The 72089-nt window shown below is 34.4% G+C and overlaps 1 protein-coding gene and 2 long non-coding RNA genes across 6 annotated transcripts; 2 read left to right on the top strand and 1 right to left on the bottom strand.

Moving 5' to 3' along the window:
- Nucleotides 1-15779: 15779 nt before the first annotated feature.
- On the top strand, nucleotides 15780-24824 carry LOC127151342 (uncharacterized). Of its 4 annotated transcripts, XR_007824261.1 has the most exons (10): nucleotides 15780-16016; nucleotides 16123-16393; nucleotides 16623-16683; nucleotides 17451-17514; nucleotides 18569-18641; nucleotides 18720-18806; nucleotides 19755-19826; nucleotides 19980-20022; nucleotides 22053-22155; nucleotides 22302-22492. It is a non-coding gene; the product is annotated as an uncharacterized LOC127151342 (long non-coding RNA). The 4 variants fall into 4 exon arrangements; XR_007824260.1 differs by lacking the exons at nucleotides 19755-19826; nucleotides 22302-22492 and adding an exon at nucleotides 24232-24824; XR_007824258.1 differs by lacking the exon at nucleotides 19755-19826 and having other exon boundaries at nucleotides 22302-22487.
- Nucleotides 24825-26094: 1270 nt separating this feature from the next.
- Nucleotides 26095-34081, top strand: LOC103495082 (subtilisin-like protease SBT4.14). Its single transcript, XM_008456531.3, has 10 exons — nucleotides 26095-26265; nucleotides 26358-26452; nucleotides 27782-27879; nucleotides 28019-28162; nucleotides 28277-28382; nucleotides 29028-29544; nucleotides 30758-31080; nucleotides 31591-31699; nucleotides 32479-32692; nucleotides 33432-34081. The coding sequence occupies exons 1-10, from the start codon at nucleotides 26167-26169 to the stop codon at nucleotides 33965-33967; spliced, it is 2241 nt and encodes a 746-aa protein (XP_008454753.2). The 5' UTR covers nucleotides 26095-26166; the 3' UTR covers nucleotides 33968-34081.
- Nucleotides 34082-39980: 5899 nt separating this feature from the next.
- On the bottom strand, nucleotides 39981-40980 carry LOC127151320 (uncharacterized). Its single transcript, XR_007824212.1, has 3 exons — nucleotides 40813-40980; nucleotides 40170-40395; nucleotides 39981-40096 (listed from the first exon to the last, which is right to left on the bottom strand). It is a non-coding gene; the product is annotated as an uncharacterized LOC127151320 (long non-coding RNA).
- Between the last annotated feature and the right edge of the window lie 31109 nt (nucleotides 40981-72089).

Consider the following 72089-nt stretch of genomic DNA (forward strand, 5'->3'; position numbering starts at 1 on the left):
AATCAAAATCGATTCCATAGACCAAGAAATCATCCATAAAGATTTCTATGCATTTTCCTATGAAATCAGTAAAGATACTTAACATTCATCATTAAAATGTTGCGGGTGCATTGCACAATTCGAAAGGTATTCTTTTAAAAATAAAAGTTCGAAATTCATATGTAAATGTTGTCCTATGTTGGTTTACTCATGCTATGTGTATTTGATTAAAATCGAAATATCCATCTACAAAGCAAAAGTAAGTTTTCCATTCTAATTGTTCTATCATTTGATCAAGAAAAGGTAAAGGAAAATGTTTTTTAAGATTTGCCTTATTTAGCTTTCTATAATCGATACACATGCCCCAACTATTAGAAACATCTTTAGGAACAAACTCACCTTGATTATTCTCCACAATTGTCATACCAGACTTCTTGGGCACCACGTGAATGAGGCTTACCTAAGTACTATGCGAAACAGAATAAATGATCCCAACGTCTTTGAGCTTCAAGACATCTGTTTTTTACCACTTCTTTCAAGGCTGGGCTTAGGCACATCTTTGAGATTGCACCTTAATTTTAGCTTATTCTTCAAGGTGGATATGATGGGTGCAAAAATACGGATCGATTCCCTTCAAGTCTTCTAGGTTCCAACAAATGTCTTGCTTATTTCTTCTCAAGGTTTCAAGTTACCTTTCTTCTTGTTCCTTAGTTAATTCTATCGAAATGATGACATGATATGTATGTTTCCCCCAATAACACATATTTGAGGTGAAAAGAAAGAACCTTAATTTCTATCTTGTTTTCCTGCAAAGGCAAAGTAGGCTCTGTGAAATCCCAAATTTTCTAAGACCATTGGAACTTACTAAGATTCGGCAAGGTTAAAAGAAAATGTGATCAAGGAAAGAAAGATTGAAAAAACCTGGCTAAGTGTCCAAAAGAAGGAAGAACTAGGCGTTTAGAGGTTAGGTGGGCGGCTAAATGACACAAAATAACCTTTAAGAGACTTGTATTGGGTGGAAAAATGAGGCTTGAAAACCTCTAAAGTAGGCGTTTAAAGAAAGTGCAGGGCGACCAAAGTTATGAAAATAACGTCCAAGGTAAGGTCTAAGTGTTTTGAATGGGCTGGCAACCTTAAGTTTCCTAGGGGAGAAGAAGGGTTTAGAGGTTAGTAAAGGAGTAGATAACCTTCAAAGAGGTTATCTAGGCGTTTAGACAAGGGTGTGTATGGGCGAGAAGAAATGTTAACCTCTGATGGTGCTTGATGTAATGGCCTTAGCTAGGTGAGAAGGATATCACAGAGGTTAGTTGGGTGTTTAGGCCATGCGAGGAAGCTTGCTAATTAGAGGTTATTTTGGGTCTTGAAAGATTAGGCGAGAAGGCTTGGTGGCTTGGTGTTAGGCGAGGAGCATGTTACGAGAGAAAGGCTTGGAGGTTAGTAATGCGTTGACACTAGGTATTTGGGATTGTCAAGGAATATTGGGCATTTTGGTTGGGCGTCCACGGCTACGGGAGAAAGACCATAGAGATTATTTTGACAAGGTTAGGCATTTTGAGCAAGCTACATGGAAAACTTATGGGAATCAGTTAAAAGTAAACCAGGTGTCTTAAACTAATCACATGCATTTTTATGGCCAAGTAGGAGGTGGATTAAAAGTAAGAGGTCGATTAAGGAGATTTAAAGTTGAATTAAACAAGGTGGATGTGTCAATTCATTTTCATGCAAAGCTCCACTATAAATAGACATTTTTGCACAAGGAATTCTAACACACCAATTGTGCTATTTCTCTCAAATTAGTCTAAAAAATTCATACATTTTGTCTAGTACATTGAGGAGGGCTGCTATTAAAATTGGAATCGAGAAGCTTGGCGTTTTGAGCAAGAGAAGGCGAGAATGTCATTTTAGAGAAGAATCTGAGCAAGGTATAGTTTCAAAATGCTCTAAAGCACGTCGTTTGGAATTTGGTTGACATTTTAGGATAAGAAGGTTATAACATTGTTGAGCAACTTTCTAGAAAGAAGTTTTCCCAAAAGAGTTATAGATTTAAAGCTATGGTTTTTCAAAGTTGAGTTATGTTTCTAGATGAAAAAGAATTTCTAAGTAGTGCGTAAGTGTTAAGCACGACTAGGCGATGTGCGTGATTTTATTTTATAGAGGTTATTTTGGGCTTATTTTAAGGCATATGACAAGGCCATGGCACAATCGATCGGTAGGACATGCGCTCAGACTACGCACATGACCTTGCGAGAAGAGGTTAACGTGTAGGGTTGTATGCGCAACACAACATGCACAAGGCACATGAGGGGCGTGTTGGGTAGGTAGCCACGACGCACATGGGACCTCATTCTAAGGTTAGCACGTGGTGTCACGAACATCCTTGTCCAGGGCGTTGTTTGCCTATGGTCACATGACTAAATACCCCAAAATCACATTGTCTTTATTTTTTCTACTTATTTTAATCTATTGCTTTTATTATTATGTCGTCGATCTAGAGTATGACGTTTCGACATTTTCATATGCAAGCTTGCCAAGGCTAAAAATGTTTAAAATGTACTATAGGGGAGACATAGTAATTGAATCCCCGACCAAGCCTTGTTGCACTCTTTACAAGCTAAGCTTTATTTACAATTGACACTCTTTAATGCTTTCTTTTATGATGTTTTCAATGATTTCGTTTCCGTCTCACGTTTTATAAAAATATTTTCTCAAGAACGTGAAGGGAGACAACATTATACCGTGAGTTTGTTAGCAACTTTTAGATTTGACACGACTGACTTGTTAATCGAGCAAAATAAGTGTCGCAAAATTACCCGTCTCGCATTTGAGAGGTTGCGATTATGATAAGTGGCATCAGAGCCAAGTTCGCTTATTGACAATTAAGACACATACATGCCAATTACAAATCAGTTGAGCAAGGCACATAAAGGTCGACTAGTAAAGCTTGAAGAGCAAATGCACTACCTAGTGGAAGTCTCCGACACCATCCGCTTCTTGGAGTCCCATCTCGAACAAATTTTTGAGAAAGCTGATACTATCAATGCAGTAACTGACCGTCTCGATGAATTATCCATACAAGAGTTTTTGACAAGAGTCGACACTCTAGAAGTAAAAGTTGGAAGAACTGGTAACAACGAGCGTGGGGATAGTTTGATGGGCTTTGTTGTGCATATAGAGGAACGTGTTATTGAGCTAGATAGCTCTCAAAAGACGCTTTTGCAAATGATAAACGTCATGTTAGAGGATTTTTTAGCTGCCCTCGATGTTGTTAGGAATGAAATCACAGATTTGAGCACGAGGGTGAACCTCACAATGTGAGTAATGGCAAACCAAGCTATGGCCGAAGGGGCAATCATTGTTAGTAGAGTAAAGATTCCAAAACCCAAGCTCTTTTGTAGGGCAAGGGATGCAAAGGCCTTAGAGAACTTCATCTTTAATCTCAAGCAATACTTCAAGGCCATAAACACGGTCACAGAAGAAGCCAAAGTGACATTAGCGATGATGCATCTGTTTGAGGATGCCAAGTTGTGTGGAGATCCCAATATGTTGATTCTTAAGAAGGGTGTTGCACCATAGACACTTGGGACGCTTTAAAGAAAGAGCTCCGCTCGCAGTTCTTCCCTGAGAACGTTGAAATCCTGGCTCGACAAAAATTATGTGAACTAAAACACACTAGTAACATTCTGATGTATGTAAAGTAGTTCGGGGGATTGATGTTAGACATATGCGATATGCTAGAGAAAGACAAAGTTTTATGTTTTGTTGAAGGTTTAAAACCATGGTCGAAGACCAAATTATATGAACAAAGGGCTTAAGACCTCAGTTCAGAATACATAGTGGCCGAACGGTTGTTTTATAAAGTTGGGAGGGTGGAATGGTCCCGTAGATTTTGTGGTTGTAAAGATGGATGACTTTGAAGTGGCATTGGAAATGGAATTTTTACTCGAACATCAGGTGATACTAGTGCCCTTAGCCAAATGTCTAGTGATCACTGGATCTGCACCCACCGTTGTACAGACTGACATTCACTAGCCTAACGGGTTGATAATGATTTCGATCGTGCAACTGAAGAAGGGCCTCACTCGAGATGAACCAACGTTTATCGTCATCCCGCTTAAGCAATAGAAAACCCAGAAGAGACAGTCCCTAAAGACATTCTATGTGTCTTAGAAAAGTGCCATGATGTGATGCCTGATAGTTTGTTTAAATCTTTGTCACTGTGAAGGATGATTGATCATGAGATCGAATTATTGCTAGGGGAAAAACCGCCAGCGAACAATGCTTATCATATGGTGCCACCGAAGTTAACAAAACTTCGAAAACAGTTGGATGAGTTATTGATTGCATGATTTATCAAACCTGTAAAAGCTCCGTATGGGGCCTTAGTCTTTTTCCAGTAGAAGAAGGATGAGAGTTTACGGTTTTGTATTGACTATCGTGCCTTAAAGAAGCTCATGATTTGCAACAAATATCTGCTTCCCATAATCACTTACCTATTTGATCGCTTACATAGGGCGAAGTACTTCTCGAAGCTAGACCGGTGGTTGGGATATTATGAAGTAAGAATCGTAGAGGGAGATGCCCTCAAGATGACTTGTGTCACAAGATATGGAGTTCCTCGTAATGCCATTTGGTCTTACCAACGCCCCTACAACCTTCTGTACACTGATGAATTTGTTCTTCCATGAATACCTTGAAAAGTTTATCGTGGTCTACCTAGATGATATAGTGGTCTATAGCTCCGTAATGGAAAAATACAAGCACCATCTTTAAAGGGTTTTTTAGAAATTGAAAAAAAATAAGCTATATGTCAAGAGAGATAGCTACAATACGGGATTTGGTCATGTGATAGAGTGTGGTTGAATTGGTATGAAAGAAGGAAACATTGTAACAATACGTGATTGGGCAATACTGAAATCAGTCACAAAATTACGCTCATTCCTCGGATTAGCTAATTACTATAGGTGATTCTTGGAAGGATTCTCCAAAAGAGCATGTCCGTTGACTAAGTTATTGAAAAAGAACATTCAATGGGGTTAGACCCCTGAGTGTCAAGCTACCTTCGATGGTCTGAAGCAAGCCATGTTGGAGGAACTAGTTATTGGGATCGCTCATGTGACCAAACCTTTCGAGATTGAGATTGATGTGTTCGGTTATGCATTGGATGGTGTTCTCCTATAGAATGGACACCCGATTGCATATGAAAGTCGAAAGCTAAGTGCAACTGAATAGAGTTATACCATGTCTCAAAACGAAATGCTTCCAGTGGTACATTGCCTGAGGGCCTAGACACAATATTTATTGGGTTCGACATTTGTTGTGAAGATGTACAACAGTGCTACTTGCCACTTATTTACTGCCAAAGTTGACTTCAAAGCAAGAAAGGTGGCAGAAATTCCTGGCCAATTTTGTTTCGAGTTTGAACACAAGAAGGGATTGAGGATCGGGTTGCTGATGCCCTAAGCTGTGTAAATGAACATGCGGCCCTGTCCATATTAACTCATCTTCAGACAATTAATATTAATGGTTCAGTTTACGATGTCTTGAGAGAGTTCTTGATAAAAGACAATCACCTCTTAAAATGTCATGAATTTAGCTAAGGGGGGAAAGAGAAGACAATTTTGGGTTGAAGATGGCTTATTAGTAACAAGAGGTAATCGGTTGTATGCCCCTATAGCATAGGACCTAAGGAAGAAATTGTTACACGAGGACCATGACACTTTATGGGCTGGCCATCCTAGGTGGCAGAGGACGTACGCTTTACTGAAAAAGGCCTATTCTTTAGACGTGTTGTAAAGTTGTGGGGAGTCCCGATAAGCATTGTAAGTGACAGAGTTGGTAGATTCATTGGCATGTTCTAGATGGAATATATCCTCAAGCTACCATCCCTTATCGACAGTTAGATCGAGCGATTCAACTGTATGTTCGAAGAATATCTACGTCATTTTGTAGACGTAAGACAAAAGAATTGGGTACAGCTGCTGGATGTGGCCCAATTCTGTTTCAATGCTTAGACAAGTTCGTCAATCGGGAGAAGCTCATTTCAGATTATTTATGGTAGGCAACCTGTATTACAACACCTTGTTGATCATCCTTGTGTAAGGAAGAACCTCCAATTTCACAACTTTACAAAGGAATGGAAACAGACGACATACATTGCTCGAGTGTACCTAAAGAAAGCCTCAAGGTGGATAAGAAGGGGACAGATAAGAAGCGACAACTATAACCGATTAGATTCTGAGGATTCGAAGATTAAGATCTCATCAGAAAATATGAAGGACCAGTAGAAGTGCTCAAAAGGGTGGGGAATACATCTTACAGAGTGACGTTGCCCACATGGATGGAAATCCATCTAGTAATTCATGTGAGTAACTTAAAGCCTTGCCATTGAGATGCCATAGACATGCAGCACAATTTCATTACTCGACCAACCATCAACCTCAGTCAGAAAGAAGACAAAAATGTTGAAGAAATCCTAGCCGAGTGAATAAGAAAGGGCCAAAGACCTACAAGAAGGATCCACAAGTATCTGGTAAAATGGAAGAACCTTCCTGTAGAAGAAACAAGTTGGGAACGTGTCGAAGACTTAAAAGCTTGGATACAGAAGATCAAAGAGTTCAAGCTTCACCAAATAACATGAATGTCAACTGTTTAAGTGGGGAAGAATGTCACTAACATGCTTGTCTAGGACATTGTTTGCCTATGGCTGCATGTCCAAATACTTCTAAATTAAATCACCTTCTCTTTGTGTTTCCAACTTAGTTTTGTCTATTACTTTCATTATTATATCGTCGACCTACAGTACGACGTTTCAACATTTTCATATGCAAGCTTGTGAAGGCTAAAAATATTCAAAATGTACCATAGGAGACAAATAGTAGTTGAATCCTCGACCAAGCCTTATCGCACTCTTGGCAAGCTAAGCATTATTTGCAATGGACAATCTTCAATGCTTTATTTTATGCTGTTTGCAATAATTTTCTTTCTCTCTCACATATTATAAAACAATTTTCTCAAGAACGTGAAAGAAGGCTACATCATACCACGAGTTTGTCCATGATTTTTCGATTTTACACGGCTGACTTGTTACCGAGAATAATGATTACTTGTAAAAATACAAGTTATTGTAGCCTCTTTTATAAAATAACGAAGCCAAAATATAGAAGAAGTGTATCAAAATGCCATGATTATGTTGAAAAAGCACAAATATTTAGAATTACATTTTACATAAGCATCTATGCTTGTTTACTGCATTTCATTGTCTTAATGCAGGAATAAAAGTAAAAGAAGAGACTAGTAAATTGTAGAGGATATCGAGCGCAAGAGCTATGAGAGAAGAACCCATCTAGTGAAAAAAAAAATGTTAGGCGAGAAGCTTCATCATTATGTGCGAACAGTTCACTGGAAGATTAAGAATGTTAGTTGGGGATGATGTGACTTGACAATAGTGGCCTTCGATGCTGCCATGATCAGAAGAGTAGAAGTTTCCCGCCATAAGTCGCCTATATAAAGAATCCCATTACAATCAAGAAAGGAGGTTTGAATGGACCCAGAAAGGTCCGAATAGGCGAAAGTGGCCGACTACGTGAAAGATCATATGCTAATCTCCGACAAAAGTCTAAAGAGAGTGGTAGAAAGGAATAGCCTTTCCGTCTGTAAAAAGTCATCTTCTTCTTCCTTAACCAAGCTATGAGTGAGTGCTTAGAGTTTGAAGGAAAGAAAAACCATTTCCCATTTCTCCAAACTTTTAACCAGTTTCCATCCTCTTTTCTTTCAATTTTTGTATTTGTTGTAATATATGTCATTCATATTGTACAATGGCCAAAGGCCTACATTCTTTAATATATATTACATGTTTATACAATTTCAATCCATACATCTCTTTACGATTCATCTGTTAATGTGTTATTTGTAGTTTATTCTCGTGATAATTTTTGATAAGTTGCTCAGCTTACAACTCTTATCGCATTAGTTGAGTTATTTTCATTACTTGGTCAATGTTTATCACCAACTACCCAAAAGGGCAAGTAACAAGGATATCACTAATGTGCATCAGGCGGAGATTGGAAACAAATTCCACCTTGGCAGGACAACTTTCATCATTTGTACCCCAAAAGGAGGACGAGCATGGACAATAGGTGTCGAGAGGTTGTTGTCCTTAATCGTAAAGCTCTATATGTTTTATAAGTAAATTCTTCTAGATATATCTCGCATAACTAGGTTGAGTCATTTGTACCCCGAAAGGCAGGCAAGTGTGTCATATAAAAACTCAGAGAGGAGCTCGCCTTAATCATAAACTAGTTATGAAAGTCATATCACATCAAGCCTTTCATGGTCTACTTGTCTAATCATGCATAGAAATTCCTTCACCCCTTTTCATACAAGTTAGTTTGTATCTCCATTCCACTTCCATCTAGTTCCCCTTTTATAGAATCTATAGAGTACATAAATAGTTTTAGTTCAGTTCACATTCATTTATTCATTATTCTTTTATACTGCCTAATTAATGAGTAAATCTTAGAACTAACCTTTGATATCACTTCCCTGTGTTTGACTCTAGATCATCCGGATATTCCTATTATTTCACTTATACTTGGACAAACAATAGAAAAACGTGTACAAAACAACGAAGTAGTTCAATATGTTGAATAGAGACATTGGGAGCATTTCATATACATTTATCATGGTTGACATAATGAAGAGATTCGCAAGGAGCATTTGATATGCAATGATCATGAATAAAAGACACATTATGAACCACATAAATCTCATCACGGAATCAATACAACAACAAATCTGTCATAGAGCAAGTGCCATACAATCGCTCGTCTCGTGTTTGAAAGATTCTGATTGTGACACGCGACGTGCAACCCATCTCAGTGAGGTTAACACACAACAAGGCCCTAGGCATTGCGTGCGTGCCAAACCCCATCCACCATGTCAATGAGTGCCGAAGGACCATTTTTGGGCTGTTATGTTATTTTTGGGAATTTTATGAATAATGTTGGATATTTTCATGACCAAATGCGGATTTTTCAGATCAAGAGTCTGTAAAGGAATTTTTCAATCGAGGATCCATTTGAGTATTGTGAGTAATGAAGGAATGGAATTCCCAAAGCGGAAGCGTATAAACGCCGTGCAAATGGAATTCAATTTGTAAAATCCAAAACAAAAATTCAGAGAAAACAAAACTAAAACCTAAGCATGCATCTATGGAGGAAAAGGGAAACGACTAAAAATCAGTTAAATTGTAGGGACAAGTTAAAGAGGTCGTGTGTGCACGATTCTGGAAGTGGTTCTGTTTCGAGGGTTATCGGAGTTTATGCACGGGGAATCAGATTTATATGTCTTCAGATAAGTTTTAGAGGATCTCAAAATGAACATTTTGATATAAAGAATACTCATTTTGGTTAAGTATTGAGAAAGTTATAGTCATTTGAAGTTTATGTTAGAAATCTGGAAATTTCAGAGAGTTGTTGAAATAGGATTTTATTTCTTAAGCTTTGTTTTCGTGAGCGTCATCTTTGGTGCGACATGTTATGTATAACTTTAGGAAATCAGAATGTTTAGAGTTTTAATACTCGGTTAGGTTGTTGGCAGGCCGAGAAGAATTAAATCAAGCTTATAGACCAAGGATCTAGCCCAAGACGGTGAGTGACAAAATCAACTTTGAAATATTTTCCATAACTATTATTATGATTGAATGCGATAAATGTTTACTTACCAAGCTATGAAAGATATTTGAATTTCATGACTATTTTCAAGTATACATTTGGAGACTAGATTTCTTAAAGAAATTTATGCTAGCACGTAGATATTAAATGTTTGGAAAGTATTTAAACCATAATTTTTTAAGCAAAGCATGAATTAGTAAGAAGTTTTGTTTTAAGAACTACAGTTTTCCACGAAAGAGCTGAGTAAAGTTCGAGCTTTGTGTAAAATTTATAAGCAGACATGTTTTAATATTTTTAGATGATTTATGAAATTTTCATTAACTACATGACTGAGATCTTAAGCCTGAGGCTAGAGATTATCGTGTGCAGACTGGTTAGATTCCGTTGTTGACGTTGAGCGTACTCCGTAACAACGATGCTGTCGTGAGTGCTGGGCAGGCCCCACTACATCGTAAAGCTTGTAAACGTTGTTGTACTGGGTGTACCGTACACAACGTAGATTTGTCATGTTAGTTAAAATTCTTCGATATACTTGATATGCCTTGCTAGATTTCAATGATGAACATGCTGAGTATTTAAGGAAGCTATTCTTACTACTACACGTTTACATTTACAACTTGTATAAACAGATTTATATGTGTAAAGTTTTCACGTGCTCTTATCTTTAAATTCATAGTTTTAAACTGAGTCACTCACTGAGCTTCATAGCTCACCCTTTCCAAAATGTTTTACCCATTTTCCAGGTATAGATCGAGTTCTCGGTGCCTGAAAGACTCCCTTAGTCTGCTGAAGCTCCATTATCGATTGCCAGTACATGTTTTGAGTTGGGCATAGAGTCTGTTGTGTTATGATGTATATATACCCATAGATAGTCCACAGTTTGTATAATCTTTAGGAGCTGTAGTTGTGTAAATTTTGTTGGTTATATTTTGATTAAGGTGTCTTTAGGTTTACTCGTGAAATCGGTAAATTTTGAGGTACACTTCATGTATGTGTTTGACTAGCTGTGTTTGACTAGCCGAGGATCCGCTGTGTTTTGTTACATGTATAATAGTTTATATACTAGATTGGCAAGTTCATCACATGAAAGTTTTAAGCAGAGTCGACAGAAAAGCGTTGTTCGTCGGCTTCATGCCATCTTTCGGTCTAAGGTAGCAGGTAGTCTGGGAGGGGGTGTGGCAACTTGGTATCAGAGTAGTTTGCTCCATGGGAATTAAGGTAGAGCGGTTGGCTCTAAGAAGAAACTGGAAAGTAAATAATTGAAAGTCAAGTTAGCTTAAAGGGAACTAGTGAAGTATGGTCTAGGTAAGGGTAGAAGTGAGTCCAATTATTATTAATATGTGAGTAGACATTTAGTATCATGCATTTGAGTTAAGTATTTATAGTATGTCTAATGTGTTGACATATTATAGGAGTCATGCCACCACGTACTGGCAGACGACGCCGGTAGAATCAGGACGGGATGCAAGGTCCTACCTAAGGTCCATCTATAGGGGAATCTAGTACCCTTGGAGTTCGAGGTGTGGCAGGAAATGAGCAGTTTGTGAGAACTACACAAGAAATAGGAAGGCCAGATTAGAGCAGAGCCTAGTGATCCAGAAAAAGCATATGGAATTGAACGGCTGAAGAAGTTAGGGGTTACAGTGTTTGAGGGTTCCACAGATCCAACTGATGCAGAGAACTTGTTGAATATGCTTGAAAAGTGTTTTGATGTGATGAATTGTCCTGAGGAGCGAAAGGTTAGATTGGCCACATTTTTGTTGCAAAAAGAGGGTGAAGGATGGTGGAAATCTATATTAGCAAGGCACAGTGATGCATGTGCTTTAGACTGGCAGACTTTTAGAGGCATATTCGAAGATAAGTATTATCCTAGCACATACTGCGAAGCCAAGAGGGATGAATTTCTGGGGTCGAAACAAGGATCACTTTCAGTGGCTGAGTATGAGAGGAAGTATACCGAGCTTACACGGTATGCTGACGTTATTGTAGCTTCTGAGAGTGACAGGTGCCGAAGGTTTTAAGAGGGTTGCGTTTTGAAATACGTACCCCAGTTACAACCATTGCTAAGTGGACGAATTTCTCTCAGTTAGTGGAGACTGCCCTTCGTGTGGAGTAGAGTATAACAGAAGAGAAATCAGCAATAGAGCTTAGTCGTGGGACTTCAACAGCTAGTGGATTTAGAGGCCGTGAGCAGTGGAGGTTCACGCCTGGGATAAATATTTCAAGTCGTCTAGATTTTAAGAATCGCTCTAGAGGCCAATGTTTGGTAGGTGCTGGTGTATGTTACCAGGTGGACAGCCAGGACATTTCAAGAAAGATTATCCGTAGTTGAACATGACAGTTCAGAGAGATCAAGGAGTTAGGTCCCAGACAGTTGAGCAATCGAGAGTTTTAGTGGTTCCAGCAGAGATCACCAGTGGTGCAAGGCAAAAAGGAGTTGTCGGAAGACCTAGGCAACAGGGAAAAGTCAATGCTATGACTCAACAAGAAGCGGAGGACGCATCAGACGTTATTACTAGTACAATTCTTATTTGTAATGTACCTGCAGATGTTTTATTTGATCCAGGTGCTACGCATTCCTTTGTTTCTAGTATATTTTTGACTAAGCTGAATAGGATGCTAAAGCCTTTATCTGAGGGGTTAGCTATATACACTCCAGTTGATGACATTTTACTTGTTAATGAGGTGTTACGTAATTGTGAAGTTTTAGTAGAAGGTATCAGTCTGCTAGTGGACTTGCTACCACTAGAGTTGCAGAGGTTAGATGTAATTTTGGAAATGGATTTCTTATTTGCTCACTATGCATCTATGGATTGCCATAGGAAGGAAGTGGTTTTCATAAAACCAGGCTTTGCTGAAGTGGTTTTTAGAGGTATGAGGAAGGCCGTTTCTAGAAGTTTAATCTCAGTTTTGAAAGCTGATAAATTGTTGAGGAAGGGTTGCACAGCGTTTCTTGCACACATCGTAGTAGTGCAAAGAGAAAAGCTAAAGCCAGAAGATGTTCCTGTGGTGAAAGAGTTTCTTGATGTATTTCCAGATGATCTGTCAGGTTTGCAACCTGATAGAGAGATTGAGTTCACCATTGAATTATTACCAGGAACAACACCTATTTCACAGGCACCGTATAGAATGGCTCCAAGCGAGCTAAAATAATTGAAGATGCAGTTACAATAACTAGTTGACAAGGGATACATTAGGCCTAGTGTTTCGCCGTGGGCAGCACCAGTGCTATTTGTGAAAAAGAAACATGGTACCCTCAGATTATGTATTGACTATAGACAGTTAAACAAGGTTACAATACGTAACAAGTATCCTTTACCACGCATCAATGACTTATTTGATCAACTAAAGGGAGCAGCTTTGTTCTCTAAGATTGACTTAAGGTCAGGATACCACCAGTTGAAGGTTAGAGAATCAGATATTGCTAAGACAGCATTTAGAACGAGGTTGGGCATTATGAGTTTCAAGTTATGCCATTCGGTTTAACGAATGCACCAGCGGTTTTCATGGATCTCATGAACAGGATCTTCCATCAGTATTTAGATCAGTTTGTGATTGTGTTCATTGATGATATATTAGTTTACTCAGTTGACAGAGAATCTCATGAGGAACATCTGAGGATTGTTCTACAGACTTTACGTGATAAACAGTTATACGCTATGTTCAGCAAATGTGAGTTCTGGTTGGAACAAGTAGTATTTTTGGGGCATGTAGTTTCAGCGAAAGGAGTTAGTGTCGATCCACAAAAAGTAGAAGCAGTTGTCAATTGGGAAAGACCAACTAGTTCGACAGAAGTATGTAGTTTTCTAGGTTTGGCAGGATACTATAGGCGTTTTATTGAGGACTTCTCTCGATTGGCATTGCCTTTGACCGCTTTGACAAGGAAGAATGCTAAGTTTGGGTGGTTAGATAAATGCGAGCAAAGTTTTCAGGAATTGAAAAAAAGACTAGTTTCAGCACCTATTTTGGCACTTCCTGTAACAGGGAAGGACTATGTGATTTATTGTAATGCTTAAAGGCTAGGATTAGGTTGTGTGCTTATGCAAGATGTGAATAATATCGCTTATGGTTCAAGGCAGTTGAAGGAGCATGAGTGTAATTACCTTACCCATGATCTTGAGGTAGCAGCAGTTGTTTTAGCACTAAAAATCTGGAGACACTATTTGTTCGGGGAAAAGTGACATATTTTCACAGATCATAAAATCTGAAGTATATTTTTGATCAGAAAGAGCTAAATCTGAGACAAAGACGATGGCTAGAACTGATTAAAGATTATGATTGTACTATAGAGTATTATCCAGGTATAGCCAACGTAGTAGCGGATGCATTAAGTAGAAAGTCAAGACTTTCGAAGAGTGCCTTGTGTGGTATTCGAGTAGCTTTGTTGAATGAGTTAAGAGGTTCCAAGGCAGTAGTAACTACAGAGGATTCAGGAAGTTTCTTAGCTCAATTTCAGGTTCGGTCTTCTCTAGTAACTGAGATTGTAAGAAGACAATCAGAAGACAGTAATTTACAGAAGAAGTTTGAGAAATCCAAGAAAGGCTTAGAGGTGGAATTTGAGCTGAGAACAGATGGAGCCATTGTTAAACAGGGAAGATTATGTGTTCTGAATATCAATGAGCTTAAGAATGTTATTCTAGAAGAAGCTCACAGTTCAGCTTACGCTATACATCCAGGTAGCACCAATATGTACAGAACTTTAAAGAAGACTTATTGGTAGTCTGGAATGAAGAAGAGATAGCTGAATATGTTGATAGATGTTTGATTTGTCAACAGGTTAAACCAGTAAGACAGAGGCCAGGAGGATTTCTTAATCCTTTGCCAGTGCCAGAGTGGAAATGGGAGCATATTACTATGGATTTTCTATTTGGATTACCTCGTACATCCAGTGGACATGATGGTTTATGGGTAATAGTAGACAGACTCACCAAGATGGCACAATTTATACCGATTAAAGCGACATCTACGTTAGACCAACTAGCTAGATTATATGTTGATAAGATTGTGAGTCAGTATGGAGTACCAGTGTCCATAGTTTCATATAGGGATCTGAGGTTTACTTCTAAATTTTGACCTAGTTTACAGAAAGCAATGGGAACAGGGCTAAAGTTTAGTATATCATTTCATCCCGAAGCAGATGGTCAGTCCGAGAGGACCATCCAAACATTAGAGGACATGTTGAGAGCATGTGTCCTTCAACTTAAAGGAAGTTGGGATACCCACTTGTCACTTATGGAGTTTGCTTATAATAATAGCTATCAGTCTAGTATCGTATGGCACTATATGAGGCCTTATACAGGAGACCATGCACAACTTCTGTTTGCTGGAATGAAGTGGGAGAGCGAAAGTTAGTAGGTCCTGAGTTGTGCAGATTACGACAAACAATATTAAGTTGATCAGAGAAAATATGAGGATAGCCCAAGATCGACAGAAAAGTTATGCGGATAAGCGACGAAGAAACCTAGAATTCCAAGTTGGAGATCAATTTTTCTTGAAATTATCTCCATGGCGAGGTGTTATTTGTTTCGGAAGAAAGGGTAAGTTAAGTCCTAGATATATTAGGTCATATCAGATAACGGAACGAGTGGGACCAGCAGCGTATAGACTTGAGTTGCCAATAGAATTTGCACGAATACATGATGTTTTCCATGTATCCATGTTAAGAAATATATACCAGATCCATCACATGTGTTGCAAGAGCATCCCATTGAATTAAAAGAAGATTTGAGTTATGTTGAAGAACCAGTTCAAATTCTCGACAGAAAGGAACAAGCTTTGAGAAACAAAACGATTCCACTCATAAAGGTTTTGTGGAGACATCATGGAGTGGAGGAGGCAACTTGGGAACTGGAAGATCAGATGAAAAAGAGATACCCGATACTTTTCAGTTAAGGACATTCTAAATTTCGAGGACGAAATTTTCTAAGGGAAAGGAAAGTTGTAAATCCGATATTTTCTTGGTTTAATTTCTTTAAATGTGGAAAAAAAGAAAATGGAAATTAAGTGTAAATATATATATATTAAATTGTTTTATTAAATAAATAAAGAAAAGAAAGAAAAGAAAGGATAAAAGGAAAAAAAAAAAGAGAAGAAAATTTCATTTTTTCTTTTCTTCTTCTTCTTCTCTTCCCTTCACCGCCAAGCATTTTGAAGACAAATTCTTATCCAACTTCCATTCTTTTCCTTCTTCAATTTGCAGAGAACATTTAAGAGAGATTTTGGAAGAAGAAGAGGAATTTTACTAGAATTTTGAGGTTGAAGAAGAGGAGGAGAACTCAAGCAAAGTGTATCCGTGGCTGAATTTTAGTTCATTCTGTACATCACTGGTTTTTAATTCGATTTGAACTCTTCAAAAAGAATTAAGAGGTGAGATTTACATTTACTGAAAGTTAACTGATTTTCAAACAAACTTTATTAAGAAAGTTCGAGCAAATTCGGATATTCACTGGGTGCTTTTTGATGAAGAAAACAGGGCAGTTGGTTTTCACTCAAAATCAAGAGGTCTCTTGTTTTTCTTGTATTTCAGAGTGTACCGGTGGAGTTAGAATCTCTATTTGATATGGTTGGAAGGCTTATTCAATTTACTACAGCTTCCATGAAGAAAGCGTGAATCAAAAACGACTAAACATCAGTTAAATTTTAGGGACAAGTTAAAGAGGTTGTGTGTGCGCGATTCTGGAAGTGGTTCTGTTTCGAGGGTTATCTGAGTTTATGCACGGGGAATCAGATTTATAGATCTTCAGGTAAGTTTTAGAGGATCTTAAAATGAAGATTTTGATATAAAGAATACTCATTTTGGTTAAGTATTGAGAAAGTTATAGTCATTTGAAGTTTATGTTAGAAATCTTTGAAATTTCGAAGAGTTGTTGAAATAGGATTTTATTTCTTAAGCTTTGTTTTCGTGAGCGTCATCTTTGGTGCGACATGTTACTTTAGGAAACCAGAATGTTTAGAGTTTTAATACTCGATTAGGTTGTTGGCAGGCCGAGAAGAATTAAACCGAGCTTATAGACCAATGATCTAGCCCAAGACGGTGAGTGACAAAACAAACTTTGAAATATTTTCCATAACTATTATTATGATTGAATCCGATAAATGTTTACTTACGAAGCTATGAAGGGTATTTGAATTTCATGACTATTTTAAAGTGTACATTTGGAGACTAGATTTCTTAAAGAAATTTATGCTAGCACGTAGATATTAAATGTTTGGAAAGTATTTAAACCACAATGTTTTAAGCAAAGCATGAATTAGTAAGAAGTTTTGTTTTAAGAACTACAGTTTTCCACGAAAGAGCTGAGTAAAGTTCGAGCTTTGTGTAAAATTTATAAGCAGGCATATTTTAATATTTTTAGATGATTTATGAAATTTTCATTAACTACATGACTGAGATCTTGAGCCTGAGGCTAGAGATTACCGTGTGCACACTGGTTAGATTCCGTTGTTGACGTTGAGTGTACTCCGTAACAACGATGCTATCGTGAGTGTTGGGCGGGCCCCACTACATCGTAGAGCTTGTAAACGTTGTTGTATTGGGTATACCCTACACAAAGTAGATTTTTCATGTTAGTTAAAATTGTTCGATATACTTGATATGCCTTGCTAGATTTCAATGATGAACATACTGAGTATTTAAGGAAGCTAGTCTTACTAATACACGTTTACATTTACGACTTGTATAAACAGATTTATATGTGTAAAGTATTTACGTGCTTTTATCTTTAAATTCATAGTTTTAAACTGAGTCACTCACTGAGCTTCATAGTTCACCCTTTCCAAAATGTTTTACCCATTTTCCAGGTAGTCGAGTTTCCGGTGCCTGATAGACTGCCTTAGTCTGCTGAAGCTCCATTATCGATTGCCAGTACGTGTTTTGAGTTGGGCATAGAGTCTGTTGTGTTATGATGTATATACACCCTTGTATGTTATAGATACTCCACAATTTGTATAATCTTTAGGAGCTATAGTTGAGTAAATTTTGTTGGTTATATTTTGATTAAGGTGTCTTTAGGTTTACTCGTGAAATCGGTAAATTTTGAGCTACACTTCATGTATGTGTTTGACTAGCTGTGTTTGACTAGCCTAAGATCCGCTGTGTTTTGTTGCATGTATAATAGTTTATATACTAGATTGGCAAGTTCATCACATGAAAGTTTTAAGCAGAGTCGACAGATACAGGTACAGAAAAGCGTTGTTCGTCGGCTTCACACCATCTTTCGATCTAAGGTAGCAGGTAGTCCGGGAGGGGGTGTGACAATTAAAGATTGAGAAAAAGAGTTTAGTTGTTACGGTCATACATGTAGAGTTTTTTTTGTAAGTTGAGTTGTTTGAATTTAATTTGTTGTAAGGTCTTTTTGTTTATGTCATGCATTTGCCAAGTGAATTTGGGTTCTTTTGATCTTTTCTATTGATCTTTTGTTTATGATTTTGATTGAGTTGTATCATAATTGCATGATAGTCATATATGATACAACTATGATACAACTCAATTATGATATCATGCAATTATGTATCATACAGTTTGTTTATAATTTTTAGTTTCTATAGAAGCATCTAAAAGGTATTGGACTTTAATCTGACTATTTAGGGAGCTTTTTGTTTCTCTTCTGTCTGTGTAAACCATATTCTTGGATTCATTTTTTCAAAGTTGTGTGCACATTTATGTACTATATGTTCGTTCTATGATTTTTTATTATTTTTTGAAAAAAGAAACTGTCAATAAGTATTTCATTGATTGAATGAAATTTCAAAAGGGCATGTTGTCATGTGGGATTACATAATACTATTCTATTGATTTTGTGTATGATTTTCAATCGTTGTTTGGTTGTTTATTTGTTATCCAATTAATACCTTCTGTGATAAATGCTAGGTTTAACTTTTTTTTCCAAAACCATGAGCTCGCCTTCTTAATTTTTCAGGGATTTAACTTGATTATTAGATGTTTTAAAATCTAAAGGCAACAAAAATGTGGCATATTTGTCTGAAATTGAGGTAACTTGTATTATGAACTTCGACCATTTGATGATCTTTTGAGCATTGTAAGGTAATCTAACTGTTAGTCTTTAACAGACAATTGGGTAGCCATATAACAATATGCAAACTCAAAATCATCATCTGTTGCAGCAAATAACTGAGAGAGATGACTATAACATTAAGGTGATTATATCTTATGAGGTTAAAAGATTGATGAGGATATATATTCTTTGCCTTTTTTTTTTTATACTTCTAAATGGGGCAAGCTTCACTGTCTTTGTATCCTTTATTTCCTTGTTATCTTCAAAATATAAGCTTCACTATCATTGTATTCTTTATTTTGGTACCTCATCATTATGTGTGTTGCATGCTTATCTTTTATAGCTTGGTTTGAGAGTTCTGAAAGTGATTCATATGACTTCATATTTATGGCTAAGGCTAGCAACTAAAGACGATACCTCTAACGTAGAAAGAAGTTTAGAACAATCTAATTGTAGTTGACATGTAGTATTTATTTGAAATTCTTCTTACAACTCTAGTTTGTTATAGTTATTGGTAAAATAGAAGAGGTAATTAGTTGATTCTGGTTTTTGATATGTAAAATAATTGCTTTGTGCTAATCCCCATTATCGCTTCTTTGTTTATTGAAATTAATAACCTATGGATACTTTCTGCCTAACCTTAGTTCATACTATGAAAGAGTTTCTATACTTTTTGGTTTCTTCAATTGATCATAGTAACTTTGTTTTTTAGAAACAAGCAACTAGAGTTCACTGCATGGTTGGTTGAAATAAAAAAGATAAATTGACATTGGTAAGCTATGACATTATCTTGTTGTTCGGTTGCAAGTACAAAGTGTGTGGAATTGTTTTATGCAATACTTGAATTTCCTTCATTTTTAACACATTTCATGCTTTCATTATGATTGAGCCAACTTCAATGTTTCATCTCTTCAGTGTCTGGATTTGAATTAACTAGAACCAAGTTAGTTTTTCATGATACTTCACCGTCTAGGAATGGAAGAAGAAAAAGAGACTTCAAGTTTCTCTTTTGTTTCTATTTCAAGGACACAATTCTTGGACTTAAAAGTTAAAGTTCTTAGTTTTAAGGTTGTTCTCATTTTGTTAGTAGATTTTAAAGATTTGAAGATAACAATCAGTGAGACTTTGAGATTGGAGTTATCTGAGAGTTTTTTTAACTGAGGTAACTCTCTCCTTGGTTTCTTCATGATTAATTATGAGTTAATGGGTCTGCTAGTGATTTAGTATGCTACAAGACGAATACTTATCTGTTCTAAGTTTTCTCTAATTGATTGCTTAATTATTTTTAACTTGATGTTATTGCTTTTTTGTTTAGGTTATGGAATCCAAGTTTGTATTTGAAGCCAAGTTCATACAAGGTAATTGAGTTTGAAGCTTTTTTAATTAAGTTTGTGTTTCTTAAGCTAGAATTGTAATGACAACTATATGTATGTTCAAAGATATATATGCAATTTGTTAGTTCTTTGATTGAAAGTTTGGGTTGATTCAAGAAACTTAAATAGTTCAATTGACGAAAAACTTAAATTCTTGCTTATGTGTTGTTTGAGTTGATCATTTTGTATATCATTGCTGGACTGCAAAACAGATGCAATATAATTATATTTGATATTTTATAACAGGTTTATATAATAAAATGGATATTTTTTTACATAATAAACTACTTTTAAAAACCATTGGTTTTTTTTAAAAAAAAAAACTGTAGGATTTTTTAGTGGCGCACTTCAATACACTGTAAAAGATGTTTGTAATGGTCTCGAATTAACCTTTAGGAACAATAATATTTGTCATTAAAACATCACCTTTAGTGTCGTGTTCAAAACATCACTATAAAAATAAATAGTGATATAACATATGTTACTAAGAGTAAGCATTTAGTAACGTGCAAATGTCACTAAAAGTATATCTTTTGTGGCACGTAACCCTTGCGTCGCTAAAACTTTAGCCTACGTAGAATTTGCGATAGCCCTAGCGACGAATGGCTCTTCGTCGTTAATACTTTTAACGACGTGTTTTTGTCTTTTAGTGACATTTTGTATACGCCACTAAAAATATAATTTCTTGTAGTATTATTTTGATATTTTGTATAGAATATAAAAGAAGACTCCGATTGAACTCAACACAATGAAAATCACTTAAAACAGAGTTCTAACGAAGGAAAACGGGTAACTTAAACATCAATGGCATTTTAGTAAATAACCCTCGACACTCGTGAGCCCCACACACACGAATTCTCTCCCACTGTCCGAGTTCATATTTTAGTAGTCTTGATTATTTTTTTTCTTCGTTTTTCTTGAAAATTTATCCTCTCTTTTGTCAATCTGATGTGCTCGCGGCCTAGAGTTAATGAGTTCGAGTCCATGCGATGGTTATTCCTATTCTTTTCTATATAAACTCCTAATTTCCCCATTTCACAATCAATTCACCATGTTCTCTCAGATAAACCCCAAATTGTCCTAAAACTCTCTCAATCTGGCCTTTTTTTTTTATTTTATTTTTGTTCTCTAAATTAATTTCCATAATTATTTTTTTGATGGAGGGCTAATCACCAAGAGGTAAGTGGGTTTAGGACTTTTCAATTCTTGAAGAATTCTTCTCTTATTTTTCCTTATTAATTAGATATAGCAAAATCTTTGAATTTCTTGTAGTTTTTGTTGAATCCCTAATTTTCTTGTATAAAAAATAATTCCTTCTTTCAATTACAAGCATTCTTGTCAATTTAATTATTGATATTGTTCTTGATTCATCATTTTGTATGCAAGATACTTTGGGTATGAAAAATTAATGCAAGATTAATTTGATTACCTTCGTCTACACAAAAACTTAATCTAATTCTTGATTGCAACATGTCAAATCTTGAAATCGATTAATGCTAGATGAATCTCCCTTGTTCTTGAAAATTTTTGAATTTGATTGCATCAATTTTGTTGTGCACAATTAAACCCAATTAATTCATTGATTACAAATTGTTTCAAAAAAAATGTGTGAAATATCCTTTTATCTTATTTAAAGAGCAAGATTAGGCTTTAGTTGTTATTGCAAGAATATACACTAAATGCTTGAGGTGATTGTCTCTTTTCTTGAAATCCTGATCCAAGTTCTTACTGGATCAAGCAAGTTGATCTTGCAAGGAATCTTGATCAAGACCTTTTTATTGAGCAAAAATCATTTCATAATCCTCTCAATTCAATGATAAGAATTGATTAGTGCCCGTTGCCATTTCTCTCATTTTTCTCATAAGTGTTCAATTTTTACCTTTTTTTTTTTTTTTTTTTTGTGAATTGAGTTTACATCCTAAATCACTCTTAAGTCTTGATTCTACTTGATTTTCCCACAGTCTTCAATGCTTTTCTTTTGCTACTAACATCATTTCTTTGAAACTTAATTTCAGGAAACTTAGACACGATTTTCTAGGATTCAACACCTGTACTTTCCACCAAACTATGGTAAAAGTACGGGTAAAATTCAAATTTCTTTTGTCGAGGCAAATCTAGGTAAATGAAACCTACCTTTAGTAATAAATTTCATTTCTAAACATATTTGTGCTTGATTGTAACGACCTTGCCTATACATACTTTGATACATATTGATTTTCACTTGACACCTTCTGTAAAAAATATTCCATCTCTTATTTGATCAGGTTTGTAAGCAAGAGCTTAACAAAAGATTAGAGAGAACCATCATCTTCCTTCCCTCTAACTTATAAAATAGTCAAAGGATGCTTAGGCATTCTGTGGCTTGGCTCACATTTCTTACTTTCCATTTTTTGTACTTTCATTGTAATGTATGAGTTTCATATTACACATGGCCAAAAGGCCTACGTTCTTTAATACATTGCAACTTCATCCCTTTCGATCCATCGTTTCCTTACTATTCATCTATTGAAGTGTTATAAGTAGTTTAAGGTTGTGATAAGTTCGTGATAAGAAATCTAGATTATAAGATTCATCAAGTTTACCTGAGTATTACTCCATCGCTTGGCCAGCATTTTGTCGCCTAGGCAGCAAGGACATAGCTAAACGTGTACAAGAAAGAGTTTTGAAACAAACTCCATCCTGGTGATTAAACCTCCATACTTGTATTCTGAAAGAAGAACAAGTGTGGTGGCTTGGCACTAAAAGGTTGTCACACTTAAAAGAGAGGTAATATGACCCTTATAAGTGATGAAATCTAGATAGGTAATGCATAATTTTTCATTATCATTTACATCCCGAGAGGCGAGTAAGTGTGACATATAAACACGAAGAGGTGCTCGCCTTAATTAGAAGATGATTACTTGATCCCTATCGCATCAAGAACTACCACAAGACTTAATCGCTTAGAACATGGGGACCTTCCTTCGCATTTTTCTTAATACAAGTTAGTTCACTCTCCATCCTCCCCCTATATTTAGCCACCTTTTATAGAATTTTTTAATGTAGATAGTAGTTTTAGTACACATACACACATTCACTTTATACTGAATAGAAGTATATACCGCCTAAATAAGAAGTAGACCTTTGAACTAAGGTTTGATAGAAATTCCATGTGTTCGACCCTGGCTTACCCAGGAAACCTATCATTTCGCTTACACTTGGGCAAGCGATGGAAAAACTTGTAATACATGTTTATCAATTGGAAATCAGCAACACATAGATAGGAAAACACTTTATCACATAATTCTATCTTAATAGTCCATTAAGTCACACACTTAGAGCTTAATATAACCATCCATGAATAAACGATACACGTACCACAACACGAAGCACTTTTCTCACTAAACTCAAAATAGAAACTTCTTCAACAGTTCAACTAGTTTGATACATTTTTGCCGAAAAGAAATGAGAGAACTTCTTCCCAAAAGTTTCCTTATAAAATACTTCTTACGTGGAAATCCTAAGCCACCTCTTTCTTGGCGTTTTCTTATGTCCTACATGGCTAACTCCTTGTACTTGCCTAAATTCAAGGTATTTGTATGCCTTGACTCCTGGATTCTCGACCAATAAAGGTTTGAGATCTGATCGAGATCTCAAATAAATCCTGCTCTCTCTAGTCTCGATCCAGCACAGCCTGAAAATGCCCTGAGTGGTCTTTAACTTTTGTTGTGTGCTTCCAATCTCGGCTAGACACGACCCCGAGATAGCTCAAGTTCCCAACTTCTCAAGTTTCTTGTCCTTCATCTTAACCGAACAGACATCGAGATGGCTTCGAGATTACACATCTATCTTCAATCTTGCCCAAGATTCCATACAGCTGCCCAAAATCATTACATAAAAAGCATTTTGTCTTTCCTCTTCATTGAGCAAGACCAAGTTTTACCTTGGAATCAACCTTCTCTCTCAAATCTCAACCAAGATCTCATAAGTTTTGCCCTGGGATCAACCTTTCCAAGGCACTTAGTTTGGCTACCATGACACTCAAACTATGTCACTTGGCTTTTCCTAAACTTTTCTTCCATCATCCCAACACAACTTTAACCTTAATTAACTTCCCACCTAGCATGACATAGTTAAAATGACACTCTTTAAAAAAAAGGCTTGAGTCTTTCAACCAAGCTCTTTAAAAGACTGAAGCTTTTTTTTTTTATTTAGGGATCGAGGTTTACATTGAAGTTTTCAAACTGAACAAAGTGGTAATGGTCGGGCATTTAGAAGAGAAGGCAAATGAAAATTAGGAGGGATTTTAAAAAACTCTCGACACTTATCAATAAGTGTTGGGAGTTCACCCAAACTGCTGACCCATTATTGGTAGCGTCGACAATTCCAGCAACAACTCCCTACACATCAAGGGAGCATCATGAGATATTATAAAACTCAACGCTTTATATTATGCGTTGGGAGATGCCCTATCTTTCGATGCCATTTCTCCCAACGGTATGGAGCTATGTTAGAAGATCCAAAATTTCTTATAGTGGTTGAGTAAATAATCGTATTTGTTGGCTTCGCACCGTGTCTTGGACAAAGAGTAGGTGGTCTAAGAGGGGGTATGACACCATCACACCTCGAGACGTAGTTGGTATATCACCAAACTGGGTCCAACCGATCGATGTGTTTCTTTCACTTTTACTTGTAAAGTTTTGCTTTAACCGATCGATGTGTTTCTTTCACTTTTACTTGTTATTGTTTTGCTTTTTCCAGTTATTGACTATATGCTTTCTGTTTGACAGCTGTGAGTGTTTGGCGAGTCACCCCAACGCTTTTTCAATTTTTATTTTCAAAATATGAATCAAACAACATTTTGGTTGTCAAATTTAGATCATCCGCACACAAAAAGCCTATATATAATTGGGACAACCTCTTGTCTTTCACTCATTTCTTCCAATCCCTTTGCTAAAGAATTGGGAGATAAACTTGAGAACAAAGTTTTATACGGTCTCTAGTTTCGTTTAAAAGCTGACTTGAGGTTAAAGTATTTCTACACTTCTTTAATCCTTTCTAAACTGACTAATGTTAAAGTTTCTAAACTTTAATTATCTCTCTAAGCTATCAACTAGGGAAAAGTTCGCACTTCTAAGCAAATTAAAGCTGTGTTTTGAAGGAAAAACAAAAAGACATTTTAAGAAACAAGAAACTTAGTCAATTCAACGACCATGCATATATATATATATATTCAAAGATTTTTGTCCCTTAAATTAGAATACAAGACAACTTTGTAACATAAAATATATGTAATATATTTGTGTTTTATAGACTTTGTTTTCAAGAAATTACCACATCCTTTTCTGAAAATGATATTTTCCTTCCCGTTCGAGCACTAATGTCTATTGAGTTTTTAGGTTTTAAATTATGCTTTTAATTTGTTCCCTATTATCATCAAATTCTACACAATGGTAGTAAAACGCTATTGATATGATATGAACGTCTTAATCGTCTAGCTAATTCATCCCACACATGAAAAGTTGACTTCCGTCATTAATATGTTTGATTAATACTTGTAAATAAAAAGTACAATCTAAAATTTCCCAATTGGCAGTTAAAAAATTAAATAAACCTAAAGTGAAAGTATATATGACATATATTGACCAAATTAAAGAGCATTAACAGAGATCCAATTAGAAATTGGTCATTGTTCAAATTATAATCATGATAACATACATATATATTGTATATATGCAACACTAGTTAAAATAGGAAATTGCAATTCACTAAAATAACCCATGATTATTATTGGGAAAAATGTATTGCCACCATATTTAATGGCCAGAAAGAAAGCAACAAAGGAAGTAAATTGCGTAGGTGGTAATTGACCAATGATGAGTACAATTTGAAAGAGCTAGGTTGTTTAATTTAGAGCTATATTATTATTTTTCACATATCATTTCCCATATTTAGAAAAAACAGATATAAATTACCAATGTCTTAAGACACTAAAAAAGCTGTCAACTTCAAGTCTCTCATTGCTCTTGCTCTAATCCAAAGGTCCCCCACATTAGCATATTTGCAAATATTTCTATAAATAGATAACCATGGATACAAGCTCTCATTCTTCCCTTTCAGTTTGAAGAAAACACAGTTCAAATTACTACAATGTCAATATCGAAATCTTCTCGTCTTCTTGTCTTTGCTCTTTTCATCATCGTAGGGTGCGTTGTGCAGGGAATGGACCGCGACGAGAACGAGGAAAAGGTTGTTGAATTAATAAATTTATTTGTCATTTTAATTGTTTTGTTATGTTTTTTTTTTTAATGGTTTCTCTTATTGTCTTTGTGTTTTTGCAGAATCATTTTATTGTATTCTTGCAAAATAAACCTGTTTTAAATGAGGTTGATGCAGTAGAAACACATCTAAGTGTTCTCATGTCAGTGAAGAAAAGGTGGGTAGATTCAAATGGTAAATGATTCAGTTTTATTTACATATTTAGTGCATACGGCTAAGTATGTAGATATATCTCATGACTTTTTCTTTGTATTACAACTTATTAATGATTCAACTAAAAGAAATTCTAGTATTATTGTAAACATATTTCTTTTATTATCAATTTGATGCTCATATTAATTAAGTGATATGATATTTATTTCAAGGGATTTATACTGTTGTTATATATTTAATGTATTGTTATAGTAAGCCATGAACAAATATAGTAATTCTAAATTTTGAATACCTATACATTAGTTCTTTTAATTTCATACAAAAATATTAAATAGCTAGATTAATGTTTCACCTTACTAATGTGTTTCTTTGATCACCCAAACTATAACTTTTAAAGAAAAACCTATTTATACTTTAACTGAAACCTCCAATTAATTACCCTTTAATTTGAACACCTTCAAATTAGTTAGGAAAGCAAATCAATTTAGGGTGAGAATAGTTAATAAAGGAATGTTTTTCTTGCTTTCTAAATTTGATGGTAGAAAAAGGGTCCAAAGGGTGAAAGAAATCAACCCAAATCTGTGATTTTGTTTGTTCCTGAATTGTTAAATTGCACAATATCTCTATAAAGTGGAGCAAGGGAAGTCATATTAATGTCATAATGATGTCCAATAGAACTATATCCCATTTAAAAAATATGTATACCACTAAATTAAACGTGGTGTCATTTACTATTACTATCACCTTGACCAAATTAATTAATGAGATATGATGAATCTATCCTGCCTAACATTATAATGCTACCAAACCATAATTAACCTACCATAAAATTTTCGTATCAACCCTTACTTAGCGATAAAAATAATATAATTTAGCTCAAAATATTATTATTATTATTGTCTGTATAGTTTCAAGTTTGTGTATCAAATTTTAATTTCTAATTTTTAATAAATCTTTAAATTTAGTATCTAAAAAATTATTTTTTAATAACAATAAGTTAAATAAAAATATGGATTATTTTCAAATATAACGAAATAAACCAAATCTATTATAAAATATCATAATTTTTCTACAATGAATCAAGATAGACTACTATATGTATCTATGTGTATCATTACAAACACAAACAATAGTTTATTTTGGTCTACTATGATCAAAATGGTGATATTATAATATATATTTGTAAATATGTTTAGAATATTTATCATTTAAAATAATTTGGGTAAGAAAGATAATTTTGATCATTTAAAGAAAAGTACAGTATGTTTTCAAAATTACAGTAAAAATAGTAATAAATAAAAAGGAAATTGAATGAATTTGTGTGCTTTTGTAGCCATGCGGAAGCAAGTGAATCGATGGTTTATAGTTACACGAAAAGCTTCAATGCCTTTGCAGCTAAACTTAGTGATCATGAAGCCAAATTATTGTCAAGTAATCTCTCTCTCTTTTTCTAGCTTAGTTTGCATTTTATCCCTTCTAATTTAAAACTAATTTTTAGTGCCTTGTATGGTTATTGACTCCCGTTTTCAATCCTATTTGTTAATTATATATATAAATGAGTTTGATGTAGCGAGAGAAGATGTGCATCATGTGATCCCAAACACATATAGAAAGCTACAAACAACAAGATCTTGGGACTTCATTGGATTGTCTTCTAATGCAAGAAGAAGAACCAAACATGAGAGTGACATTATCGTGGGCTTATTCGATACCGGTAATTCTTCTTTATTCTTGAACTCCACAAAAAAATTGAACTTTATCAATCTATATAATAAAACTATATTCTCCTAAATATTATCATTCGTATTATTAATTAAATTAATTGTAGGGATCACTCCGACGGCGGATAGCTTTAGAGATGATGGGTTTGGTCCTCCACCCAAAAAATGGAAAGGCACATGTCACCACTTTGCCAATTTCACTGCCTGCAATAAGTAATTTTCCAAATTTTACTTTTATTACCCATTATTTCTTTTATTATTATCATATTTTGCTTAAACGAGATACAGAAATCTAAAGACCGACTTTTAGATTAATAATAGAGGTTGGTCAAAAATAAAACCCATATTTACATACCTCACAATTACCCCATCTAAACGATCTCATATCAAATCTAAACAATCTCTTATTTCTAAACGATCTTATATCAAATTTGAACGATCTTGTATATCTTTATATTTAGTCTAGACGATCTTGTATCCAGTTTAAACGATCTTGTATCAATATATTTCAATCTTGCACTATGAACAACAAAAAGAAAAAGAAGTAAAAAATTATCTGCATTATTTAACAGCAAACCTATGATTTATAAAAACATTATAGATTTTTTTTGTTTTGTTTATGCATGATAACCTAGAGAAGTGAGTTAAATTAAAAAAAGTTGCCACGCAGCTTACTACATCGAAATATTTTCATTTTTTTTTTAATTTCTTATTCAATTTCTATTTTTCTTTCACTGTCGAATGAATTGAAGATTATATCAATTCCTCTTGATTTAAGTTCATTATTTGAAACTAAATTTGCAACCTTCCTTTTTTTTTTTTTTTTTTTTCCTGATGTCAATTTATTATATCTTGAAGAAAACTTATCGGAGCAAGATATTTCAAGCTCGACGGCAATCCCGATCCCTCGGACATCTTGTCACCGGTAGACACTGATGGCCATGGCACTCATACATCATCAACCGCAACGGGCAATGCAGTTGAAGGGGCCAGCCTCTCTGGTCTGGCCGAAGGAACTGCCCGCGGTGGCGTGCCGTCCGCGAGAGTTGCCATGTATAAGGTCTGCTGGGCTAGTAGCGGGTGCTCCGATATGGATATCCTGGCCGCCTTTGACGCTGCTATACAGGATGGTGTTGATGTCATTTCGATATCGATTGGGGGAGGCGGCTTCAACAATTATTCCGATGACTCGATTTCCATCGGCGCATTTCATGCCATGAAGAAGGGTATCATCACTGTGACCTCCGCCGGGAACGGTGGTCCGATGGCCGGCAGTGTAGTCAACCACGCGCCGTGGATTGTGACGGTTGCTGCCAGTTCCATTGATCGGAAATTTATCAGCCCACTAGAGTTGGGCAATGGGAAGAACATCTCTGTAAGTTTATTGCATCGTTATGTTTTTATATGTTGTCTTTTTTGTTTTTTCTTTCTTTTGTGGAAAACTTTTTTCGTGAAGTTTTATTTAATTTTATGCTCAATAATGTTTGAAAGAACTTTCAAGTTTGTTTCTTTTGGTGTTTAAGAGACTTTGACCTGTTGATCATTTTTTTCAATCAAAATTCATGAATCTATTAGCGTGACATGCATAAGTTTGAAGAGTAGAGACATTTTTGTTAATTCACAAATTTATTACACATAAACATGTCATATTAGACATCATTATCAATATTGTCAAATATATTTTTTAATTATAGTTATTCTTGAATATTTGACCATAGATTTAATTAGATAGGAATTAATTAAATTCAGAGGTTTATTTGATATTTGTAAAGTTTAGTAATCTATTTTAAATTTAAGAACATATCAAACCCGAGCCATAAACTTTTAGAAACCTCCACTTTAAACTTAAAAGTACGGAAAGTACTTTTAAAGAAACTAACGATGATTATGGTGTTACTTTTAAAATTTTAAAAAGGGACCCTTCAAATGAGTTTTAATCAACAGTTTATATGATTAAATTAAGAAACATTTTTCGGGTGTGTATATATCAAAATGAATAAAATAAGAATATAAGGATAACACTGAGAAATTATAAAAAATGACAAAATTTTACCAAATATTTACACCATATACCAAAATTTCAGATTATATTGGTAGACATTAATATGTTTCTATCTATCGTATTGATAACTAGCTAGTAATAGAAGTATATTAGTATTTATCATTAATAAAATATAATATTTTGATATATGTCGTAAATATTTTAATTTATTTTATTATATTTAAAAATGTTTCGACAAAATTAGTATTTAAATAAAAATAATTAAAGTATTATATTATTTCATTATTAAATCAAAAGTATTTAATTGGCATATTGGATTATTTTTTAATATAATAACATGAATAAAAATATAATAAAATACTATAATTTATTTATAATGGTTTGCGATAGATATTAGAACAAATGGTTGTGTGTGCGTATTTTGTAAGATGGTGCATAAAAAAATAGTAGATATTTTGATCTACCACGGTGATACTTTTTTAGATTTATAAAATTATTTTAAACTTTTTCATTTAAAATAATTTAGTTTTTAGTTTTTTCATTTTTGTTGGGTATGAATAATAATATAATAATAATGGATATATAGGGAGTAGGGATAAACATCTTCAATCCGAAGAAAAAAATGTACCCATTAGTGAGTGGAGGAGATGTGGCAAGGAATTCAGAGAGCAAAGATACTGCAAGCTTTTGCTTAGAAGACTCACTTGATCCAACCAAAGTGAAAGGCAGCCTTGTGTTTTGCAAATTGTTGACTTGGGGAGCTGATTCTGTTATAAAATCCGTTGGAGCAAATGGTGTTATCATTCAAAGTGATCAGTTTCTTGATAATGCTGACATCTTCATGGCCCCTGCCACCATGGTTAGCAGCTCGGTTGGTACTATCATTTACACATACATCAAGTCCACCAGGTAAATGCATTCATACACACACAACATAATTTGAGTTTATTTGAGCCTTGACACCGAATCAATTTCCTCGTTATCATACACATTATCGATAAATATAGAGTTTCATCTTAAGACCACTTAACATTGAGAAAAGTTTTATATGAATTCTTTTTTAACGTGGTCCAATCATGTTGACTTTTTTTTAGTTAACTACTTAAAAATGAATGATCTGCTTTTTTTTTTTTTCTTTTTTAAATTGAAGACACTGATATCATATTTAGATAAACGTGTAATTTCATTTTAAAAGTCAATTTATATTTTATCTAATAAGGTTAGTAGTATATTGTTATATGTGTGGATCTGTGTTTTTTTATGCAAGGATGGAATTGACCTTTAATATATAAATATGTATTTAAATGTTAAAGAATCATTTTTTATTCCACAAGTATTCGGAGAACTTTTGTATTTAGTCTCGAAAATATGAAAATGTACTTTATAAATAGACTATAACAATGTTGTTTTTGAAAACAGAACGCCAACTGCGGTGATATATAAAACAAGACAACTCAAAGCAAAAGCTCCAATGGTAGCTTCCTTCTCATCTAGAGGCCCAAACCCAGGCTCCCATCGTATTCTAAAGGTTTGATTAAATTATAAGTTTAGTTTCAAACTTTTAATATCATTTATGATTCATTATTCAATCCTAATTTAATATTTTTAAATAAAAACTTTCATTGTCTATAATTTTTCTCCTAACTTATTAACTTATGTTTTGGAATGAGGGCTGATTTTTGACATAAAATTAGAGCAGAAAATGTTTTTTTTTTTCAAACTCTTTATTTTTCATTTATATAGATTTTACTCTTTGATTTTTCTAGAAATTTCATGTGTATATGCAATAAAAATATTTGAATGATTGATATAATATTTAATTTCCCCTAACTCGTTAATTTATATTTTTCAGTTTGGTAGGTGATTTAATATTTTTTAAAAAAAGAAGTAGTACTTTATAATTAATTAAATGTGTACCAACATTTTTAAAGAATAATTGCTTCTCGTAGCTAGAAAAAACTACAAGTGATAAATATTATTATTAATTGATAGATTTTTATGAGTGAAATATCTATGTGCTCTATCTAAATTATCTCATTTTTAGATATATTCTTGTATTTATTTATTGAATTATTCTATGTTTACCGAAATTTTTGTGCTTGAGTGTTATATTTGTAACTGTTGTTTTAATTTTCTTTCAAATAGATGGATGTTTCTTTTAAACAATAATCTAACATGAAAGGTGATGGCCAGTAATTAGGATACATTCGGAATTCATGAGCTTAACAAATATACTAACGAGGCACCATGATAATTTTATTACACACAAAATTGAGAGTAAAAGGGTATAATTTTGTGAATTATCAGCCGGACATAGCAGCCCCAGGAGTGAACATATTGGCTGGTTATACGCCATTGAAGTCATTGACAGGGCAAAAGGGTGACACTCAATACTCCAAATTCACAATCATGTCTGGTACTTCCATGGCCTGCCCCCACGTCGCCGCCGCTGCCGCCTACGTCAAATCTTTCCATCCTCTTTGGTCTCCCGCCGCCATCAGATCCGCCTTGCTCACCACCAGTACGACCTCCCTCTCCCTTCAGCTCTTTTTATTATACTCACTCACCCTTCAAAAGATCTAAACCTTACATTAAAATGAATTATTGATTTTTTATTTAAATATATAGATAAAGCTAGTGATTATGGGTAACCATTTTGTTTTGGGTTTTTGAACATCTAAAATCCCATTCGGTAAGAATCTTGTTTATTATTCTTGAAAAGTAAGCTTATAATACACGTACTTTCGCCCCTATATTTCTTCCTTTACTATCTATTTTTTTAGTAATGTTTTTTTTAAAAAAAGAAAAACAAAATTTTAGAAACTAAAAAAAGTACTTCTAAAGGTTTGTTTTTATTTTTTGAATTTGACAAAAAATTCAATCATTATATTTAAGAAATATGCAAGCTATTGTATGAAATTGAAAAAAATTGATCTTAATTTTTAAAAACAAAAAATAAAATGGTTACCAAACTTAGTCTAAATTTGTCTATTTGCTATATATTATTTTGCCAACATTTTTAAAATTAATCAAACCAAATGCAAAGGGAAAAGAGTAGTTTCTAAGCCGTTGTTTTTATTTTTTGAAATTTAGTTAATAATTGAACTATTTTAAAGAGGTAATCTTTGTCAGAAATTAGGTGGAAACAAGGTTAAGGTCATACACAGCCCCTAAATTACAAAAAAAAAACCCTATACTTTACAGTTATGGAGTTTATTCTCTAAAATTTAAAATTTAAAAACTTTATTTGTATTGTGAAGCGAGACCGATTAGCCGGCGACTGAACCCTGAGGGTGAATTTGCCTATGGTGCTGGCAACCTAAATCCATCAAGAGCCATAAGTCCTGGCCTAATCTACGATCTCAATGAAATGTCGTATATCCAATTCCTTTGCAGCGAAGGCTACACTGGATCTTCAATTGCTGTCCTCGCTGGAACCAAATCCATAAACTGTTCCACTCTAATCCCCGGCCATGGACACGACTCTCTCAATTATCCAACTTTTCAGCTCAGTCTCAAAAGCACCAAGCAACCGATGACAACAACATTCCGACGACAAGTCACCAACGTCGGCCAGCCTGTCTCTGTCTACAATGCCACCATCAAGGCTCCTCCTGGGGTGAAGATCACGGTTACGCCCACCACTCTGTCATTTTCACGGTTACTTCAGAAGAGGAGTTTTAAAGTTGTTGTGAAGGCCAGTCCTTTGCAATCGGCAAAAATGGTGTCGGGATCACTTGCTTGGGTTGGTGATCGACATGTTGTGAGAAGTCCTATTGTTGTTTATAGTCCATGAAGATGATGAATTGTTGGCGAGGGATTGACTAAAATGTGCTTTTTGTAGTCGGATTTACTGTTGTTATCAAGTTATATGTGTTGGACTTATAATTTGAGTATGATGTGATTGATATGTTTGATGACACAAAGATAGGATACTCACAACTCTAAAGAAACATTTAGTTCACATCCCAATTCTTTTTTTTTTTTTTTTTTTTTTTTTTTTTTTTTTTTTTTATTTAGAAAGAAACCGATGGAGATCTTTAGAACTACCTAACCAAAGAGCCCAGGTAACTCTAAAGCATGCATCAAACCTAAAATTTATTCATATAAAATAGGGGCACCAAAAGTTACAAAGTAAAAAGAAGGCTTAAGATAACTCAATTAAGAACTAAATATAGCTTTTAAATTTAAAGCCATTGAAGAAGAAAAGTAGCTTTTGAACATCTTATCTTTTGCAAGCCAAGTAGCTATTTGGTTACATATAATGTCTTGTATGGAGTCTGTCTTTGTCGATGATCTCTTGAAAATTCTTGGGGAAATTGCCAAAAATAGGTTAAAAAAAGAGATTTAAATGAATTTTGGGACAAGTTTTCAAAAGAAAGACTTTTAGGACAATTTGGGTGTGAATAGACAAAAATGCCCTTCATTAAATTTCTATCGCTCTCTATTGATTTTTTCGCCTACCCACGTTCGCTTTCCCTTCTCTTTCGCATAGAACACCTGAAGTAAAAAAAAAAACATCTCCTTTCTTTGGCTTTTGAAATTTCCCGCTCTGCTCTTCGAAGATACTCCGACTGTTCGTCTGTCGTCGGTCCTCCAGTGCATTTCGTCGCTTCTCCTTTTCGAACCTAAGAATCAACTTTGAGCGTGTTCTCTTATTTCAGTGAGTTTTATCTGTAACCCATTTTCAATATATTTGCTGGAATTTGCTTTTTCTTCAGGCTTGAATCATGACATCGACTTCGACATCGACCGACGGACCCTTCTACAAGATTAATCCTTCCCATCATTTTTATTCCCTAGTAAGCTGTTTGTCTCATTTGGAAAAGACAACACATAATATTAAGGCCAAACTCAAACCCGATCAATTAGCCTTATTTAGGAAAACAAAGTTTGGGCACTTTTTGGACCTAAATATTGTCTTTAATGGGCCACTCATCCACTACTTACTGTTAAGGGAGGTGGAAGATAAAGGAAAGGATTCTATAAGTTTCTTACTAGGGGGCGTTGTTTGTACTTTCGGTAGGAGAGAGTTTAACATCGTAACTGGACTATGGGGTCCTAAAGAGGACTATATTCAGTTGGTTGGGAATAGTCGACTGTTGGAGAAGTTTTTCAAAGACAAGGAGTGTGTTTACGTTAGCGACTTAGAGGATATATTTTTGGAATACGAGGGTGATGACGATGATATCGTCAAATTAGCTTTAGTCTACTTTATAGAGATATCTTTGTTGGGAAAAGATAGGCGAACCAAAGTGGACATTGGTTTTTTCAAGATTGCTGATGATTGGAATTCATTTAATAATTATGATTGGGGTCGGATTGTTTTTGTACGCACGCTAAGTGCATTGAAAAGAGCCTTGGACAAGCAATATGCCAAGGGAAAGAAGAAATCAACACAGACAAAAAAATATACTATCAATGGATTTCCGCATGCATTACAGGTATGTGACTTCTTACTTCTTACTTCAAAACTTTAAAAAGATCGTTTAGTTATTTGAAACGATCGTTTAGTTATTTTAAACGATCGTTTAGTTATTTAAACGATCGTTTAGTTCTTTTAAACGATCGCTTAGTTGTTGTTTTAACGATCGTTTAGTTATGTTAAACGATCGTATAGTTGTTTTTTAACGATCGTTTAGTTATGTTAAATGATCGTATAGTTGTTTTCAAACGATTGTATAACCACTTGTTTATATATCTATATATATCTTGTGGCACTTTCTAAACTTGTTTGTCAAATGTGGAATAGGTTTGGGCATATGAGTCTATACCAACCATCATTGGATGTGGTGTAGATAAAGTAAACAATCATGCCATACCACGAATGCTGAGGTGGGTGTGCCAACAATCACCAAAGTCCCAAACTATAAGCCAGGTGTTTGACTCGCCAATGGTAAGTAGCAAGCAATAGTAACTTACTTAAGGATCGCGTGATTTTGTGCTTATTTCTTTGTCCTAAATACATTTGCCTTTTTCTATTTGCAGTTTATAATTAAGGCGGTCATTGAGATGACACCTGAAGAGGAGCAATTGAAAATTGCTTAAGGTGAACTTTTTGAAAACTTCCGCTCATCTACCATTATTCAGTCGAAGAATGGTGGTTCAAAAAGAGTACGAGAAGTTGTTAACGATGAAGATGACTTCAAAAAGAGTAAGAAACAGAAGTCCAAGATTAAGATGAAAAAGGCTATTCGAAATCTCCAAGATCGAGTAGCGGTTGTTGAAGGGCAACTTAATACTATAAAATCCGATATTGACGAATTGAAGGGCCTGATGTCAATCATATTGAAGCACATTGGACTTCAAAGAAAGGTTAGGAATGAAACTGTTAAGTGTATTCACGTTAGTTGTTTCATATTTGGTAACCATGTTCTCGCTAATTCATTTTGAGGTTCCATAGGGTGACGAAGGGGACCACAAGGTGTCCGAAGGCTTAGTAGATCATACATTAGAAAGTAAAGATGTGGATAATGCTAAGACCGAAGATGTTGACACAGGCGGTACCCCTAATTGGTTGAGGATGCCAAAGGAGGATGAACACATTGAAGTTAAAAAGAAGGTTTGGTTCCATGTTCATGCTAATATTGATGTTTAATTTCTATCATTATATACACTAATGCATTATGAGCTTCCATAGGGTGACGAAGATGTGTTGGAGAAGAAGGTTGATATTGGTTTAGAGGAGCCAATAGATGTCGTTGACGATGAGGACGTCATAGAGATAGAACCATTTCTCACTCAACGACCACACGTTCGGCCCGCCCGTAGGAAGCGTGCAAGTGTTTACCTATCAACCCCATTCACAACTCTACCTAAACGGTCTCTGACATCAACCACCAGCACCTCTGAGTCTGAAGCAATTGTTTATGATCCTATGCACAAAATACTTGACGTCCATTTAGATAGACTTCGAGCTTGGATTACAGACAAGCGTACAGACGATGAGCTGCGTGAAACCTTTCATGGGAAAAAATCGAAGGCTTTTTCCAGAGACTTGTTTATGTGTCCCCGGTGGTTGTTAGATGAGGTATGGGATTATCTTATCATTTATGCAATTATAATTTTATCATTGTTATGGTTCTATACATTTACTGCTTACTTTTGTTTGTATTAGCATTTGGATGCACTTTTTCTTTTCATTCGCTTGAAGATTAAGGCAGCCGGGATACCTTCTTCTCAGAACTTCACAACTGCAGACACAATCTTTATGGTTTGTAATCGTCTCGTTACTTTATGTATGTATTTGCGTTTGATATTTGTCTTTCGGTCTGATATTTGCGTTTGTATGTTTTTCTTTGCAGCGCATTTTAGTTTCGAAGTGGCCCCTATACAAAGAATGTATTAAAGAGAATCGCCCGTTTGACTGGGACGAAGAGTATAGGTTGGTTGACTATGTTGTCGGGTCAAAAGTGGACTTCTAAGATCCTTGGGCAAGTGTTGATTACGTTTACTCTCCATTCAATGTCCATGGCAACCATTGGGTTCTATTATGCTTGGATTTGGTAAGTTGTCAAGTGAAGGTATGGGATTCGCTTCCGTCACTTACAACTGCCGAAGAGATGACAAACATATTACTGTCCATTCGACAGTTGGTGCCAAAGTTGTTAGATAGTACTGGCTTCTTTGATAGGAGAGGTAGATCATCGACATACAAGGAACCTTGGCCAGTTGTCATTGTTGACTCAATTCCACTTCAACGAAATAATTGTGATTGTGGCGTATTCGCAATTAAGTATTTTGAGTACATAGCTGCTGGTGTTGGTTTAGATACATTATGTCAAGAAAACATGTCATACTTTAGAAAACAATTAGCATTTCAATTATGGACCAACACTCCTATGTATTGAAATATTAACATAAATCACAAGTATCAATTGGCTGTTCGATTATTGTGTATGTTGCATTTCAATTAGTATCAATTAACATTTCAATTAGTAGTATCGATTATTCTCTATGTTGCAAAACTACTTGTAGCTAAACGATCGCTGAATTTTTTTATGATTTTAAGAATATCGTTTAGACTTTACCAAACGATCGTTTAGACTGTACCAAACGATCGTTTAGACTTTACCAAACGATCGTTTAGACTTTACTAAACGATCGCTTAATATTTTGACGTTTATTAAGAAGATCGTTTAGACATCGTTTATTAAGAAGATCGTTTAGACTTTACCAAACGATCGTTTAGACTTTACCAAACGATCGTTTAGACTTTACTAAACGATTGCTTAATATTTTGACGTTTATTAAGAAGATCGTTTAGACATCGTTTATTAAGAAGATCGTTTATACATATGTGCGCGATGAGTATTTCTCTACACGAATATTTTGTGATATGTATCTAAACGAATACAAATATTAACTCAAATATTCTTTCTCAATTTTGGTCGCGTTTAATTGAAAATATCACAAAGTATTTATTTTATAACAAAGTTTAAAATTATAATATGTTATTCTCTCTATAAAAATTACATAAAAAAATTATATAAACGAATACAAATATTAACTGAAAAGTACAAGAACGAATATATATTTTTTTATTTAGCAAAAGTATTTATTGGCCCAAAGTTCCAGCACATATTGTTGTCTAAACAGTTTCATGTTTGGCACAGTTAGACAACCAAGGTCACTAGCAGTTACAAGGCATTCAACAAATTTGGCACAGAAAATTCCACAATCCAATGAACGCCCTTTCTGTAATGTGGCCTTCGATCTGCGTATTGGCCAAGGGCCATATGTGAAACGATCTGAATGGAGGTTGACTCCAATTGCAATCGCGAGTGAGGCGATGCATCGTGCAGGCATTTGAAGAGCTTCATCAACAAGTTTCTGCTCAACATAATTTGGCATTGAGTCAAACACGTAGATCCTGCATTTTCTCATATCAGCTGCAATAGCCAACCAGTGTTCTTTTATGTTGATGCAGGTAATCACGTAGTTGACATCTCCCCACCCTGGTATGTCGTTGTAATCACCAACAGCAGTGTTGAAATAGTATTCGACATCTTTTTCTGTCCATATAGTTAGGTGTGTTGTTGGGTCTGTCCATTCAGCTTTCGTATTATCTGGTGTCACCAGATGAGTATCAAAAATATGGTTCCAAACAATGTAGTCTGGTTTATTGATTCCAAGCTTCAAGAACAAGTCAAAATTTAGTCAGAATATAATGATGCAGTTTAACTTGTATACAAAAAAAAATTAAAGAATAACAACTTACCAGAAAAGAGGAATGTAATATTCTAAAAGAACGCTTGCAATGGTGCTTGAGATGCAACATTTTATTCTGCAAGTGGGATAATAGCAAATCCAATGTCTACAAAGAAAAAATAAACGATCGTTTAATGAATGAAAGGAGAGGATAAGCGATCGCATAAGAAATGTACATGTGATCGTTTACGTAGTAAGCGATCGTGTAATATTAACTTAACGATCGTTTAGTTAATAGAAGCGATCGTTTAGTTAATAGAAGCGATCGTCTATCAAATATAAGCGATCGTTTGGGAAGAGTACTTACGTCTCCATGTACCCATGTGTTTTCTTCAAGCTGTCTGAAAAAGTCTTTCTTTCTGGTTGTGGAGACTACTTTCCTTTCTTCATGGGTTGTTTTTCTTGATCTTTTCCATTGCAAGTATTCCTTCCATAATTTTGGATCCACTTTCCACATCGGATTATATGGATCTACTTCTCTGATTTCCACATCTGGGACAGGTGTTGTAGATACTGATATGATCTGAGCAGATGTTGTGGGTGGATTACCTTGTTCATCTTCATGTTGCACCTCTTTATTTGCTATTTTACATAACTTTCTTCTCTTTATTGGTTTTTCTTCCACATCTTTATCAGGCACAGTTACTGGTTCTTTTTCAACCAAAGTAACTGCTTCATCATTTTTTTTCATCTCAACCTGTTTTTTTGTTGTTTCCTGCAATGTAATCGTATTAAACAAGTAACAAACTATTCATTCAAACGACTACAAATTTGTTGTGTATACATACCAGTTGAGATTCTTCATTTACAATTTGTACAGTTTGATCCATTGGAGCCAATTCACAAAGTGCAAGAGGTTGGCTCACATATGGAAGGGTAGTAATCATCTGTGGCAGGTCTGATTCTTTCTGAATTTGATGACTTAGACTATCCGATATATCTCTTATAGTCATTAGCAAGTCTGCATCCCTACCGTCTATGCTTATATCACTACCACGTTCCTCTTGATGTTCCCTAAACAAAATGAGAAAAAACATGAGAATAAGAAAAAAAAAATACAATTGTTAGGTATTTATAAACTAGTAAACAATGAATGAAATGTTAACCTTTGGGTTTCCTCTTGATGTTTAGTATGTTGTTCTTCAGTAGGTTGTTGTTGAGTATGTTGTTCTTGAACAACATACTCATTGTCATTCTGATCAGTATGATCATTCCCTTGATTTTCAGTTTGATTCTAACAAACAAATAAAAACGAACATAAAATTAAAAAAATAATGTATTGTTAAACCATCGTGTATATAAAAGTAAACGATCGCGTAACTTTGATAAACGATCGTCTATCGAAGTTAAACGATCGAGTAACTTTGATAAACGATCGTCTATCAAAGTTATACGATCGTTTATCTAATGTATGATGAAAACAAATTTTACCTGGACCAATCTCTCCAGCATCTGCTTCATTTCATACAGCTCCAATGACTGCTTTGTGATTGTGTCATCCATCCTACAGACTATAGAAGTCAGTGTGGATAAATCCTTACGAACTTCTTTTATTTCCTTCTTCAGTTTCTTGTAGGATTTTGAATGACTTCGTTCTTCTTTGTCATTCAACTTCTTTGATCTGAAATGTTTCTTCTTGGTGATTGGATGCATTTCAGACTCCTCAGCCACTGTTTGACTTTGTTCCCTTTGGGGTGACAGTTGTTCTCTTTGTGGAGATGAGTCTGATTGCTCCAATGATTTGTTGTTCATTGCTCCAATGGATTCATCCTCCTCCATTTGCATGTTATCATCCCCTCGAATTCGACTCTCCATGAAAGCCTTCTCTTGGGTTGACATCTTGAGTTTAGGTTGAACAACAGTCTGCAATGTAATTGTATTATTGGATTGTGTAATTATATTAAACGATGACTGACAGGTTTTACTTACATTTTTGTTGTCGAATATGTTATTCTGCAGCATTTTGTAAGATGGAGCTTGTGTACAATTCCATCTCAATATCCTAGGGATTAATCCCTTACTGTTTCTTGTGGCCAGGTGCTCATTTGCGGTTGAGAGTACTTCATAAGCCCACACCTACAACATTTAAACAAATATGTTAAACTTTGATGTTCAATTGGCATTTACTTAAAGTGTATGAAGAAATAAAAATCACCTGAAAAGCAAGCACGTAGCCTTTGATGTTATAGTATGACACTGCTTTGGAACTTCGTGTCTTCTTCAGCTCGTATGCTTCTTTTTTGCCTTGGAGACTTGTCTTTAAACTGTTGAGCAGACGAGTGTAGAAGAAAGTTGACCAATCGAAGCTTTTAAATGCTTCTTCATCATCAACTCTTCCCAAAATATCCATGTCAAACTGTGTTTTCTTATCCTTCCCGACCATCACAGTTTCTATAAAGACGGCCAAGGCGACCTTCACAACATCGTCATCATTTGTAAACTCAAAATTCTTGAAAATTTCCTCAATTTCCAAGCATGTTATTACTTTCTTATTTTCTGATCCGAATAGAAGACTTTGTAGTCGCTTGCTATCGCAATCTTTCTCCAATGGGTTGTTTGTTGGCCACAATCCAGTTATGATGTTGAATTCATTTTGGGTAAAACGGACGTTCTTCCCTAAAACCGAGAAACAGATTCCATCTGCGTTACCGTCTTCAGGTATCTGCCTCAGCAAGAAATGATGGATCAACTGGCCGTTGAATACCATGTTCACATTCAGCAATGGACCAAAAATTATTTTTTCGAACATCTGCAGCTGGTCCTTGGTCAGTTTATCCTTAATAAGACTGCCGATCTTGTGCACTTGGCATGACACAGTGGCAGGGAAATACTTTTCGCTAGGTACAGCCATCCTGAAATGAATATAATATATTGAAGACAGAAGTCGAATCCGAAACCCTAAACGCTTCACAATAATAATTTAAGAACACAATGATAGTTTTTGAAGACAGAAGTTGAAACGTTTGAAATATAAACAAAGGAAAAGTGTAACGTTATAGTAGGAAAAGTTCGGGAAAATACCTTTTAACGTTGACGAAAACTATGGACTGAGACAAAAATGGTCTGAGAGAACAATGGACTGAGAGAAAACGAAGGTGTGATCAGTGCGGTTGTGTATTGCGTAGTGACGAAAAACGAAAAGTGAGAAGGCGGAACGTATATATATATCGGTCGTTTTTACCGAAGGGGCAATATTGTAAATTCGCATACTTTTTTTGAAATGTTGAATCGCGGTTGTAAACAATTCGCGGGTGTCTTTCGTTGTTTCAAAAGATCGTTTAGTTTCTGTAAACGATCGTTTAGTTTTTTATAGTCGATCGTTTAGTTAATTTCAAACGATCGATTGGTTGTTTTAAACGATCGTTTAGTTTTGTTCGACCAATCGTTTAGTTTTGTTTAACTGATCGTTTAGTTAATTTCAAGGTATCGATTGGTTGTTTTAAAAGATCGTTTAGTTTTGTTTGACCAATCGTTTAGTTTTGTTTCACTGATCGTTTAGTTGTTTTCCAACGATCGATTGGTTGTTTTAAACGATCGTTTAGTTTTGTTCGACCAATCGATCGTTTAGTTTTGTTTAACCTATCGTTTAGTTATTTTCAAACGATCATTTGGTTGTTGTTAACCGATTGTTTAGTTATTTTTAAACGATCGTTTAGATATTTTTAAACGAACATTTAGTTATTTTTAAACGATCATAAAACCAGTGTTTGTGTTCTTAAATGAATAAGTCAATCGTTATTTTCGTCTTCTTCATCCATTTGGAAGCACAGAAAGTAAGAATGTTGGGACAAATCATTAAGAAAACACATCATTAACAAACATTCATTAATTAGTGTAATACTTAGTACATTGGTAGGGAAATTTCTAATCTTGTATGCTCGACTTGTCGGTATATGAAATTGGATTGGTACACGTTAATCTGTTGTGACCTATTTGTTTACACCGACCACACTTATGCAATTTCGGAGCTTCACCAACACTTGGAATCCTCTTTTTCTTCGGTCGACCAACTCTTTTGACTACTTTTGGAAGTAAAACAGTCATATGTACGTAGTCTTCGCTTGTCTTCCAATCTGACTGATTCCCAACTGGGTAGACGGCCTCCGCATATGCAACCAACAAACATTCATTAGTGTAATAATTAGCACATAAACTATAAACATTTATATTACGAACCCGTGCTGCAGCAATGGCATGTGAGCATGGTAGTTGCTCAGCTTGAAACTCCTTGCAAGTGCATTCTTTAGTCTGAAGGTTTACGACCTCCTCCTTATCTAAATCTTTGACATGAAATTGGTAACAGTCAATTGGGTTGACCTTCATTGTCAAAGCTCCTTCTTGTTTCTTTTGAATAACTAACTCTGCCCATTTGGTCAATGTAGACGTAACTTTAATGCCTTCTTCTCGACGCTCCCAAAACCAACGTTGTAGCAAAGCTCGAACATTTTCAAGGAATGAAGCAATAGGCAAATCTCTAGGTTCTTTCAGTATAGAATTCATGGACTCCGCTATATTTGTTGTCATCATGTTATACCGTCTTCCTGGGCAGTGAACACGAGACCATCGTGCTATTCCAACATCATTTAAATATTTCCCTGAACCATTAGGAAATGAAAGAAGATGTCTCCACGCTTCAACAAACGTTGATTCACGATATGTTCTCGATGCATTATAAAACAAAGTAGCAACCGTGTCATTCTTATATTTATCATGCAAATTTTGACTCAAATGTTGGACACAAAGGCCGTGGAATGCAGAGGGGAAAACTGATGAAATACCCTTGGCGAAGCATGTTTTCCGATCTGTCACAAAGCCTAGATTAGGCACCTCCCCTATTGTACCTTTCAATTTTTCTAAGAACCACTGTATTGAGTCATCTGTTTCTCTATCAACTACTCCAAAGGCTAGAGGATAGATCTGATTGTTACCATCTAAACAAACGGCCACTATCAACTGACCCCGATATTTGTTCTTAAGAAATGTTCCGTCCATGACTATGACCGGTCTAATGCAATTTAAGAATCCTCTAACACATGCACCAACAGCCATAAAAAGATATTTAAAGAAACGATCATCTTCGAGTTCCATGTGAAATATTGTACCTGAATTTGTAAATTTGAGTGCTTCACCATATCTACGCAAAAGATTATATGACTCTTCAGGAGACCCTCGCACTCGTTCATATGCATTTTCTCTGGCACGCCATGCTTTCTCATAACTCATATTTATGCCATAGTCTTGCCTCATGTCTTCTATGATATCACGTGGTTTGTATATGCGACCGGGTCCCTTGAATTTGGACTTTATTAATTCTCCAACAACCCAAGATTTTGCTTGCCTATGGTCACGATTCAAAAACTCAAGAGAACATGAATGAACTTTCACATACTTTTTAATCTTGAATATATTTGAATCCTTCAGTCTAACCGCTCGCAATCTCCAACCACACTTGTTGTCGATGCATCTAACGAAAAGAACCTCTTTTGTAGACTTTTTTACTACAAACTGAAAAAAAAATTTCATTGCCAACACACTTAATCTCATTGACAAATCTCTCTTGCAAAAAAATATTTGTCCTACATCCAACTCTTCACTTGTAGAGCTTTCTTCCGACCAGCCACTTCCTTTTGTCTTCAACTTCCGACTAGAGGACCTGTAGTCAACTTTACCTTTTCCTTTGCAATCTTTTGTAGGAGCATCTCTTTGTTCTGGGATGTCAAACAATTCATTGTACATCTCAACTGACTCCAATGTAAAAGTATCATCTATTGAATGATATGACTCATATGATTCCCATATAGCCGAATTGGTCCCTATCATGTTATGACACAAGCCACCCTCAACTTCACCAATATCAACTTCATTCTCATCTAATCTATCCATTCCAATTGGAGGAGGATGAGGGTTTAAATTTTGAACTTGGTTGCTCCCAGATACTGAATTGTAATCTTTGTTTAACACTTTCATGCTTCGATTGCTTGTAGGCTCAAACGATAGGTATAGGGGGACCTCCAATGGATTTTCACTAAGAATATAAAACTTCAAATCACGGTCATTGCTTAACTCAAATGGAGGAGCTTCCTTTTCCCCTTTGATCTCATATATACATCTTATCTTTATGTCGAACTTTGTAGGGTCAACTTCTGCAAGGTCATATAGTTCAGACTGTAAATCTTTGTGTGTTATTTCTTTAGGGACAACAATGCCTTTTAACACTCCTCCTTCATATTTTCTTCGTCCCTCATCCCATTCACCACCGTGACGCACTAAAATCCGAACATGTGCCATCCTTAAACTACCTTAAGTACTTTTGTATCTTCAAAAATTGATTTGAACTTAAGAACCTACAAAATGCGTGCAAGATGTAAAGAAATGAATTAGGAGGTGTACCAATTTGATTTTGAAATAAATAGTGGAAGTTTGGAACGTGCGAGATGTGTGCGAGATACGTGCGAGATGTGTGCGAGATACGTGCGAGATAAAGCATGAGGGCCTAAGAGAGTTACTAAACATGCAAAGAATAGCTCTAAATGGATTAGGAGGTGTACCAAGTTGATTTTGAAATAAATAGTGAAAGTTCGGAACGTGCGAGATACGTGCGAGATACGTGCGAGATAAAGCATGAGGGCCTAAGAGAGTTACTAAACATGCAAAGAATAGCTCTAAATGGATTAGGAGGTGTACCAAGTTGATTTTGAAATAAATAGTGAAAGTTTGGAACGTGCGAGATACGTGCGAGATAGGTGCGAGATAAAAAAAAACGTGCGAGATAAAAAAAAAAACCTTCATTCCTTCTATTCCTATTGCTTACTCCTCCTCTATTTGATCCAACTAAATCCTCATCCTCTAGTTCAATTCATTTTTCACTACCCATTGAACATTGAACTTTCTAAGAACCTAAAACCAAAATTTGACTAAACTAATTTACGGCAAATAAGTCCAATTCCAAAAACCAGACAATTACGGATGAAAATAGCACCAAATACCCTAACAAACATTTACTTACAGCAGATAAATTGAAAATCGGTTAGACATGAAACTCACCTAAATAAGACGCTCGAAGTTGATTGAATGGTCCGAATAGGAGCGACGAAATGCACTGGACAACGACCGACGAAGGGCAAGCGACGAAGGGCAAACGACGATGGGCAAGCGACGATGGGCAAGTGACGATGGGCAAGTGACGATGGCCGGAGTAGGTTCAGGTGTTCTACACGAAAGAAAAGAGAAGGGAAAGGGAACTATACGCGAAAGAGAAGGAATCGATGGTGGAGAGAAGGGAAAGCAACGTGGAAGAGGGAAAGGAAAGGAAGGGCATTTTTGTCTATTGACACCCAAATTGTCCTAAAAGTCTTTCTTTTGAAAACTTGTCCCAAAATTCATTTAAATCTCTTTTTTTAACCTATTTTTGGCAATTTCCCAAAATTCTTCTATTTCTTTCCAGACAAATAGACCATACGAGAGCCACCATAATATTGAATGCAATGATACATTTTTTGTCTCTGTTCTCCGATTGATAATGAAGGATATGAGGGAGCTGAGCTTGTCAAAGCTCCCATTTATTCTTAGAATATCATTTGTTTTGTACCGAAGATGGGATGTTGTTTTACAGGAGAGGAAGAATTTGCTACCCGTCTTGCTTTCTTTTCTGCACACTACGCACCAATTTGGATTCAAACACAAAGATTTCATCCTCGTCTAGATGTTATCATTGGTTAACAGGCCATCATTGATCAAAGTCCAAAGGAAGATTTTGCATTTTTTGGGAATGTTTGTTTTCCAAAGGTTTCTGAAGGCTTGTGCGTTTGTGTTTTGAGGATGGGCTGACTGATGCATGCTCAATGCAACTTCCACTGATCGAACAGAGAAGCTTTGATTGCAATTTAGCTTTCATAACGGTGTATCTCTGCCACTTTGTTCCAAAGAGCTAGGTAGACATGATTTGATCTCCCTCCAACATTCCTGTTCCCTGTCGTTGAGATGTCTTTTTGGATTTCAATCCCAATCCTTTGTTTTTTCATTCCACATATCTTTGATGGATTCTTTTTTTAATTTGGAAAGAACATAAAGCCTAGGGAATCTGATTTTTAGAGCATCATTAGAATTCCCATCCTAATAATTTTAAAAACTATAAGTGTTTGAAAATTACTTTTTATTTTGTTTGAATTTTGAAAACGTTTTAAAAATTTGGATAACTAAAAAAAGATGTGTTCATTGTGTTAGTGTTAGAATTGATGGTGTGTTGTATTCCCTCGTGAATGGTTGCATCACTTTATGAGAATAACCAAATTAAGGAAAATGCACCCCTATTTGAATGACCAAGAGTCTTTAAATGTTATCTTCAATGTGTGTGATAGTAACACTTTTTCATAATCTTTTGAATTTTCCAAAAAGTATCTCTTCTTTTACAAAATTGTTGAAATTTGGTACATTCACAAATTTTGGTTCGTTAATCTTCTAGACGCAGTGCTACTTCTAAAAGAAATGTGATATGTTCTATTCTGTGAGCCAAATTCTCGTGAAATTCAAGCACTGGGATGAATAAAATTGTGTCTTAAGCATACAATGTGAATTCGTTGAATCGGACTCAAATCTTTTAACTTTATTTTGAAATCTTGCCAAATTAAGTTTCATGTCTTGTGGAGTTGAAAGGTTTGTGAATCTTTAGATTTAATTTCATATGTATTGTTGGTCTATTCTTTTTTATATAATTAATCTTGCCAGATCTGGTGTTTTATAATTTTCTTTTATCATTTTTATAATCCTTTTGTAATATAATTTTATTTCAACTATAAAAAGAGAATCTCGGCACAATCTTTACTCTTTATATTTACATTTTGTAATGATGAATAATGATGTGTTTGTTTAGGTTAGCTAATATTTTTGGACGCCCATAAAAATGAAAATCTATTGCGTGTGAGTCAGTGACCTTCGGTTATAAAAATATTGGATCTTCTTCTACTTTTCACTTTGCTCAGGTGTTTTATTTTATAAGTTTCAAAGCTCTCCTTTTGTTTTGATTTTAACTTTGTTGATTGAATATGCGCACTGTACTGAATACGTTTCATTTTATAAGTTTTTATTATTGGTGGCTGTTTTGATTCCACTGTGTGATCATGTGGGTGATCTGACTTTAGTTTTTCTATTTTAATAGACTATGGAGAGCAGTAGTAGACAACATAATCAAACTAGTTCTCATCCTAGCCGTAACTCCAGTCCTAATCCTAATTCTAATCATCCCCCTCCTCCTCCAACTAATAACGCAACATAAATTGTGAGTTCGAGTAAACCACTACAACATAATAAGAAAAGACGACCTAAAGTGTCACATTCCCACCCACCCCCCAACCATCTGCTCTTAGCTCAAAAGATGGTGTGAAGTCGACAAACATCGTCTTCCATTGACCTAAACAATCTACAAGCGAAAAACAAGAACAGTTAAATTACCAAAAACAAGAGGGATGAATAAGATGTCTTTGTTTAAATTGTGTGTACATCAATTGAAATGGATTAGATGTCGTAGAACGTCATTTGTATAAATATGGTATGTCTCTGACTTATAGGCGGTGGATATTCCATGGAGATACTGTTGATCTTTCTCCATTTTTTAGATCTAATTCAAGGTTTCTAGGTGCAACATTTTCCAATTCATGATCTTCGTGGGCCAATGTTTGAAGAAACTAAAAGAGAATCAAACGAATATGAGTCCTATAGAATAAGTGGAATTTTTTCTAAAGTAGAAAAGCAGTTATATCCAGGATGTCTAAATTTCACTTCGTTTAATTTTTTAGTGAAACTTATGTACATTAAGGTGCTTACCCATTTGAGTGACAAATCCTTTGATATGTTGCTTAAATTATTAAATGAAGTGTTTTTCGATTGTATGAAACTACATGCCTCCTACTATGAAGCTAAAAGAAGACTACGTGACCTAGGGATGAGATTGTTCATCACTTGACAAATATTTTGCAAATTTGATGTGCTTTATTTTGGAAAGATTGTTCATCACTTGACAAATATTCGCATTGTGGAGAGTCTAGATATAGGTTGAATGATACAAAGGAAAAATAAATTCCACATAAAGTGTTGAGATATTTTTACTAAAGGTAAGGTCAAAAAGATTATTTCTTTCAAAACATACCACACAAGATATGAGCTGGTACAAAGATAAGAGGTGTGAAATTGAAGGCATACTTTGACATTTTGCTGATGTTGAGGGTTGGAAACATTTTGTTGAGAAGTATCCTTATTTTGCTTCAAATGCTTGAATTGTCAGATTAGCACTTTCTTTTGATGAGTTTAATCCATTTGGAAACATGAGTACATCATACAACATGTGGCCAATTATACTCATTCCATACAACTTGCCTCCTTGGAAGTGTATGGAAGCACCATTCACTTTTCTATCTTTACTCATCCCTAGTCGAAGGTCTCCTGGTAAAGAAATTGATATTTACTTACAACCATTGATAGATGAGTTAAATGAGCTATGGTGGATGGAATTGAAACCTACGATAGTTTTACTACTTCTTTCTTCCAACATCGTGCCGCACTATTGTGGACAATAAATGATTTTCTAGCTTATGACAATTTATCTGGTTGGAGGACAAAAAGTTATAAAGCATGCCCAATTTGTAATATTGATACAAGCTCAATGGGACTAAAGAGCAAAATTTGTTATATAGGACATCATCGATATCTATCTCTAACACATAAATGGACAAGAAATGCAACATATTATAAATGGCGTAGAAGTATGCAACATGATGAAAAACAAGAAATGCGAGAAACTTTGAATATTTTATCTGAACAAGATATTATAAATCAACTAAATTCTATAAGTTTTCCTATGTTTAGCAAAAATCTTACAAGGCGTGATATTAAAAGAAAAAGGACAAATGGTGAGCACAATTGAACTAAAAGAAGCATTCTTTTTAATCTTCCTTATTGACAAAATCATAAAATACGTCATAAACTCGACATAATGCATATTGAGAAAAATATTTGTAATAACTTGGTGGATAAGATATTGAACATCGATGGAAAGACTAAAGACACCATTAAAGCTCGTAAGGATCTAGCTAACTTGAAAATAAGAAAGGAGCTTCATATACAAGATATTGGAAATAGACGTGTGGAGCCTCATGCTTCCTACACGTTAACTGTTGTTGAAAAAGTGGACTTTTGTATGTTCTTAAAGTCTGTGAAGTTTCTAGATGGTTTTTCTTTCAACATATCTTATTCTGTTAATTTGAAGGAAGGAAAATATCTCGTTTAAAGAGCCATGACTGTCATGTTTTATTACAATGAGTTCCCCCAATCAACATTCGATCATATCTACGTAAGGACATTTTTAGTACTATCTCGGAGTTGTCAAATTTCTTCCATGCTCTATATGAAAAACTTTAAGCATATTAGTACTAGATAAAATACAAGATGATGTAGTACTCATATTATTTAAGTTAGAAAAGATCTTCCTACTAACTTTTTTTGACACGATGGTCCATTTAGCTGTCCATTTTTCGTAGGAAGCAAGAATTGTTGGACTTGTTGAATATAGTTGGATGTACCCAATTGGAAGATATGTGAATTCTTTATTGCTATCACTTTTATGATGTAGGATTCCAACACATGTAATTTGGATAATATGTCTCAGGAGTTTTCGAAATTTGAAACAATATGTTAGAAACAAAGCCCAACTTGAGGGTTTAATTGCAGAAGCTTATGTCATAAATGAATCCTTCAATTTTTGTTCTATGTATTTACGTGGCATTGAAACAAGGTTTAATAAAAGGGATCAAAATAATGATAACATTTATCAGCAATTGTGGTTTATCAATTTTTTGTGAAGACATAAGATGGTTAGTTGGTGCCCTATTTTGACAACTGACAATTGATGAGATAGAGAAATTACATTGGTATATTCTAAAGAACTGTGATGAAGTGGAACCTTATCTCCAATATGTATCATTTTGCTTATATTCATTTTTAATATTTTAGATATGAATAAAAAGTCAAGAACTTGCAAAACATAGGGAGCATATGAGAATTTTTTAGTCGAGTAATGGACTATTGTGATTTGGATAAGAGACAACAATTAAAATTCCCTACTTGGTTCAAAACAAAGGCATGTCATTTTTTGTGGTCGAACCTTCTGTTATACAATTGTTTTATTACATTTAAGCATTGCCTTTGTGATTTGGGCTAAAGGTTAATTGTGATAAATTCATATCCGATGATTTGTATGCTATTGTCTGTGGTCTGAATGACTGTGCTCACTCTTATTGTGGATATATAGCAAATGGAGTTTAATTTCACATTAAAGATTGTAATAGTCATCGGACCACTCAGAATAGTGGAGTAATTGTTCTAGGTGATGATGAAGCATGACAAATCTTTTTCCATGGTGAACTACATAAATTTATAAGGTCAGAATACATTTGCATGTAGGCAGTTGCGCTTTTTAGGTGTGAATGGTAAGATTATAGTTCGAGGAAGAATAAAATTAAGAGAAATTGTATTGGGTGGCACAATAAAAATCTAATTTAGCAATATTAGCACTAACCTTTTCAATCTTGCAAATATAGCAACTTTTTAACTTTGGTTGATATTTCTTATTTTAATTTTTTCATTATTTCAAAATTGCCCTTCTCTGATGTTTTCTCTTCCTCTTTCGTTTTTCTTTATTGTTCTCCTTCATTTTTTGTTTTTTTTCTTCTCTTCTTTATCGTTCTTCTTCACTATTTCTCCTATTCATCTACTTCTCTTCTCCTCGTCTTCTTTTGCTTCTTTTCCATCGTTCTTTTCCATCGTCCTTCTCTTCTCTCTTCAGTTTCGTTCTTTTAGATTTCTCCCTCTTCGTTGGCTTTTTTTTTTTTTATCATCTTCTCCTCGTCTTCTTCTCATATTCTCCTTATTTTTTCTTCAGGGAAAACAAGAATTATGTATATAGTTCTTCCCCTTTTTTTAAGCCCTAATATTATTTCTGTGAATTGCTCATATATTATTTATTAAAATTCGGGCTACGATTTGTTCTTCCTCATCTCTTTTTATTTGTTCTTTTATTTGTTCCTAATATCTTTTATCGAAAGGAACTTCAAAGATCAGTTGGTTTTATTTAGTTATGTTCGATTCTGTTTTTTTTAATTTGTATCAATTTTTTTATATCAGCGGTATGATATACTTATATTATATGTATTAGTTGACTGATATACTTATTACGTGTTTTTTATTTTCCCAAAATTGTTGCAGTTCATTGTAGTTATGGTTAAATTGGCAGTAATTGTTTTTCAAAGTGGTCAATGGGATGAGCAATATTACTACGTGGATTACAAAACAAATTGTGTTTTGGTTGATGGAGTGATATCATCATTTGATTCTTTTGTGAACTTGATTATACTGAAATTCAGGTTTAGTCATGTATTTAACTTTCAGTTTTAATTTGTTGACTATAGGCGATAATGATGTTCAGCATGTTATTAAGATTGTAAACATACAATAACAACTGTGACAATACGTAAAGTGTATCATGGTTAGTGCATCAAGTGTATTTAATTAATTGAGTGTATCAATAGTTTCGCAAGTGTATCAACAACATATCAAGTGTTTCAAACTAATAATATGTATCAATGAAGTTTAGCAAGTGATTAAGTGTATTATATCTATTAAATGTATTAGCAAACAAACAAGTGTATCAACGATATATAAAGTGTATCATTCTTAGTGCATCAAGTGTATTTAATTGATTGAGTATATCAATAGTTGAGCAAGTGTATCAACAACATATCAAGTGTTTCAAACTAATAATATGTATCAATGAAGTTTAGCAAGTGATTAACTGTATTAAATTTATCAAGTGTATCAGGAAACAATAACAAGTGTATCAACGATATATAAAGTGTATCATTCTTAGTTCTTCAAGTGTATTTAATTGATTGAGTGTATCAACAACATATCAAGTGCTTTAAACTAATATGTATCAGTGAAGTATTAGAGAGTAAAAAAAAAGTGTATAAGGAGTACATCAGCAAAACAAATAAGGTGTATCAACGGTATATATTGGTGTATCAACCGTATATATTGGTGTATCAACCATATATATTGGTATTAGTAATGATTGAAGGGTAGCTTCATAATTTCGTATTTTTATAATGCGGGTTGGGCTTCAATTTTGCTATTTTTGCAAATGTAAAAATGATGTGCTATAGACCTAATTTATCATACTATAATTATCATATTTGCAAGAGCCCCTAAAATTAACATAGTTGATGGCTTTATATTAGTAAACACTTGTAATTCATGGTACAAAGACTATCCTTTCATCCTTGTAATTTTAGCAACGCAAGTTTTTTTACTTAGATGATTACAAACTTGGTCGAGATCGAAAAATAATTCAACAAATTCAACCAAGATATGAGTGGGATAATCCAAAAATCAAACGTAATGAAATAGAAGTAACATCGGATGAAACCATATCCACATGTTATCCTCGAGTTGAAGATAACATAGATTCAGAGACTTTTATTAGAGACGATGTTGAACCTTCAATAATTGGAGAACAATAAGATAGTACTGCACAAAGTAATAAAGAAGCATCAACCGATGAAGCATTGGTTGATGAAGAAGATTTTGATTCGGATAATCCTAGCTATGAGCCAATGAGTGATGAAGGTTGTGATTGTTAGTGACTTATAATCATACTACTAAGGTTATACATAACTACCTATGGTTTCATTTATGCATATATTTGAATTGTCTATTACTTGTTCATTTACTTTTATGTTCATAGTTATATTTATAATAACTATAGTTATATTTATGCATCAAAACATTTGTAGGATGTCGTCAAGAAATCTTGGATAGGGAAATCATAGTAGGTCATCTTCAAATGTGAACCAAGCAAACAATACTAATGAAGATTGGTGAACAAGAAGTGGTGTCCATAAATCCAGATATTGAAAGTATGTGATCATTTCTATGTCAAATCTTATAGTTTTCATATAACGTTAGATGTATTAATATTAACATTTCTCATGTAGGTTCTAGTACAAAAATAAAAGGTCGAGGAGCGACTAGTATAGATACAAGTTATTATAGCTTTTTAGGTATAATAATGATACCAAAATGGGTGGTAACCATGTCAAAACGCATAAATTTTGTTGTAAATTCTTAAGTATGTTGAAATACACTCTACATAAGTTATCATGTTTGTTTTACCTTCTTTTCAGTATCATGACAAAATTATGAATAAAGGAAGAGACTAGTGAATCGCAGAGGAATTCGTGCAAAGGCTATGTAAAAAGACCTTGTCTAGTAAGTACGATTTCTAAGTGAGATCCACATCAGCACACGAGGAAGTTTCACTAGAAGACAAGAATGATAGTTGGAGTTGATGTGACTTGACAAACACTGCATTTAACGCTGATATGTTTAGAGAGATAAAAGTTTCTTGCCAAAAGTTGCATATAAAAAGGACTCTTCACTACAGAGCAAAGTGGTTGGGACCGGCTTTGAGAGGGTCAAATATCTGTATGGATCGGTCCAAACCCTAGAGAGTGAAGGAGAGGAGTAGCATTTCCACCATCTATACAAGGTTTTCTTCTTCTTCTCCAGCTAGTCTGTGAGTGAGAGCTTAGGACAGAGCAAAGAAGATTCCATCACTTCCATTTCCCCTATTAAAGTCATTCTCTTTACTTTCATTTTTCCATTTCTTTGTAATGTATGTGTTCGTTTTGTACAGTGGCCTAAGACTTATATTCTTTAATACATTACATGTTTATACTTTTTTAATTCATCATTTCTTCACTATTCATCTGTCAATGTGTTATCTGTGGTATAGTCTTGTGATAAGTTCTTGACAAGAAGCTTAGCTTATAAAGCTTATCGCATTAGTTGAGCTATAATCATCATTTGGCCAGTGTATATCGACAACTACTAGAGAGAGTAAGTAGGAAGGACATGACTAACATGCACCAGGAGAAGTTAGAAGACGAAGTTCACTTTGACAAGATAACTTTCAGCATTTAAGTCTGAAAAGGAGAACAAGTGTTGCATTTGGCGTCGAGAGGTTGTCATTCTTAAAACAGATCAAGTGCTATAAGTGTTGTAAGTAAACCCTTCTAGAAAGGTTTCTCTTAACCAATCTTTACTATTTGCATCTCGAAAGATGAGCAAGTGTGGTGTTTAAGGTACGGAGAGGTGTCTGCCTTAATCATTAGCTAGTTAGCTAATCTCCATCATATCAAGGCTACCACATTGCTTAATTGCCTAAGTAATGCATAAATCTTCTTTCACTCTTTCTTTAACACAAGTTAGTTCACATTTCCATCTCGTCACCATTCTATTTCCCCTTTTACAGATTCTCTAGTGTAGATAATAGATATAGTTTAGACTTACACTTTACCATACTATATAGATAGTAATGTATATCACCTAAATGAAGAGCCTTAGAAGTAAGCTGTGATATCAATTCTCTGTGTTCGATCTTGGATTACCCAGGTAACCTATTGTTTCGCTTATAATTGGTCAAGCAATAGGAAAACTTGTACTCAACGATGACTTAATAAGTACGCAATGAAGAGAGACATGGGGAGCATATGACAAGCAATCATCATGACTAATGACTCACCACATAGAATTAGATGTAGACATACATAACACTTTCCCCTAAGTCTGAACGAGAAACCAACCAAAGTAAGTTTTTTCCATCATTGTCAGGGAGCTGATATTTTTCTAAACTTATAGATAGGATTTTACCTTGATTTTGGGTAAAACACTTGATTCATGTGAATCATGCATTTAGTCAAAGAATGCATGAAGAGGTCCGTGGTTAGAGTAATCTGTGATTGCATGGACTAGCCCCAGGCATGAGTGCATCTTTCGGTAAGTAACAAGAGGAAAATAGACGAATGCATGTAATCACAAATGAAGCTGAGAACCTCAAACGCCTGAATTCTTGAATGACTAATCTATCGAATTTAAGAAACCTTATGGAGATGTCAAAGAAAGTGTCCACACAACAAGTTTAGTAAGATCATTTGTCTTAACTGACTATGCAATAGAAGGACCAAAAAAGATCATTTGAACACTGCTATAAATGGTTGGAAGAAGACTTATTGTGATTAACAATCATGATGCAAAGAGTCATGTAACAAATGATCAAGAAAGTTCAAGAGAAAACAATGCAGCTAGGATGACTATATGGAGCATTACACGATGAGATCACAGTTTTCCTTGCTAAAGACCCTGAACACAAGGATGCTTTTATAACGTATAAATTTTTTCTATCTTCAATACAACTTACATCCGTAAATTTTGTATATTAATTTATGTATAGCATGCTCATAATTGTCTTATACTTGTAATTATGTCATAGTTTTAATCTAGTTAGCCATTTAGAGTAGCATTTTCAACATGTTAAGGAAAGCGAGTTGTATCACGTCATCATTAGGTGAGTTGAATGGGGTTTTAGGCAATGAAACTGCTTTGCGAGATGGATTTCATAGCAAAATGCACTAGGCGTTTTGGCCTTCTCGTAAAGTGTACTGAGCAGAGGAGAAGTCATATTGATAGGGTTTCGAGGAATGCTAACAGTCGCATTTCGAAATATGAATTTAAAAGTAATGATTACGCTATGCACAAAAACTTAAACGTCGTGTTGGAACGGTCATTTCACATTTATAATTTGTGATGTTAATCACTTGGTTAGCCGAACTGTAAAACCAATATATTCTTTGAATTTTTTAAAAAAGGAATAAAAGAAAATGGAAATTTGGTATATATGTATATATTTATATATATATATATATATATATATATATATATATATATATATATATATATATAAGTATAAGTATTTATTTTTATAAAAAGAAAAGAGAAAAGAAGAGATAAAAGGGGAAGTGGAATTAAAGGAAGAAGAAAAGAGAGTTAAGGAAAAAAAAAACAACAAACTGTGCATTTTGTTTTGTTTAGCCACCGCCAAACTTTTTCTTAAAAAGTTCTCATCCATCTTCCATTTTTCCTTCTTCAAATTACAGAGAAAATTTAAGAGAGAGTTTGAAAGGAAGAAGAAGAGGAATTTTACTAGAGTTTTAAGGTTGAAGAAGAGAAGGAGAACTCAAGCAAAGTGTATCCATTCTGCACATCACTGGTTTTTAATTTGGTTTGAACTCTTCAAAAGGAATTAAGAGGTGAGGTTTACATTTACTTATATTTGACTCATTTGTAAACAAGTTTTATGAAGAAAGTTGGAGCAAATTATAATGTTCATTAGGTGCTTTTTGACAAAGAAAACAAGGCAGCTGGTTTTCACGCGAAATCAAGAGTTCTCTAGTTTTTCTTATATTGCAGAGTGTACCGGTGGAGTTAGGATCTCTATTTAGTATGGTTGGAAATATTATTCAATTTACTACAACTTTCATGAAGAAATTGTGAATAAAAAATGACTAAAAATAAGTTAAATTGTAGGGACAAGTTAAAGAGGTCGTGTGCGCGCGATTCTTGAAGTTTTTCTGTTTCGAGGATTATCTGGGTTTATTTACAGAGAATCAAATTTACATGTCTTCAGGTAAGTTTTAAATGACCTCAAAATGAAGAATTTTATATAAATAAATCTCATTTTGGTTAAGTATTGGAAGAGTTATGATCATTTGAATATCATGCAGAGAATGTGGAAATTCTAAGGAGTGTGTAAAGTTGGTTTATTGTTTTTTTTTCCTTAAAGATAGACTTCCTTAGCATTTTCCTTAGTGAACCATGTTAAGCATAAAATTTGAAGATCATAATATTTAGGTTTCCAAACTCGGTTCTGGTTGTTTGACAGGCCAAGAGGAAATAGATCGAATTTACACGTCGGGAAACTAGTATAAGATCGTGAGTGACCAAACCCAGTTTTTAAAAATATTTTCTTTCTCCTAAATATTAATTATGATTTACTGATCTACAAGTTTATTTACAAAGAATTGAAAATTATTTGAATTCCATGATTATTTTCAAGTATGAGTTTCGAGACTAGATTTCTTAATGAAAATTTATGTTAACACGTGATTATCGAATGTCTGGAAATTATTTGAACCACTGTGTTTCAAATAAAGCATGAGCTACCAAGTTTTATTTTAAGAACTACAGCTTTTCACGAATAATCTAAGTAAGCTTGAGTCTTACGAAAGATAAGATAGCAGACATGTTTTAAATGTTTTCGTATGATTTTTCTGATATTTCCAGTAACTACATGACTGAAGTGTTGAGCCCGAGGCTATATGGTACCGTGTGCACACTGGTTAGATTCCGTTGTTGACGTTGGGTGTACTCCGTAACAACGATGCTATCGTAAGTGTTGGACGGGCCCCACTACCACAAAGACAATGGGAGTGCTGGGTGGGTCCCACTACATCATAGAGCTTGTAAACGTTGTTGTACTTATTGTACCTTACACAACGTAGATTTGTCATGTTAGTTAAAATATTATGATATACTTAATATGCCTTGTTAGATTTCAATAAAATATATACTAAGTAATTTAAGGAAGTTATTCTTACTATTATATGTCTATGTTTACGATTTGTATCAACAAATCTATAATTGTAAGCTTTCACGTGGTCTAACTTTTAAATTTCTAGCTTTAAACTGAGTCACTCACTGAGCTTTATAGTTTATCCTTCCAAAATGTTTTACATACTTTTCCAAGTAGAGATCGAGTTCCCGGTGCCTGAGAAACTACCTTAGTCTGCTGAAGCTTCGATATCGATTTTCAGTACGTGATTAGAGTTGTGCATAGAGTCTGCTGTGTTACGATGCATATACATCTTTGTATGATATAGATACTCCGCAGTTTATGTAAGTTTTAGGAGCTGCGGTTGTATAAACCTTTGTTGGTTATATTTTGGTTAAGGTGTCTTTAGGTTTACTTGTGAAATCAGTTATTTCCGAGATACACTTCATGTATGTGTATGACTAGCCTAGGATCCGCTGTGTTTTGTTGCATGTATAATAGTTTATATACTAGATTGACAAGTTTATCACATTAAAGATTTAAGTGGAGTCGACAGATACATGTAATGAAAAGCGTGTCCGTCGGCTTCACACCGTCTTTCGATCTAAGCTAGCAGGTACTCCGGGAGGGAGTGTGACACGAACCCTAACAACAGTTAAGCATCTTTAAAAATCGTCTTTCAATCCTTTCCAAACTCTCACAACTTATACTCTCTAAAGAATTCCCAAGTTTTCTACATCCTCCCAATCACCATCTTCGGCATACACAGTAAACCTCCTTTTCCCTTCTCAGTTCACTTCATTTTCCTCTATCCCCATCAAAGCCTTAACTGAAGCTCTCAAGAAATTCCAAGTAATCACATCAAAGCCAAGCCAATCCAGTGAATAAATTGAAGAAATCCAGTCCGACGGTCTTGTGTCGTAGCAAAGCAAGAGAAAGAAACAAAAAAAAGGCATTGAAGACTATAGCTATCAATGGAGTCGAAATTCAGTTGCCTGAGGATAAACTTGGCGAGTTGTTAACATAAACTCCATTGAGACAATGAAAGAATGGGAAGAAAGAGAATAGAAAGAAATGTTGAGAATGGAAGAAGAGAAAAGAGAGAAGGAAAGGTTGAGGAAGAAAGAGGAAGAAGAAAACAAGAAAAAGGAAAGAGAAGAGATGAAGCTAGGTGAGGAGAGGAAAAAGCAAGGGACGAACATGAGAAAGAAATAGAAGCCTTATCGCCCATGGTGGAAACTAGATTCGAAAGGGTGGCAAATAAAGCCCAACAAAAGATGGAGAAAGTTAGGATTGGGCTTCTTAAAATTAAGGTAAAGGCATAAAGTGTTAAGGTCTTAGTCGAATGAAAGAAAAAAACTAAGTTGAGGGAGCAAGAAGAGCTCCTCAACAAAGCAGATAAATTGGCCTTCTTCATGGAGAAGGGTAAAGAAAAAGAAAAGACATTCGAGGAATTTTGCGAGGAGTTTGAGAAGGATATAGAAGAATTGAGTCCTTGGAGGACAACGAGGAGATAAGACTTGCAAAAAAGAGAGAGGTTACAATGAAAAAGGTCTTGAGAGAATAATTTTCCAAGAGGCGAGAAGAAAAGGAAAGAAGAGGTCCTCAGAAAGAGAGTGAAAAAGAGGACGAGCAAAGCGAAAAGGAAGGGTTCCTCTCCGAGAGACACGTTAGCGTACTGTTCATGATAGAGAAAGGACTCTACATTTACATGGGGAACATGCCTGAATTTCTTATAGCACCCATCAGAGCATTAAGATGGAAGAGGTTTTTTCAAGAAGTGATTGGGATAAGACCTGGCATAGTAAATTTATTTTACAAAGGCTATATTAATGCATAGGAACACTACGCGAAGGTGAAAGGAAGAAAAGTGGACTTTAGCCCTGAAGCAATCAATGCATTATACGGGTTGAACAATAGTGATATCGTACATGTTATATTTAAAAACCTAAAGAACGTGACTTGCAAGAAGTACTGGAAAAGGTTGCTTGGTCAAGGACCAAGTAGGAAAAAACGCCAATCGAGAAGTACCAGATGTTCCTGCACAACCTTAACACTACAACCAGTGTGTGGTTGGTGTTCATAAAGAAAAATATCATGCAAACTCGTTAGGACAACACCATATCCTTGGAAAGGATTATGCTCTTGTACTACATCATGATGGAAAATCTGGTGAACATGGGCAAAGCCTTTCTCATGATGCCAATTGATAGCTTGAGTTAGGCATCCACGCGGAGTAAAGCCTTTCTCGCATCTTATTGAGCAGCTCTGCATCAAGGCATGCTTTGAATTAGAAAAATTTCCTCAAGTTGGAGTAAAGGACGAAGTTTGCTCTGCAACAAATTTCCATCGTGTTGTCACCATCCACTAAAACAAAAAAAAGTTAAAACGCCTTAAGACCAAGTAAGAAGGTCAAAAAGAGGTTATAGAAGTGTAGGCAAGTGAAGAAAAAGAGAGGGAAAATGACAAAGTCCCTTTAAAACATAAGAGGCGAGGCAAGGAAGGGGATTTTAAGGAAACCTTGTCTCGCACATCAACAAGTAGGCCCAATAAAAAGAAGCCCACCAACACCTTTTCACCCACAAAATCCAAAACGCCAAAATCCTCTAAAGCCACAACATCCCTTTCTTCCCCACAAATCCAAAAATTCAATCCTTATGAATCCAAAAATAAATCTCCTCCACCACCTGTAGAAACCATATCCATTTTTCTTTCAATTGATAGAACTCAAAAGAAGAAAACAATAAAATGGTATTACATTAAAACTACAAGCAAAAGCGTTTTTTAAAATATTTCCATATGGCATTCGTGGTTCTTCTTGTCCTTCTCTGATCTACCTCTTATATTACCTTTACTTGAAAAATTTAAACATGAAAAGAGTGAGTATAAATATACCCTGTAAGAAACCCACTACAGGCCCATTAGGGGTAAAAATGGTTAACTTTCTATTAGGAGGTACTCTGCTAAAGAAATGGAATTCCCATAGCGAAAGCGTATAAACGTCGTGCAAATGGAATTCAGTTTGTAAAACCAAAAAGTTTAGAGAAAAACAAAACTAAACATGCTAAGGAGAAAAAGGGAAAAAAAACTAACCTTTGTAGAATCTCTCACAAGAATACTTCTTTGATTCTCCGAACACCATGGAGTTTTCCTCGTTATTCTCAAGGTGAGAATGAATAGAGAGTTGTGGGATTTTGTGATTTGGTAAGGAAAAAAATTTTTGGGAGATTTTTTTTTCTTTTCGAACAGAGAGATCGTACAAAATCAGAGAACAAAGAGTTTTTCCTTTGTACTGTATATCTTAACCATCTTAAGAGAGATGTGAGGAAGTTATCAAATAACTCCCTCCCTTTCTCTACACATAAAATAACTCCCTTGGGAGTTATTTATAAATTAAAAATATATTAATTAAAATTAAATTAAATTAATTTAAATTTAAACCACATTATATCTCATATAATATAAATTTTATATTAAATCATATATAATATAACCAATGGTTTAGATCTCTCATATGGCTTATTGCTCTAATATGAATCAAATTCATATTAATTTTAACCTATAATTTATTTATCAATCTTATTCATATTATTTGAATTATTATTATTTGAATCATATTTAAATATTAACTTCTCTCATAAAAAATTTATATTATAATGTATCAAATACATTATAGTAATTGTATCATATATAATTGATTCCCTTTAATCAATTTGAAGAATTCAAATTAACCAAAATAAATTTGATTGTCAATTATCCTTATTGAGCTAATAAGGGGATTTTATGGACCTACAAATTGAAGCTCCAATGACATGAGATTAATTAATTAAACTCTTTCATTAAATTAATCTTTATTCATTAATTATCAGGCATTCCACTAATAATTGCACTCTTCTTACTGTAGATATATTTTTGTGTCCATAGACATAACCAATCAACAGTGCAATGACCCTTCAAAAATTATTCGTAAGTATGGCAAAAAATTACTGTTTTTCCTCTATAGTTGCATCTAACTCCTTAAGTACTGATTCCTCTAATGAACAATGAGTTATAGTCCCATTATAGTTGAACTCCTCTTTGGTCAAGAAAGGGTGTGGCACCACATTGTTCAAGCCCTGGAATCAGGCCTTAAGAGAGCAATTTCTCTACTTACTCTATCTAAAAATGAGTGAATTCCTTCTTGTGTAGTTGTGTTTCCAGCTTTTCAATCAAACAAATCCAAAAAATGGTAGGCATATTGAATTGGCGACATAGGCAACTCTGACAAATACAAATCAAAGGATCGCCTTCATATACAAGAGGTCATAACTAACTCAGGATTCAAGTCAAGTCACCTATAGTCATCCTGATGAAATATAGTCTCAACTAATAACGATGTCAATAAGAGAGACTATTCATTTCATGGTCTGATCTTGTACAAACTATTTGTATACAATAATCCCACTCTAATGTCTCGACATGAATGATTCAGATCAAATCATTTGTAGCACTTTAGAACAATCGTAACAATTACAGTAGGTCGTATTCGTAGTGTCACCAAGATAAGGCCTTATCTATCTAATACAAACCATTTAAGCTATTACTTAAACATGATCCATTTGTATGTCTCCACATACATGTTTAGGTTACAAAAGATAACCTTGGATGTTGGTTTATTGGTTTTGTAGGTTAATGCAACTAAATGTCAAATAAAATAAACCCAACACCTGCATCATAACAGTCTTGTGATCCCATAAGATACACGTCAATCAGTCTAGTGATCTCAAAGGATGCACATATCAGTTTAGTGATCCTAAAAAATGCACATATCAGTCTAGTGATCCCAAATGATGCATAACATGTGGTAATCCCATAAGACACCATGTCTGCAAGGTACACTACCCCATAGCTAAAGCTAACAGTTTCCACTTACAATTCAATCTAAACAGTTCAATGCAGTTAAATCTTAATCCAGTCTAAACATTCTAATACAGTCAACTCAAAAATACATTTCATCCTATCCATAATATTTATGTATACACACAAGCGTAGTTTAATGTAAGCATACTAATACATATCTTAGTTCAGTCATCAATGCAAGCCATCAATACGTTTTAAACTATTCATAACAGTCAAACCATCTCAGTACATTCTAATTTTAATATAAAGACTGATAGTAGAAATCCCTTACCTTAAGGTTAGCTAAAATCCCTTGACTTAACTAAAGTCCAACGAACAAACCTAAACATAAACAGAGAATCGAACACTACCACAAACTTCAACAAAATCATCCATTCAAATCACCCAAATGTAACTTCCATAAACTTATCCATGTAATGGAGAATTAAACCCCAAATTGAATTTGTTATGAATTCTGAGAACTTGAGCGATACTTCCTCAATGGCACCTTCAAGGAAAAGTCCAACTTTAATCAAAAGAACATTTATTTTAGACCAATATTTAATATTTGATGGGTATACCTAAATCCAATCAAAACTGACCAAGGAGTGATCTGTTGGAATTTATGTCCTAAAACTCGTAATTTGTATAATCATATTCTATTCAATAAAGTCGTTTTGAGAAATTGAATACTATAATCTTAGATCCAATAAATTAAGATCCCAAAGCTATTTTTGAGTAAACTTGAACTTTATGTAGAGACATAAACATGAATTAACTTCGAGTAAATAGCCTAAATAATCTAGTATATGAATAAAGGTTGGGCGCCTTATTCAGAGATACTATGGATGCGGCCCGCTTTGTAATTAATACAAACGATGTAATTCTGAATCGTTCATGTAGAGATATGAAAGTGGAAGCATCCTATGTAAAAGGTTTACATAAGCCAGAACCGTGAAATAGTCACTTTTACGTTATAATGTCGTTTAGTATTTAAAATTGACTATCTCGATTATTGATGACCTAGGTAACTTAATCTTAATCCTGAGCTAATTATGAACACCTGTTCACACGAGATTATCCTTAGATTTTCATAGGTGAGGTCAACTCATTAGCGTTGGCCCAATAAGCCTCCCATTTCAAGGGAAAGATCGGATGGATAATTGGGAACATAGGGTGCAAGACGAAATTCACTCCTACTCGCTTTAGGGTTAGTAGATAGGTTGTTCCCTTAAGGACTGAATCAAAGCTTGAACAAAGAGGCCCCACCCTTTCTTTAGCCTAAGAGAGATTCGGTTTATAGGTTGAATCTTAAAACCAATTGTTCAATAGTGGATCAGTGAGACTTAAGGAGAAAGATGTTGTCTTGGAGGTAAAACGATATTTTTTTTTACCCAGCCAAGCTTAGAACAAGTTGTGAAAGATTAACTTACTAATCATGATTATATCAAATGGACACAAATATATCTATAGTGAGGGGAGTGCAACTACGGGACTTTAGTAGAATGACCTGTTAGTTAACAAATATTGATTAGCTCGATATAGAAGAATTTAGCCAGTTAATCTCGGATCGTTGGAGTCCATGATCTATAGGTCGATTAGGTTCCTCTGCTAGTTCATATGGAATAAACTTAGAACAGTATGATGGAATGAGTTGAATTATTCGATTTTGGAGATGAGAGAGAAACCAACAAGTATATGTGATATAGCCGTCGATTTTTAGATTACTAATAGAGCTTTATATTTAAATGGGATTTTAATATTAAAGATATGAATGTGGATTCATAATCTAAAGCTCGAATAAGATGAAAATAGTCAAAGTTGTAAATAGCCAAAATCTTGACTTTAACTTTTAAAAAGTCATACTTTGACCAACAATATATTCAAATTTGATTTAAATCATGAGAAAATAAATGTGGATTCATGCTCGGAAGGTCAAAATTAGCCAAGACGGAAAAAATTGTAAAAAGTCAAAATGTTGACTTTTTTTGTTTGAAAAGTCAAAGTTTGACTTTGACCAAATGACAGTTTTACCCTTTGACCAAAGTTAGTGGGAAAATCCAACTTTTTGTTGGATAAACCCAATAACTATAGTGGGCTAGGTGTTAGCAAACTATGAAGACGTTAAGCCCACTAATGGTTAGTGGGTTATGTGTTGTTGGCTCATGTATTTGCATGCACATGCAACCATGCATGTAAATTCTCTATAGATTAGGCTCTTAGGGCCTCAAGAAAAGGGATTGGCAATTTTTTTCAAAAGCAAAATTGGGCTGTTATATTTTCTAAAATTAAAAAAAATAAAAACCAAACCCTTTTCCATTTTTTTCCATCTTCTTTCTCTCTCCCGATTTCCTTCACCCAACGAATCCCACAACCTGGTTCTGAGTCTGGAGGATAGTAGATCAACCCTTGTGGTGGTTCAAGTAACAATCGGAGCTTTGAACGTAAGTTTTTCTTAAAAAATCCTATTTTTAATCTTTTTCGGTTTAGGGTTTTTTTTTAATTAATTACAATTAGAGTAATCTTTCGGTCTTTCTTTCGCCCTACTCGTTTAATCTCTATCATGTTCGGCAGCAACTAAAGGCAGGAAACGGTGGCTAGACACTGATATGCTTCTATCAGTCATATTGATAGAAAGTAATAGAAATCTAACGGTGACTATCTTTAGTAGAATCCAAAATTTTGCTATATGTTTTAAGCATTTTAGTTTAGTTTACTATATTTAAAAATGTCCCTTTAAAATTTTTGTATAAAACAAACATTTCTAATGGTTGTAATTAATTCTTAGCAACAATTATTAACAACGTTGCAACGTAAGTGTTGCAAATAAACGTATTTGTAACAATTTATAGATAGGTAGTTAGAAATTTGTTACAATTGAATATTGATCACTATAATTTAAAAAATGTTGTGAATAATAACTAAGATGAAACGATGGAAGAAGGGTACTTCAGGGAGGATGGCGAAAATGAAGGGAATCTTCAAATTGAATGATCCAACAACCATAACCATAATTTTCAGCAACAGATGAAAGGAAAGTAAAACTAAAAGAGCAAATGACAAGTAATTAAAAGATGTATTCATCTCATATTGAATCAAGAATCTGAGTTTTGAATACTACATTTATTAGTAGCATTGAGCTTGATGAACAAAGATATATATATATTTGAATGGCATGATAATTGGGCTTCGAGCGACAGACTTTTGTTTGAATGGCAAATCAACGCCATACGATGGATGGAGCTTCAAGCGGTCGAATTACTTGGTGACCTTAGAGCAACAGAGTTTTGTGAAGCTTACTTCAAGCAGCAGACTTTCGGCGACTTTCGAGCAGCGGATTTACGTGACCTAATTGCATATAAGTATTTTTTTTTAAGGTGTTTCTTGATGGAACACGTGCCTTTTGCAAGTGTGACTTTATTCTTTCGACAGTCAAGAAATCTTATTCGTAAAATTATTAATATTATAACCATATGAAAAATACATTTTCAATAAAATGTGAAAATAATATTTAATGGAATCTTAGAAGTTTAATAGATCAATAAATGATGTGAATTATATAATAGACAAAGAGCCTATTTCCTTTTAAAAATGTGTAAGTTTTCCTTGATAGTCAATGCTCATCAAGGAAACCATTTCAAAAAATTTGGCCCATCAAGGAAAACCTTAGTAAAATACCAATTTATTTTTTAAATTATTTCAAAAGTGACAAATTATTTCAAATTATTTGGGCATTGCCCATCAAGATATGTTTTCCTTGATAGCCAATGCCCAACAAGAAAACTATTTTAAAAAATTGGGTCCATTAAAGAAAACTTTTCTTTATGGGCATGAACCATCAAATAAAATACTAATTTATGTTTCAAATTATTTCAAAAGCTCCAAGCAATTATTTCTCAATTTATTTTTAAAAAGTTTTCAATTGTTTCCCAGGATTACTTGATGGACAATGACCATTAAGTAATATGGTATTTTTTATTTGTATTGTCCATCAAGCAATGCTTTTCTTGACGGTTTTTTACCGTCAATGAAACCCAACACAAAAACTAACGTATTTTATCTTTTTTTCATATGTGTCCACAAAATAAGGATCTTTTATTGACGGTCCTGGTCGTCAAGAAAACCATTGCATCAAGAAAAATATTTTTCTTGGTCTTTTATCATGACCATCAAAAGATCATATGGGGGTTGACTATAATGTTAGAATTATTCATATGGGGATACCCATATTGTTTTAGTTTAGAAATCATTCACAAGCTTATAAGTTTCTATATTAACAATGTTGAAGAAGTGAATTTTTGTGAAAAATATTGGTGAAAATTTTGTTGAAAATGTATTTGTTGTTTATTTGGTTGATGAATGTGTGTGTGTATGTATTAGTCTATTTGTTTATTTTGTGTGTGTATGTATCAGTCTATTTGTTTATTTTGTTCATGAATTTGTCGGATTGAAATGTATGCAATGCCAGTATATTTAATATGTTAAAAAAGGCAAACATGACACTCAAAATATGTCAAGAATCCACCAACTTGACATGTAAAAAGATTCAAGTATACTATCTATTTGACATTTCAAAAGAGTTAAGTATACTATCTTACTTGACACGAAAATTATGTAAAGAAATATATAACTTGATGGTGTTTTGTTGTAAAGTAATCAAACTATACTTGACAGTCGATTACTCGACAGTTTTTTAAATATCAAGTATAGGATTACTTCACATTGGATCAACGCAAGTAATTCAATTTCTATAGCAATGTAACCTCTCATGCCATGCCCTTGGCCGCTAGGTTCAACATGCACAGCTCCTTCCTTGGCTTGCCATAGCGTTAACTTGACACATGGAGGTTCGCATCACGCGTGGCTCTTCAACTCTTTGCAAAATGCCCCTATCTTTGCTTGTCTTGCGTTTAAAATGCCAAAAACATGCCTTTAGAGGTTCACAAGACACCTTTGACCTCCTAGCTCTGTGCAAAATGCCTAGGACATGTCAAAATGCCTAATCACCTATCCTTAGCCAAAAACCTTTTGACTCCCGATCTTTCCTTCACTTAGCCGCCAACCTCTCAAGCCTTAACACTTATGATTCTCTTCAATTCTTTTTTTTTAAAACTAGGCAACCTAAACACAACAAAACTTCACTTCACTTTTACTAAACTTAGCTTTTTGTTACAGCTTAGACATTGTTAATAAAGGTTCGGTAATGATAAGGCAATCCTACTCTTTAATCTAAAGATCCAAACGATTAACATAGCAAGAACCCTTGAAATAAGAAACTAACACCATCTTACAATAATTTAGATCAAGAGAAAGATGGGATTAGATTACCTCTTAGATCAAAGATCTAGAAGCAAGATTTGGAAATTTTATTCTAAATTGAGTCACTGCACAATCACTTGATCAAGATTAGATTGAGTGGCTCCCATGCGTTCTACCATAAGAATTGAGAACTAAAGGAAAAGTCTCAAAATGATATTCAAATTGCATTCATCAAAAGTCTTGTTCTTACAAATGAAAAGATAAAGACATTATATAGCCTTGTAGATATTCTATCATAATCAATGAAAATATCAAGAAGTCAAAATAAAACATTAGCTAAGTCTTCTATCTTCCAATAACTAATTTCCAACCACCATCTTTAATACTAAGCTATTAATTGTAGTTACCCTAACTTATCAAATTAAAACAAATGGAAATACAATAATAATGTTGATATTAACCAAATCATGAGGTTTTCAAAATGTTGGGTTTATGGAAGCTTAATGTCTATCCCAATAATTCGTTTCAATTGAGGAAACATTGACCTTTAAAATTCCAAATGGTCCTTCGTCTCTTATATTAGTATGTGACACATGAAATTTAGGGTCAACTGATCCTATCCATTCTTGTACATGAAGAATGAATGATTGTCGAATCTTTGATGTCTTAGATCTTGTAATTAGTCCTTCTAGAACGAGTGAAACATCATGATTTGCATCATTCCCCCTCTTCAAAAGGATTCATCCTCAAATCAAGAAATTCATCACCTACATCAAAAGGACTCAAGTTAATAATATTGAAAGTACAACTTACCGAATATTCTCCTGGAAGGTAAATTTTGTATGCATTGTTGTTAACTTTTTAAAGAATTTGGAAAGGTCCATCCCCTTTTAGATGTAACTTTGTTTTCCTTTGAGATGGATTTTACTCCTTGCAAAAATGCACCGAAACCCAATCACACAGTTTAAATGTCAGTTCTCTTATTCTTTTGTTTACTTTTAAAGCTACTTTAGACTTATTTCTTTCGATCCTTTCTTTTACTTCCTTGTGCAATATCTTAACAACTCTACCTTTTTTGCAGCTACATCACTTACAAGCACATCAGAAGGAATAAGCACCAAATCAAGAGGTTTAACTGGATTAAACCCATAAACAACTTCACAAGGAGAATAATGAGTTGTACTATTAATCGCTCTATTATATGCAAATTCAAAAAATGGTAAAGAATCCTCCTAAGACTTAACCTTCTTTGAAATAATTGCCCAATGTAAAGAACCCAAGGTTCTATTAACCACTTCACTTGTAGGATGACACATAGTTGAAAACAACAACTGTCACACCCCGCCCCGCACAACCTTTTTCGCTGACTAACTAACCTCTTCTCACGTAACCTTTCTCACAGACCAACAATCCTCTTCTCACGGACTAACCAAAATACCCATTTAAGACACTTCGGTCAATTTTTTACTTCTTCTCTTAACTACGGTTCTTAACTACTTGCCTTAAATACTTATCTTAACTATTAGTCTTATCTACGGGTCTTAACTACATGTCTTAACTACAAGTCTAAACTACTTGTCTTAACTATCGGTCTTACAACAACTTCGTCCCCAACTTACCCCACAACACTTTCCAATAATGGCTTAAAGAATTTACATCCATATCACTAACAATAGTTTTAGGAAATCCGTGCAACCTTACAACCTCTCTAAAGAACAAGTCAGCCACATGCTTAGCATCATCAGTTTTGTTACATGTTTTATATGCCATCTTACTAAATTTGTCCACAACAACAAAAATACTATCCTTACCCTTTTCAGTCAATGGCAAACCAAGCACAAATTCCATAAATATGTCGGTCCAAGGTTCATTAGGCACATTCAAGGGAGTATACAATCCATTAGGTTGTGATCTAGATTTAGCCTCTTTGCATTTAAAACATTGACTACAAACCTTATGGACATCATGTTTCATTTTAGTCCAAAAGAAATGTTCATGTAACATGTCATAGGTTTTAGGAATTCTAAAATGCCCAATTAATCCACTCGCATGAACTTCTTTAACAAGTAATTCTCTTACAAAACACTTAGGAACACAAAGGGTACTTTTCTTGAACAAAAAAACAATGAAACACATAGTAATCATCAACAGCTTTTCCATTAAAACAAGATGAATAAATCATTCCAAAATCAGTGTCATCTCTGTATAACTCCTTAATATGCTCAAACCAAGAATTTTTGCACTAAGAGACAAAACAACATGTCGGGGGATTCCCAAAGCATAAAAGCATCGGAGTAGGCTTAAAATACGTCAAGAACAGATTTCCCGATGCATAAAGCAACACCAGGAAGAGTGTCGAGAGAAATGCATCGAGTGACCCATTCTCGACGCACTGCCAGTACAACATCGAGAGTGAACATCTCCCAACGTCACTATGGCAGACACTAATGGGATGTCAAAAAACCACGTTCTCTGATGTCGTTCCGACACAATGTCAAATATGGTTGTCCTGACGCACTCAAAATATCGAGTACGGCTTCTAATTTTCTACGCATTTGCTATTTAACGAAATATTTTTAAAATATATATATTTTTTATTTTTTTCAATTGTTCTTTATTCAATCGTGTTATTCTTTTTTTTATTCTAATTCGATTTAAATTGCTTAAATTATAGAAAATAAGCAATAAATTAGTAAGTAATTATATAAAATACCAAATTCAAAATGAGCATATTATAATTAAATGTTACTATGTTTAAGAATGTTCCAAAAAACACATAATATAGTAAATGTTTGAAAAAAAATACATATAAATAAAAAAAAAACTACGTACGTCTCCTAATGACTGCGTACGCCATATTACACCAACTCCATACCTACAATGATACTAAAGTAAGTTTATTAGATATGCATATCACCGATTAATGCAATATAAAAAACTTAATAATTGAAAGATATATACGTACCATAAGGAATCATGGTCCCCTCTGTACTCGACTCATTTCTTCTACCATCTTCTTCATTTCTTCCATTTGTGAAGTCAACAGCTCCGATATCTTTCAAGCTCGACTTGTTGCTGA

Source organism: Cucumis melo, chromosome 10 (genome assembly GCF_025177605.1).
Source record: "Cucumis melo cultivar AY chromosome 10, USDA_Cmelo_AY_1.0, whole genome shotgun sequence".
In the NCBI taxonomy this organism is placed as follows: Eukaryota; Viridiplantae; Streptophyta; class Magnoliopsida; order Cucurbitales; family Cucurbitaceae; genus Cucumis; species Cucumis melo.

Coding starts and splice junctions, on each gene's coding strand:
- LOC103495082 (XM_008456531.3), top strand. CDS start 26,167: ATGTCAATATCGAAATCTTCTCGTCTTCTTGTCTTTGCTCTTTTCATC. Junction 27,880..28,018: donor TGAAGCCAAATTATTGTCAA/GTAATCTCTCTC, acceptor AGTTTGATGTAG/CGAGAGAAGATGTGCATCAT. Junction 32,693..33,431: donor ATCCGCCTTGCTCACCACCA/GTACGACCTCCC, acceptor TGTATTGTGAAG/CGAGACCGATTAGCCGGCGA.